Below are 72089 nucleotides of genomic sequence, written 5' to 3'. Positions count from 1 at the left end.
AAAATTTACAGTAAACATTACACTCACAGAAGTTCCAAAAGAATAAAGACATTTCAAATGTCATATTATGTCTATACAGTGTTGTAGCGATGTGCAAATGGTTAAGGTACAAAAGGGAAAATAAATAAACATAAATATGGGTTGTATTACAATGGTGTTTGTTCTTCACTGGTTGCCTATTTCTTGTGGCAACTTGTCACAAATCTTGCTGCTGTGATGGCACACTGTGGTATTTCACCCAGTATATATGGGAGTTTGTCAAACTTGGGTTTGTTTTCAAATTCTTTGTGGATTTGTGTAATCTGAGGGAAATATGTGTCTCTAATATGGTCATACATTTGGCAGGAGGTTACTCTGTCTCTCTCTCTCTATCCCTCTCTCCTCTTTCGCTCTCGGAGTGTTTCTAGGCTGCCAGGGCTAGTTGAATGGTGTTAGTGTGTTAGTCCTTCCCATACTGGTGTTACCTGCCTATGAGATACAGCTTGGTGAAGGCTGCACACGTCTGACAGAAAAAAACTCCCTTTCTAGTTTGTCAAAGTTGAAAAGCGTTTTATATGATAGAAGGTTGGTTGTTATATTGAATTAAATGTAACTCTATCTTTCTTTATTTCTCACTCTCTTTCTGTCTCTCTCTCTGCAGTGCCGTCCATCCAAAGGGAGGAAGCGAGGTTACTGCTGGTGTGTGGATAAGTACGGTCAGCCTCTCCCCAGCTACGATGGAAAGGAGAGAGGAGAATCCCAGTGCAACAACCTGGAGAACAAATGAGAAGCAGAGAGAGAACGGATGGATGGAGAGAAAGAACGAAGGAATAGGAGAGAGACTTTTTTTCACTCCGGCACTTCACAAAGCACAGTCAAAAGAGCGCCAGACTGTTGACCTCAGGTCACATGACTGCCGGGTAGGGAAGGGAGGGGGGACAGAGGGGGGAGGGAGGGAGAAGCCTATAGGCCAAGCCTTCTGTCCATCATCTACAGCTATCTGCTCTGTGCTATGGGAACCTCCTCACCTTGTATTGAAACAAGAGAGAGAGAAATGAATCATCTGCACTATTCTTTTAGAGAGAGATGGAGGGACTTTTCCACTGTATTTAAAGTGTGAGTGACTGTGACCCAACTCAACGTGTGTATGTGTGTGTGTGTGTGTGTGTGTGTATGCGTGTGTAAATGCTGTCTTTCACTAAGATCAGTTTAGAGATGTTAGAACACCCAAATCCAGCCCCCTTCTATCCTGTCATGCAGAAACTCCTCCTCTTTCTCAGGGTCCATCATTATGAAGTGAAGGCTTATGGTTTGGCCAGCCTCTGATCTCTTTCATGCCATCTTGGACAACACTGGCCTTCCCCACTGTCTCCAAAGCAACCAGCTTGTCCAACCCGATGTGCTGCGTCACATTCACAGGTTTAGGGGGGAACGAATGGAGACAGTGCCCAATAACGGTGCCTTAAAACCCCACACTGCCCACCTCACCCTCTCCGCCCCCTCTCCCCCCATCCCTAACTCCTATCCCTCCCTTTCCCATAGTCCTTCCTTAGCCTTCTGCAGTCCTCACAGGTGCTCACATCGTTTTACCACCATTCAGCCCTGGAGTCTGGTCTGGTTTGTTAGCTGGTGGGTTAGCCTAGCCTAGCCTAGCTTAACTGCCAAACCATCACTCCTCCAGTCAGGAAATAGGGCCAGCATTGTTGTCATAGCAACTTGGTCCCTCTATCTGCAGTCCTCTTCCTGTTGATGGTGAGTATGGCCGGTTGTAGGGTCCTTTAGCCTGGGCATGCTCGGTGAGACTGGATTGCTCTCTCTTCAATAGGTCCCCATTCTTCGACCCCAAGCACTTAAAGCACTTTAGCTGCAACCAACTCCCCCATATCGCTCCTTGCAGTTAAAGACAATCTGGACCAATTATAAATAATTAGGTGGGTGCTTATATTTGTCCTGTTTATTATACAAGTGTGTATTATACACGTGAAATTGGAAATGTGTTTTTTTTGCATATCCCTACTCCACCTGAGACACCCTCGGAGAGTGAGGTCAATGCCAGGTCTTCCATTATCAATGGCAACCCTGGATCAATTAGAGTTAAATGCCTTGTTTACATCAACAGATGTTCCACCTTGTCAGCTTGGAGATTCAAGCTACCAACCTTTCGGACTAGCACAAAGCTCTAACCGCTAGACTACCTGCCTCGCATAGCAATAATTCTGTACCTTTTCCATAGTGGCAACATTTGACAAGGTTTATAGCACTGTAGAACAAAACAACAAGAACTACAATCAACAACAACAATATATATATATATATATATATATGCTACACCAGGACTTCAGACAGTGAACTTACTCAGCCTAGTAAATAAACAGCACTCCTCGGAATTTACATTCAATGCAAAGTGTTTTCTTTTCATTTATATTGTTCTTGGAGATGCTTGTATGATCTCATGCCAACAACTCCACAATATGGACACAGCACCAAATGTGCACTTAAGAAGCAGACAGGGGGTCTGAGGAAAGGGACGTGGTTCTCCTAGAGGTGCTTCCTGCTTCGTCAATGACGCTTTCACATATCCGGTGTCCAAAATGGCACCATATTTGGATGATATTTCAGATGCAGACTTTAACAGTAGAGAGTGCACAAGAAGGAATGCTAGCCCAGTAGCTTGGTTGCACTGAATCAGCTACAAATTACCTTTAAAAAACAACTTCAAACCAACCAACCCGCTGGTACTATATGACATTTTGTTAGAGCACTTCATTTACGGCGAGTTGCATAAAAGCATGTTTAAGCTATTGCCCTGCCTCCTTCCCTGTTATTTGTGTGTCTTCGTAATTATTATAATTTTTTTCCTGGAAGATATGTGTCTGAATAGACATACAGTGCCTTCAGAAAGTATTCAAACCCCTTAACTTTTTCCACATTTTGTTAGGTTACAGCCTCATTCTAAAATGGATTAAATCGTTTTTTCCCCTCATCAATCTACACACAATACCCCATAATGACAAAGCAAAAACAGGTTTTTAGAACAAGCTCTTTCAGGTTGGATGGGGAGCGTTGCTGCACAACTATTTTCAGGTCTCCAGAGATGTTAGATCAGGTTCAAGTCCGGGCTCTGGCTGGGCCACTCAAGGACATTCAGAGACTTGTCCCGAAGCCACTCCTGCGTTGTCTTGGCTGTGTGCTTGGGTTGTTGTCCTGTTGGAAGGTGAACCTTAACCACAGTCTGAGGTTCTGAGCACTCTGGAGCAGGTTTTCATAAAGGGTCTCTCTGTACTTTGCTCCATTCATCTTTGTCTCAATCTTGACTAGTCTCCCAGTCTTTGCCGCAGAAAATCACCCCCACAGCATGATGCTGCCACCACCGTGCTTCACCGTAGGGATGGTGCCAGGTTTCCTCCAGACGTGATGCTTGCCATTCTGGCCAAAGAGTTAAATCTTGGATTCATCATACCAGAGAATCTTGTTTCTCATGGTCTGAGAATCTTTAGGTGCCTTTTGGCAAACTCCAAGCGGGCTGTCATGTGCCTTTTACTGAGGAGTGGCATCCGTCTGGCCACTCTACCATAAAATCCTGATTGGTGGAGTGCTGCAGAGATGGTTGTCCTTCTGGAAGGTTCTCCCATCTCCACAGAGGAACTGTAGACCTCTGTCAGAGTGACCATCAGGTTCTTGGTCACCTCCCTGACCAAGGCCCTTCTCCCTCGATTGCTCAGTTTAGCCGGGCGGACAGCTCTAGGAAGAGTCTTGGCGGTTCCAAACTTCTTCCATTTAAGAATAATGGAGGCCACTGTGTTCTTGGGGACCTTCAATGCTGCAGAAATGTCTTGGTACCCTTCCCCAGATATGTGCCTCAACACAATCCTGTCTCGGAGCTCTACGGACAATTCCTTCGACCTCATGGCTTGGTTTTTGCTCTGACATGCACTGCCAACTGTGGGACCTTACATAGACAGGTGTGTGCCTTTCCAAATCATGTCCAATCAATGTAATTTACCACAGGTGGACTCCAATCAAGTTGTAGAAACATCTCAAGGATGATCAATGGAAAGACCTCAATTTCGAGTCTCATAGCAAAGGTTCTGAATATTTATGTACATTTATTTTTAAAATATTAGCTAAAATTCCAAAAAAAAATTTCGCTTTGTCATTATGGGGTATTGTGTGTAGATTGCTGAAAAACATGTTGTATTTAATCAATTTTAGAATAAGGCTGTAACGTAACAAAATGTGGAAGCAGTCAAGGGATCTGAATCCTTTCCGGAGGCGCTGTGTGTACTGTACATAAATGACTTCTTTATTTACTTCATTTTATCTAAGAAATAATTCAAAGCTGATCCAAACTTTGTTTTATTTTCTTATAAAGGATTCAGTGACTTTCCAGTAGTAGGGGAGATTGGGGTAAGTCTAGCCAAAGGGTAAGTTGAACCAACCTTGTTTCCAGGAAAATATACACAAAATGAATAATTTGAACAAATATTTAGGAAGAGGTAATCATTTCATGGAGTCTGTGAAGGAAGAAACCACATGGAAACAGTGGTGAGCAAGTTACGTCCAAAAAACGGATTTTCACCAAGTCAAATGAATTTATTGTGCTAAAGGTTTTATGATGCTTGTATCTAAACCAAAGCACATACTTTTAAGATTGTTCTAAACATAATTTGGCGTCTCTATAAGCTTCAATATGAGGTCTTTAACTTATCATAAAAGTGTGTCCTTGTAGCTGTGTGGGCTAATATAGTAAAAATGTTGCCTTGGGGTAAGTTGAGCCAATGGCAAGTTGAGGCTATTGAAGTGTTTTCTTCCCAGGCGTAATGCAAGGCATTATCGCCGGAATAAGAGGCAACTACAGGGCCTGGCCTATGTTAAAAAAGTACAAAGTGTTGGTTAGAGGTTAAGCCTGTGTTAAACAATGCTTAAAATGGTTAAAAGACAAAAAAGTGATTGTGTTGAATTGTTTTTGGGAAATAAAGATAGACGTGGTTTTAAAAAGGTTGTGGAAATATTTAATTCAGTACAGAAATTTGCAGGAGGCTTAACTTACCCTGTCCTGCGACTCAATTTACCCCATACCCGGAGTAAGTTGTGACAAAGACCACTTTTTTTGGAGAAGCTATGTTTTCAAAGCTGTAATGTTTACTTGAATACTGATTATTTCTGTGGATACACAACATCCTGAAATATATGTAGATATCTATGTAAGAAATAATACTATATATTTCCCTTAATGTGTGATTACATTCAAGTGATGTTGAATGTAAAAAATGTCTCAACTTACCCCACTCCCCCCTACCACCAAGTGGAAGTTGATTCTGTGTATTTTGGAGAATGTAATTACTAATTAATGTTTATATTTTAATTAACACTCTTTCTTCTGTTTCTCAGCAGTATCATTATTTTGTAAACTCCGTATATCTCCGGGTCTGTTGCCCACGGTAACTATCAGTCAGTCACTCAGGCACTCAGGTCACTGGTCTGTCTAATAGGTGTATAACAGAGTTTGGGTCATGATTGTTTCAATGCACTCAATACAGTATTCTAAAATTCTTAATGAGGAAAATGTTAATTTCAAAATGTTAACTTCCTGAATTGACAATGTGGCTAAACCCAATCCTGTTGTGTTTTCATATGGGTCTGTCATCCAGTGGAACTCTCTGTTAGTCAGTCAGTCACTACTCCACTACTTCTCTCTGTGCACGCCAAGCCAACATGCACGCCATGCCATTCTGTCTCAGTCTGGGTCCACTGGTCACATAAGAATCTCTCTGTTGTTCACGGGTAATTGTACTTTTTAAAAAAAAATGTATTTATTTATTCAAATTGTATCATTTAAAGAGTTTTGATTCTTTAAAGAATATAAGCTTTTCATGTTACTAAACTAGAAAATCACACAGCTATTCTTTCCTTTGAGAATGGAAAATTATTTTGTTCAAATATAATGTATATTGAACGTATTTTTTAAATAAAAAATAAACACAATTTGTATTTACTGTTGAATGGCTTGAGGGCGTTTTTACGAGTCAGGCTATATTACCTCAGAGAGCTGAGTAGTACATTCAGCACTCAATACTGTCTAATTCAGAGTTATAGTAAGTAGGCCTACATTCAATAAACTGTTTACATCAAATGTTCGAACAGATGGGGAGACAGTTGGCAACCAAAAAGATGACCAGAGGAATGTTTTTGGATAGTTGATGAAAAGGTTCAGAGGTTCTGTTTTTCTCATCAAATCCCTGTCTCTCACCCTCACCCTCTCTCACTCTTGCCCTCTCTCTCTCCCTCTCTCTCTCTCTCTCTCTCTCACTCTCGCCCTCTCTCTCTCTCTCTCTCTCTCTCTCTCTCTCTCTCTTTCACTCTCGCCCTCTCTCTCTCTCTCTCTCTCTCTCTCTCTCTCTCTCTCACTCTCGCCCTCTCTCTTTCTCTCTCTCTCTCTCTCTTTCACTCTCGCCCTCTCTCTCTCTCTCTCTCTCTCTCTCTCTCTCTCTCTCTCTCTCTCCCTCTCGCCCTCTCTCTCTCACTCTCGCCCTCTCTCTCTCTCACTCTCGCCCTCTCTCTCTCTCCTTCAGCCCTGGAATGTGGCAAAGACGATAGATAAAGCGATAGGTCAATTTGTAAAAAACTTAAATGAATGTGGTGGTGCCAGGCAGGCTGGCAGTGGGCACATTGGGGACGTTGAGGGAAATACCTGCATTCAACCAAGACAAACAGAGAGCGGGTCAAAAGGCAGAGAGAGGAGAGAGAGAGAGAGCGGACGGGCAGGGCTGAGCTATGACTCTCTCTAGCCCTATTTATACCTGGTTCAAGCATGTAGCCTTTTTTACAGATCTTGTCCATGAGGACACTCTGAGTGTGTCCTCTTTTTTGTCAGTAGACGATTAAAAGATGCATTGTGATCTGATTGTGATCAGATCTTAGAAGTGTAAACAGACAAGATCATGTCAAGATCAGTACAAAATCAGGACGAAGGACGCATGTTAACGGCAGGTATAAACAGGGCTTCTGGTAAGGGAGCATAAAGACTGATTGATTTATTGATTGAATGTATTTGATCATTAAAAATAATAGGCTGCTCCAGCCAAAGACAACATTACATACATTAATGATTGAGGATAAAAACACAAAGCCAGAAGGCTTATTTTCAATGTAGTCTTGTTTGGCAACACGGTGACCAAGATAACATATTTGAGGTTAAACGTTTTAATTAAATACATATTTTTTTACAACACATCTCAATTACAAAAGTGTACATACACGAGTGAGCAGTCAGTCACTTTGGAATAATCTCTCCCTCTCTCTCTCTCTCTCTCATCATGCGTTCATGTTATATAAAGAACAGTGATGGCAGTCAGTAAAGAGAGGTAGGTCAAGGTAGACACCCATCAGAACAAGGGACAATGCAGGAGCATTACCCATCATGCAAAACCCACATTGAGTTTCTTGAAAGGTAAGAATGTCCAAATTAGTCGTTTTCTGCATTCACTGATGTAGCCGAGTGTCATCATGTATGAATCATATCAGAAATAAAAACAAACAAAACCATGTCAGTGAACATGAAAAACAATTAAAAGTCACATACTATTTAGAAATCCTTCTAAAATTAATTTGGGTCACACAGTGCTTTTGTTTGGTTCGTTTCAAAAGTAAACCACCAGACAAACTTCTTAAGACCTGGACCCAGTTTCCCGATAGCGATGGAATTTAGTCATATGAGTGTTTTAAGGATGCATTTTTCCTGCAACGGCCAAGGTCATTATAATTATTCCACAACACTGACAACGGATCAGCTCCTAGAGAGATAGTATCACCTATGGCTGTGTTACGCTCGTCGTTTGAATGAGGAGACCAAGGTGCAGCGTGGTAGGCGAACATCTTATTTTATTTAAAATGAACACTGAAAAATAACAAAATACAAAACGAACGTAAAGTTCTGCAGGCTACACAGCAACTATACAAAATAAAGATCCCACAAACTAAGGTGGAAAAAAGGCTGCCTAAGTATGATCCCCAATCAGAGACAACGATAGACAGCTGCCTCTGATTGGGAACCATACCAGGCCAACATAGAAATATAACATAGATTGCCCACCCTAGTCACACCCTGACCTAACCAAATAGAGAATAAAAAGGCTCTCTAAGGTCAGGGCGTGACAGGCTGCAAATATTGAAGTGGCTTATTCTAATTCTTACCCTATAAAGTAACCGAAAGGTTGCTGGATCGAATCCCCGAGCTGACATGGTAACAATCTGTTGTTCTGCCCCTGAGCAAGGCAGTTAACCCACTGTTCCCCAGGCGCCGAAGACGTGGATGTCGATTAAGGCAGCCCCCCGAACCTCTCTGATTCAGAGGGGTTGGGTTAAATGTGGAAGACACATTTCAGTTGAAGGCATTCAGTTGTACAACTGACTCACTATTCCCCTTTCCCTTTCCCTTAATAATGCACTGTCAAGATTTGGCAGATCACATGTTAGGCTACATATCATGAGATATATTGAGGCAAAATGTACCAAATAGCAAAGCAAAACTCAATTGAATGAACATGAAATAGATTTCAATATCATTGAAATATAGGCCTATGTAGAACATACTGTAGGAAGGCTATTTATCTTTTAACGCAGTCATCTCATTTTTCATTTCAAGGATCTTTTAATCGTTTGCTTGTTTGTAACACTAGCAAAGACATTGGCAACGTTCTGTTTGTAGTCAACTTCGTTGTGAAGTTATCGGCGGTCACAGAGAGACAGATAAACATCTTCTGTGTTCAGCAGAGCTCTTCTGTGTATGAAGTGAAAAACACATCTAACGACACAGCTGTTCTATGAGTGGTCTGAGGCAGTCGATAAATAATGAGTGTTTTCAAGTGCAGCTTTAGTAATGATAGTTTTGGGAAACAGTTCGGAGATTTAACGATGCCCCTATGAATGTTCTGAAGATTAACTTAGCCTTAAGATGCTTTTGGAAAACTGGGCCCAGAGCAACATGGAGTAACTCAGGGCGTTGATACATATATACACTTTATACACTGATAGTAATGCACAAATAATAATAATGATAATAATGAAAATAAGGCTAAATTATATAAATATTAAAATACAATTACAAATGGATACATACAGTACATAATGTGAAATAAGTAAGGCTGTAGAGTTAAAGAAAATGCATTAAAATATAAAAATCTCCTTTTTAGAAAAAACATGGATTTTCTCTTTGGTGGGGAGGGACGGGATCAGGATTCAGGGATTGAGGGTCAGGGGTCATCAGTCCCACAGTGATAATGTGTACCTGAATATCAAACACCACCATGGACAATTAATAAATAACAAGTATCAAAAGAAAATCAGTGGTTTACTGTGTGTGTGTGTGTGTGTGTGTGTGTGTGTGTGTGTGTGTGTGTGTGTGTGTGTGTGTGTGTGTGTGTGTGTGTGTGTGTGTGTGTGTGTGTGTGTGTGTGTGTGTGTGTGTGCGTGCGTGCGTGCGTGTTAGTGTGTGTGTGTTCTGCATCAGTGGTTGATCTCTTAAGAACAGTCTGCATCTCCAGACAGATCAGTGGATCCTGGAATCTTCTTTCCATTCCAGGAGGACACACACCAACACCTGCCTCTCTGTCCATCAAGAGACGACTCACACTGGTGAGAGAAAAGGAAAAAGAGAGAGAGAGAGAGAGAGAGAGAGAGAGAGAGAGAGAGAGAGAGAGAGAGAGAGAGAGAGAGAGAGAGAGAGAGAGAGAGAGAGAGAGAGAGAGAGAGATATTAGAATCCCTGGGTCTTTTTTACACAACTTAACACACCTCCACCTAACCACCTGTTCAGATATGCTATGACCCTCATCTGTGTGCAGCCGCAACCTACAGTACGAGGTAAACACACACCAACTCCAAGACACGAATGTACAGGAGCACACACAGAGAGGCACACGCGTGTATAGTCACACTGCGCCAAGGCGATGACATCAAAGCGAATATAGCTGAATGTGCTCAAAGGTGTAAACATTGCTATACAAATCTCTGCCTGAATACATATTATTCTTTATGGAGCTGTAGTTGGCACAATATTGGCTGCACACATACACACACACACACACACACACGCACACACACACGTGAGATTATTTGACACTGACAGGAATCATGAATTGGGCACCAATGCCAAGTGCACACACACAGATAAGGTATATCTACCTGTTTGGCTTTGTAGAGCCCGTGTTTGTCACAGTTTGGCAGGTAGAACTTGGCCAGTTTGTCTCCTAGCTTCTGCTGTGACTTAGCGATCTTCTCCAGAGCTCTCTGCAACTCCATTTGACAGGGAGCCTGGGAGGAGAGAGAACAAGGGTCACTTACTTGAGATGGGGACTTTCTGTATATTTGGGGACTTTCTGTTTATTTTAAGTGTTTTATCTATGTTCATTCGCTTCTAAATGTGTCTCTGAACAGGCTACATGGGTGACATACTAGATAGAGTATCTCACTAGTCATCTTGAGCTGCTGTTCTATCCTATCAACCCACACAGTCAAGGCCTGTTGTGGCAAAACACTGGTAGCCTATTTAGTCAAATAGTTCCATGATAGGTCATAGGTAGGCTAAAGAACACACATGTGCAGGCATGCACACACACACAAACTTCAAAGGCACTCGAACGCCCCCTTGCGGTTTGACGCTTAATACCCACCAACAAACATCCTTTGGTTTTAAGCATATTAAATTATAGTTGCAAAACGGCTACTAAATGTTCCATGACCGCTCACCTGCTTCCCCAGTTTCTTCCTGATTGCGCTGACTTTGGCTTTCATGCTCTCCTGCGCGTCCGCGGTAGACGGGGGATCGAAGGACTTGTTGTGGCCAGGAGGGTAGCGCGTGAAGCAGGGGCCTGAGACCTCGGTAGCGTTCACCTCTCCTCGATCTGGAGAAAAGAGCGAATGAGAGTGTCAAGAAGGGGAAAAGCAGAAATCACAGTATTGCACTTCTGCACAAATACATATGTAAATTATGAATAATATGCCATCTAATTATTATTAGCCTATCATTATCAATCAGCTATTAAAACGATAAAACACATGGGCTATTATTATCATAGGTCTATTACAGATATATGACATATATGCAATGTATAAGCTATCTATAGGCAAAGCATTCTGCAATATGGGGTTGAATACCTGGGTTTTGGGGAATAGGGCTCGCCATGCACACCGCCTGGCTGCGAATAAGGGACTGCAGCGGCTGGAGGTCGCCGGGTATTGGGGTGCACCTCAGTCCATACCCGCATGGCGCCGTGTAGATTCCGCACAGTTCCCCCGTCATCAGGGCGCAGACAAGACAGCATCCGCAACCCGGCTCACTCAGAACCTCCACACAGCCGTGCGCCACCACTGGACACTCGCTCAGCTTCTCCGGCGCGCACGGGGCGCATCGGATCGGCTCTTGCGCTAACACCGGGGACCCCAACAGAGACCCCAGTGCCACCGTGACCAGCACCGAGCAACATACCGCTGCTGCCACCAATACATTTTTCAGAAATAATCCACTCATTGTAAACGGAGAGTCTGGTAGACTAAATATAGAACAAGGAATAAAAGTAGTTATCAAAGGTTAGGTAAAGGACACATAACCAGGATTCGTTTCTGATTCGTTTCTGTTCCTTAGTTTCTATCCTTTCATTTTGGAAAATTGAATAACTACTCCAGCCATATTTATACCAGGGTCCTCGTAAAAACGTTTGAGGCATCGGCGTTATGAATGATTTCTGAAAAGAAGGTGTACTGATCTGAGGGCTTCTGATTGGCCCACGTTCGTCCGATCAGCGAGCTTATTTCAATACAACAACACTTCAATATTTATATTGGAACAGACGGTGCCCACATGTCGCGCTCTCTGTACACTGAAAAAAATAAAGGTAGTTAAAATGGTTCTTCTTCAGCCTTAAGGATCGGAACCTTTTTTTCAATTTTCGCCTCAAATGACCTACCCAAATCTAACTGCCTGTAGCTCAGGAACTGAAGTAAGGATATGCATATTCTTGATACCATTTGAAAAGAAACACTTTGAAGTTTGTGGAAATGTGAAATTAATGTAGGAGAATATAACACATTAGATCTGGTTAAAGATAACACAATGAAAAAAACATGCTTTATTTTCTTCAGCTTTGAAATGCAAAAGAAAGGCCACAATGTATTATTCCAGTTTAGGCGCAATTTAGAGTTTGGCCACTATATGGCAGCAGTGTATGTGTAAATTTTAACCTGATCCAATGAACCATTGCATTACTGTTCAACATGTTGTATCAAGTCTGCCCAAATATGCCTAATTGGTTTATTGATACATTTTCAAGTACATAACTGTGCACTTTCCTCAAACAATAGCATGGTATTCGTTCACTGTAATAGCTACTGTAAATTGGACAGTGCAATCAGATTAACAAGAATGTCAGCTTTCTGCCCATATCAGATATGTCTATGTCCTGGGAAATGTTCTTGTTACTTACAACGTCATGCTAATCACGTTAGCGCATTTTAGCTCAACCATCCCGCGGGGAACACACCGATCCTGTAGAGGTTTAAGGTTCCTTGGATAGCTTTTCCTGATAAAGAACATTTGAGTTAAGTGTGGGGTGTTTGACATGACATCTATGGTGCTTCAGATTTTTTAAATGTTATTGAAATATATGAAAGCCTGCAGATGTGTCACTTTCATAGCACACAGAAAATTGGCCAGTAACTTCTTTAGGGTAGGGGGCAGTATTTTCACGTTCTGATGAAAAGCATGCCCAGAGTAAACGGCCTGCTACGAAGCCATAAAAGCTAGAATATGCATATTATTATTAGTAGATTTGGATAGAAAACACTCTGAAGTTTCTAAAACTGTTTGAATAATGTCTGTGAGTATAACAGAACTCATATGGCAGGCAAAAACCAGAGAAAAATCCAACCAGGAAGTGGGAAATCTGAGGTTGGTCGATTTTCAACTTAGCTCCTATTGAAGATACAGTGGGATATTGGTAATGTTGCACTTCCTAAGGCTTCCACTAGATGTCAACAGTCTTTAGAACCTTGTCTGATGCTTCTCCTGTGAAGTGGGGCCGAAGGAGAGGGGATTGAGTAAGGTCTATCATGAACTGAACATGCACTGACGTTCATGTGAGAGCGAGCTCTGTTCCATCGCACTTCTGAAGACAAAGGAATACTCCAGTTGGAACATTATTGAAGAATTATGTTAAAAACATCCTAAAGATTGATTCAATACTTCGTTTGTCATGTTTTTACGGACTGTAATATAACTTTTTTAACTTCTCGTCTGTACTTTCCGCTGGACTTGCCCGCGCGTCGTGAGTTTGGAAAGTGTACTGAACACTAGAACAACAAGGAGGAATTTGGACATAAATGATGGACAGTATCGAACAAAACAAACATTTATTGTGGAACTGGGATTCCTGGGAGTGCATTCTGATGAAGTTAATCAAAGGTAAGTGAATGTTTATAATGTTATTTCTGACTTCTGTTGACTGCATAATATGGCAGATATATTTGTGTCTTGATTGGGCTCTGAGCGCCGACTCAGATTATTGCAAGGTTTGCTTTTTCCATATAGCTTTTTTTGAAATCTGACACAGCGGTTGCATTAAGGAGAAGTGCATCTAAAATTCCATGCATAACAGTTGTATCTTTTAGCAATGTTTATTATGAGTATTCCTGTAAATTGATGTGGCTCTCTGCAAAATCAAAGGATGTTTTGGAACTTCTGAACGTAAGGCGCCAATGTAAACTCAGATTTTTGGATAAAAATATGAACTTTACCAAACAAAACATACATGTATTGTGTAACATGAAGTCCTATGAGTGTCATCTGATGAAGATCATCAAAGGTTAGTGATTCATTTTATCTATATTTCTGCTTTTTGTGAATCCTCTCTTTGGCTGGAAAAATGGCTGTGTTATTCTGTAAATAGGCACTCACCTAACATAATCGTTTAGTTTGCTTTCGTCGTAAAGCCTTTTTGAAATCGGACACTGTGGCTGGATTTACAAGTGTATATTTTAAATGGTGTAAAATACATGTATGTTTGAGGAATTTTAATTATGGGATTTCTGTTGTTTTGAATTTGGCGCCCTGCAGTTTCACTGGCTATTGAAGAGGTGGGACGCTACCGTCTCACGTACCCTAGAGAGGTTTTAACTAGTGTTGATTTTTCAGTGTCACATTTCTAGTGTTGAGTCAAGAGTTAAATTAACACTGTAGTTAAATTAACACTCAGCGGTGTAAAAGAACCCCAGTGTTAATACAAGAGTTCAACCAAAACCATGCCCATCATTATCATATTTCCCAGCATGCTCTATTACAGGTTGAGTTTTATAATTGTTTGTTCCAATATCTATGTTTTCACATGTACATTAATCAATTAATTAATCTTATGCAACGCAAATATAAATGGCATATATTTTTCTAAACTATTTGAATCTGTGACTTGGATTTCTTGCCCTCGTTACAGAAATGGTTATTCCAGATTATTTGTTTAAGGTAGTCTGGTACCTTAGTCCTTCTAACCCTGGCAGTCCTTCTGAATGCAGGTTGATGGTGAATAAAAAATCAAAATGGTGGATATCCTCACTTCGACTGTATTCCAATAAGAATTGCACATCACTTTGCAAACCAGCATAGTGTGACTTGCAGGTCTGATGTAGCTTGTAAACTATGAGTTTCAGGTCTCTGTGTTACAATGAAACCAGTTCCTACCAACAACAAAAAACTTGTGAAATGTATATTTTAATCATTTAAAGACTTTAATGAGAAGATATTCACTTAAAATCTCATTTGCTCCAGGGCCACAGAACTGTTTATGAATGAATGCAACAAGAACATCTCTGTCACTAGCAAACACAGTCACAGGTGGCACTGGTAACTCTAAAATTCACTCAAAAGGCACCCTGGGAAATATGTAAATAAGGTTTGAAACCTTACAGCAGGGTTATTCAATGTTGATCCTGGAGGGCCAGAACATTTCTGGTTTGGGATTTTTCTATGGTTCTTCAAAGAACCATCCAATTTATGGTTCTTCAGAGACCCTAAAATGGATCCCCCATGGCATTGCTCTCAATAACCTTATTTGGTTTTTGATTAGATTTTTAAGAGTGTAGGCACAACATCAACCAGTGACGCTGTTTGATGTTGCAAGTGGGAGAAGCAATTCTGTTTTCTCACGCTATTGCCAAAATAACCAGCCTGATCTCATAAACTAGACATAATGTAGTAAAAGTGAATCCGAGACACTCAAATGTGAATCGTTTCAGTCAACTAGGTGTACTTCACACATCACTACTTCAAAAATCAAATCAACTTTATTTGTCACATGTGCCGAATACAACAAGTGTAGACCTTACCTTGAAATACTTACAGTACTTACAAGCCCTTAACCAACAGTGTAGTTCAAGAAGAGTTAAGAAAATATTTACCAAATAAATGTAAAAAATAATACAAAGTAACACAATAACATAACAATAACGAGGCTATATACACGGGGTACCGTTACCGAGTCAGTGTGTGGGGGTACAGGTTAGAGGTCATGTAGGTAGGGGTGAAGTGACTATCCATAGATAATAAACAGCGAGTAGCAGGAGTGTCAAAACAAATGGAGGGGGTGGGGGTCAATGTAATAGTCCGGTGACCATTTGATTAATTGTTCAGCAGTCTTATGGCTTGGAGGTAGAAGCTGTTAAGGAGCCTTTTGGTCCTAGACTTGGCGCTCCTGTACCGCATGATGTGCGGTAGCAAAGAAAATAGTATATGACTTGGGTGACTGGAGTCTGACAATTTTATGGGCTTTCCTATGACACCATCTATTATATAGGTACTGGATTGCAGGAAGCTTGGCCCCAGTGATGTACTGGGCCGTACGCACTACCCTCTGTAGCGCCTTGCGGTCGGATGGCGAGCAGTTGCCATTCCAGGCGGTGATGCAACCGGTCAGGATGCTCTCAATGGTACAGCTGTAGAACTTTTTGAGGATCTGGGGACCCATGTCAAATCTTTTCAGTCTCCTGAGGGGGAAAAGGTATTGTCGTGACCTCTTCACGACAGTCTTGTTGTGTTTGGACCATGATAGATCGTTGGTGATGTGGACACCAAGGAACTTGAAACTCTTGACCCGCTCCTCTCCAGCCCTGTCGATGTTAACGGGGGCCTGTTCGGCCCTCCTTTTTCTGTAGTCCACGATCAGCTCCTTTGTCTTGCTCACATTGAGGGAGAGGTTGTTGTCTTGGCACCACACTGCCAGATCTCTGACCTCCTCCCTATAGGCTTTCTCATCATTGTCAGTGATCAGGCCTACCACTGTTGTATCGTCAGCAAACTTAATAATGGTGTTGGAGTTGTGCTAGGCCACGCAGTCGTGGGTGAACAGGGAGTGCAGGAGGGGACTGAGCACGCACCTCTGAGAGGCCCCAGTGTTGAGGATCAGCGTGGCAGATGTGTTGCTGCCCACCCATACCACCTGGGGGCAGTCCGTCAGGAAGTCCAGGATCCAGTTGCAGAGGGAGGTGTTTAGTCCCACGGTTCTTAGCTTAGTGATGAGCTTTGTGGGCACTATGGTGTTGAACGCTGAGCTGAATTCTCACATAGGTGTTACTTTTGTCCAGGTGGGAAAGGGCAGATGGGGAGTGGAGTTGAGATTGCTTCATCTGTGTATCTGTTGGGGCGTAATACAAATTGGAGTGGGTCTAGGGTTTCCGGGATGATGGTGTTGATGTGTGCCGTGACCAGCCTTTTAAAGCACTTCATGGATACCGACGTGAGTGCTATGGTGCAGTAGTCATTTAGTCAGGTTATCTTCGCTTTCTTGGGCACAGGAACTGTGGTGGTCTGCTTGAAACATGTAGGTATTCCAGACTCAGTCAGGGAGAAATTGAAAATGTCAGTGAAGACACTTGCCAGTTGGTCCGCGCATGCTCTGAGTAAACATCCTGGTAATCCGTCTGGCTCCACGGCCTTGTGAATGTTGACTTATTTAAAGGTCTTGCTCACATCGGTTACGGAGAGCGTGATCACACAGTCGTCTGGAACAGCTGGTGCTCTCATGTATTTTTCAGTGTTGCTTGCCTCGAAGCGAGCATAAAAGGCATTTAGCTCATCTGGTAGGCTTGCATCACTGGGCAGCTCGCGGCTGAGTTTCCCTTTGTAGTCTTTAATAGCTTGCAAGCCCTGCCACATCCGACGAGCATCAGAGCCGGTGTAGTGGGATTCAATCGTAGTCCTGTATTGATGCTTTGCCTGTTTGATGGTTCATCGGTGGGCATAGTGGGTTTTCTTATCAGCGTCCAGATTAGTGTCCCGCTCCCTGAAAGCAGCAGCTCTAGCCCTTCGCTCGGTGCGTATGTTGACTGTAATTCATGGCTTCTGGGTGGGATATGTACGTACAGTCACTATGGGGTCAACGTCGTCAATGCACTTATTGAAAAAGCCGGTGACTGAGGCGGTATACTCCTCAATGCCATTGGATGAATCCTGGAACATATTCCAGTCTGTGCTGGCAAAACAGTCCTGTAGCGTAGTTACCTCGTTACCACTTCTGTGTTGAGTGAGACACCGGTATTTCCTGCTTTAGTTTTGCTTGTAAGCAGGAATCAGGAGGATATAATTATGGTCAGATTTGCCAAATGGAGGGCGAGGCAGAGCTTTGTATGCATCTCTGTGTGTGGAGTTAAGGTGGTCTATAGTTTTTTTCCCCCTCTGGTTGCACTTGACATTCTGGTTTAAATTAGGTATTTAAGTTTGCCTGCATTAAAGTCCCCGGGCCACTAGCAGTGCCAGTTTTGGATGAGAATTTTCTTGTTTGCTTATGGCCTTATACAGCTCGTTGAGTGCGGTCCTAGTTCCAGCATCAGTTTGTGGTGGTAAATAGACGGCTACGAATAATATAGATGAGAACTCTTTCGGAAGATAGTATGGTCTACAGCTTATCATCAGGTACTCTACCTCAGGCAAGCAATACCTCGAGACTTCTTTAATATTAGACATTGCGCAAATAGACAAATAGACACACACCCCCACCCCTCGTCTTGCCAGACGTATCTGCTCTGTCGTGCCGATGCACTGAAAACCCACAGAGCTCTATATTATCCATGTTGTCATTGAGCCATGACTCGGTGAAACACAAAATATCACAGTTTTTACTGTCCCGTTGATAGGATAGTCTTGATCATAGATCATCCAGTTTATTTTCCAGTGATTACTCATTGGATGGAGATGGAGGGTAGTAGCGGTTTACCCACTGGCTGACGAATTCTCACAAGGCCCTCTGACCTCCGCCCTCGATATCTCCATCTTTTCTTCACGCGAATGACAGGGATTTAGTCCTGGTCTCGGATAAGCAGTATATCCTTTGCATCGGTCTCATTAAATAAATAATCTTTGTCCAGTGTGAGGTGAGTAATTGCTGTTCTGATGTCCAGAAGCTATTTTCGGGCATAAGAGATGGTAGAAGCAACATTATGTCCAAAATAAGTTACAAACAATGCAGAAAAAAAATAACAAAATAGCACAGTTGGTAAGTATCCCATAAAATGGCAGCCATCCCCTCCAGCACCATTATTCATGTGTTATTCAATGCATTTCAATGGACTATAGCAGTAAAGGCCAAATTCAACAAAAGAAATGTATACCTAAAGGGGTCCTAAAATTCTAAATCCAATAACTAAATGATAATCTTAAAACAATTCCATATGTTAGCTTATTTTACATTCCGGGCATTTTTTTCCAGTCCCACAAAAAAACGCAACAAGGTACCTATGTAAGCATTAACTGTCATTCAGAAACGTATTCCAGTGTCTGCCTGCCTGCCTGCCAGCTGCCAGGTTTTTATTTTAATTCTGGTGCCGCTCTGCACATACAAGTTTGTTAGCTAGCTTGTAAACTAGCTCTGGTCTACCTCTCAAACTCTAGGCACCATTATGTGTAATGTATTGGATCTTAGTCATGATCAAGGGATATCTCTGGTCAAACGTTAGTTAAGCCAACTCTCTGAAGTTCAAAGACATTCAAAGTGCCTTCATAGAAGCTGCTCCTCCGTAGGTATAAGTCTGTGGGCCTAATTCAGATAGTGTCATCACAACAAGATGCCCAGCTCTTCATGCCCAGCTCTTCTCACCCGCAAAATTGAATAGCTTTCCCGCTCCATAGCATGCTGCTCTATCCATTGGTGAAGTAATGTAATAACTTTTCTGGCGTTCAATCCTGTCCAGAACTTTATTTTGCTGGTCGGAACAGTGGAACGAAATTCACAAAAATAATGGTTCTGTTCAGAACTAAACGATTGGGAAATGATTTAGGTTCCAACCCCTGCCACTATGCTTGTGGGGGAGAACCAGCACAAAAGTAACACTTTTAGCTTTTTTCCTAATTACTCAGAGATTGATAGAGCGAGAGACACCCTATTTTATGAGAAACAACTTGCACTATATGTGTTCTCAACAATTAACAACTTTAATTTAATTTCTAGGGTAAATGAGTTGAAATGAAATAGACCGTGAACAGAACTCCGGCAAAGTTACTTTTGTACCTGCCGGCGGGTTCGGGGTAACACTGCCTTGGGACAGAAGTAACAGCTGGCGGGAAGTGCACAATATCTGTCTTATCGCCATGCTTCTGGTTTGTAATGCTCGTTACTTTCAACAAATGTACTATCTGCCATAATTTCATGTTTGTGTCGATTTGAATAATTAATGCTATAGGTTTGATATTTATGGAAATGAACCATGCGTCAACATTGCAATGTTGCGCAACCACAATATTTTGCCTTACAATATTGATTTGACTAAAATGGATCATATAATAGCTATATTAACCATAAGTTTCTCAGCTCACTTTAATGACAATGTAGTAAGAGTGTTTTTCACCGTTTTTAATAACTATTCATGCTTGGCATATACTGATCAGGTGCCCTTGTCATTCATGCTCCTCGTCTCTTGATAGAATAAACATCTTTATTCTCGTCACAAACGGCAAATTCATCATGCTTATCACATTTCCATGGGTTGACATAACCCCCAGAATCATAAAGATATGTATTTTTAGCCACTATCCTGCCGATAAAAGTTTATGTGAGAAGCTGATCGATCAAGTCAATTGATTAAGGCATAATTCTAATTATGTCATATATAATTTTCAAACATTCAGTCACTTGTTGATATTTTGCTAAGATTATAAAAGCAATAGGAAGTAGAAGACACAATGACATGTGCTTAAACTTTATTTTATTCCAAGTCCTCAGTTTACATTGGTGGTATGAAAGTAACACAATCTCTCCAGGCTAACACCCAAGACTATCTAGCATCATACTTGAATCTTATGCTGTCAGTTATTTGATTGTTTTTGTACCTGTAACCCCTCTCCAAAAAAGAAAAATGACAAAACCAAATAAAAAGATGCACTGTAATGCAAAACTGTAAATCTCTGTATATGGTACATTTTTGGAATATCAACAGTAAAGTATGTTTTACTGCAGAATATTGTAAATGATGGTGCACTGTGTGAAAATGTTGTGGGCGGGTAAATAATTGCTGTATTTCAAATGGTACTGTAAATACACCCCACAGAATTTGCCCATGTCTCTTTTGGTCTGTTCTGCTCTGTAGTAGCTGCTAATTTGGAAGGCTTTGTTAAGGCCTCTGAAACTACAAGTGATATAAAACACCAAATATCCATTCATATGCTGTAATGTTTGTAAACACTTTTCCTAGCAGCTAACCTGCTTGCACCAATCCCTTGTAATTACAATAAAATAATGTGAAATACAAACCCATCCCCTCATCGAATTTCATTCATCCATTCATTAATTAATTCCATGTATGGTAGCATGTACTTTTTTACAGTATAATTCTGTCAATTTTATGCTATTGTACTGTGTCATTACACAGTATTTGCTTTGATACCATATTTATATTGCAGTAGGTGTACTATAATATGAAATACTGAATTTTACTTGCCACAAGCTGACTGTAAGCTACTGTCAAATTCATGGTTTCCAGTGTATATTTATTTCTGCATTATCTAATTTCGATTGGAGTGCCATTAAAAGTGCAATTTTTTACAATACAAGATTACAGTAATATTAAGACAACATTTGTCAACATCAATGCGTAAAGATCAACCCTGTCCAGACCTGTTTGGATAGATTCTTTGCACCATTCGGAGATGCACTGTAGCCTACCTACTCCGTAACTTAACCTGTTTCTGTTTCTACTGTGTGCATTAAGGCCTACGTGTCATTTTTATTTATAATGTGCATACATTTTTTTTGTTCACACATCCAGATATTCTCATTTGTGTGGTGACTTTTTTTTATGGATGAGATTCGCTGAATATTGATTTGTACAGCTGTGGACATGTTGAGCTTACTGGGACAGTATTACGCCCAGTCTTAAATCGTTGGATAACAAAACTAGGGTGTAATGAGGAAAGTATACAATTATTGACTATGAAAGTGCACTGTTTCCTGTGGAATATAGTTTGTCATAAGGGGAGGTCCAAGGCAGGTAGTATTCATTTGCATACAGTACATGGAGGAACCAGGGAATCTGGTCACAATGCGGACGCAGTGGCCGGATAAGAGACACATTTAATTATCATGTGTAGACGCAACAAATCTCTATCAAATAGTGATTGAATCCTCTTGATCGGAAGTTGAAAACAGTCTCTCTGTGACTGCCGAAAATTTCATAGTTGAATATAAATAGCTTAAAAAGTTTGCAATGTTATTAACAAGCGAAGCAAGAAAAACATATATTTTTTTAAAGAAAACTGAGATAGCCTAATAATCTAGCTATTATAAATTTGTTAAATGTTGCCATCACTTTCATGTATGTGCAATCGATAGACCTACCTACTGTAGTATTAAGCCATCTGAGCCGCTTCAATATTCATACCCATTAGGCCTATAGGCTACTATTATCTAAAAGCCCACACATTTCACTGTAGCCTAACCAATAACCTAAAGGTCAACATATTAGTTCTATGGCAACGTCGTTTAACTTGCTACTTAATGTTTAATTATTTTTAATTATTGAAATATTTTAATTATTTCATTGTAGAAAATCTGTAGGTCTACTTGAAGCTCCATTCCTGCCTGTCATTAGGCTACAATGATTTGTTGAGCAGTTAATAAACCATTGTCATCATTGATATTCTCTATAGCGACGACGAGGGAACCAGCGATTTTGACTTTATTCATTCTTGCTCACAGTTTACACAAACTGAAGAAATGCAGAATTTACATAATCAAGCAAAATAGCACTAGAAAACACTTAGAATACACAAACATAATACATAATAAGCTACAGAACATTTATTCTCTTGATGGAAAAAAATGTGTGGTGTAAAAAAATGGATGACTTTGAATAGCCACAAGTCATTTAACGGGTGTGTAATCTTTCCAATACATTGCTGAAACAGTCCTAAGCCTAAATTCCATGGTTACCAGGCTCGGGCCCAGACCCAGAGCATAGTAACCTGAGCAAAGTGACCTGGTAGACCTCGGCTCCCAGTCGGTATTAGATAGAACATCACAGCCCCACCCGCATTGCGGGAAAACAATCCTGGCTCACAGCAAAAACTTGACCTTTTTCAAAAAATAATTTTCTTGTTGAATGCTTGGGCCATGCACGACAAGATGAAATGACTTTTTTTCTTTGCATCTACCTATCAGTTTTGAGATTTGTGGTATTTAGGTCCATTACTATTAGTATTTTCAAAAAGTAAACACAATGTCAAACACTTGATGAAAATGTTATTTTGTTTATTATTCTACCCTCATCAACATTTCAATGAATTTTAACCATGTTAAAATGGACATACATCAATAGTTTCAAAGCTTGCTACATTAAATTACACATCATTTAATAGTCAACAAACTGGACTATATTCAGTAACTCACTTTGAAGAGATGGTGATTTGGTCTAAATAGGCATTTGGCATTTGGTAGTCTTAATTCAGGTTGGAGTGTCATTTCGTGACCTTGGGACTATTAGGTCATATCTGCGCAAAGCATAGTTCTGAGATATTGAGCATCAACGTTTTCACATCCCAGATCTCAGAACTGTTTTGTAAAGAATTTATATTTCATAGCCCATTAAGGTCCTCACCTTAAACAAACCTAAAGTGCAGAGTATGAAAATCCCAAAACATTTGTCAATAATTTTTTCTTAGGGGGAGCAATCACAGCTAGAACCTTCTGGCTCTGAAATGTAAATCTGGGTTCAGCCAAAATATTCTAGCTGACATTTCTGAATTAGACATGTTCTGTTTTTAAGAAAACTGTAGATATGTGAATACATAAATGATAGAATAACAAATTTTTACCAAGATAGTCAGAACACATCATCAAATACATTAAGAAATATATTATGAACATCAGACAAATTACTGTCATGATGTGACAACATGATTTACTTTATGGTTTATGACAGCGTTATTTTTTGCTTGTTCGCTAGCTAGAATAGCCTACACCATACTTAGAGGGAGATGGCAAAGATGTTTTCTGATTGGTCCATCTGTATTTGTTCCAGCTTGGATATCAGATAGTACCTTATTGCACAAAGTTCAAATGGGTTTATGAAGATTGAACTATGTAGTAAAAATATTTCTTTTAACTTAATGTACTATTTTTCTAATCTAACTTCACAGACATATGAAAAACCATCTAAAGATCAATTATATGTGAGTAACTCATTTTTGATTAAGGTCTCGATGTATAATTTCTCTCCATCTTGAAGGATTAGATATCTCTTTCTCTCTTCTCTTCTCGCAGTCTATCTCTATCATTCTCTCATTATTGTCAAAAGACTCCAGTCACCCAAGTCATAGACTGTTCTCTCTGCTTCCACACGGGAACGGCGCGCCAAGTCTAGGACCAAAAGGCTCCTTAACAGCTTCTACCCCCAAGCCATAAGACTGCTGAACAATTCATCAAATGGCCACCTGCACTATTTACATTGACCCCCTCCCATTTGTTTTATATTGCTGCTACTTGCTGTTAATTATCTATGCATAGTCCATTTACAAATTACCTCAACTAACCTGTACCCCCGCACATTGACTCGGTACCGGTACCCCCTGTATATGGAATCGTTATTGTTATGTAATTTTCTTGGGTTACTTTTAGGATTATTATTATAATTTTTTTTGACTTTACTTTATTTAGTAAATATTTTCTTAATTCTATTTCTTGACCTGCATTGTTGGTTAAGGGCTTGTAAGAAAGCGTTTCACAGTAAGGTCTACACCTGTTGTATTCGGCGCATGTGACAAATGCATTTTTGATTTGATTAGAGCTGTTGCAGAGAGGAAACCAAACACAATGGATGCTGGAGCATGGGAGCCTTGATTTTCTGGTTTTCCCACACACAAGTGTACAATCACACACAAGCGCACACACACACACACACACACACACACATCTATACATACACATTTAAGTGCACAATCCAAAATGCAAGACCTTCAGGGTTAGGGTCAAGAGTTTGGGTGAGGGGTTTGGGGTTAAGGTTAGAGTCAGGGTTAGTGTGTGTGACTGTGTGTGTGTGTGCCCATGTTCATGTGTGTGTGCCCATGTTTGTGCGTGTGCATGTGTTTGTGTGCGTTGGTGTTAAATCATCCGTTTTTTCTGGGTGGTTGTCATCGGAAACCCTCGCTACTACATCATACACAAGCAAAAACTTGGCCTTATCATAAATGGACACTAATCCTTTAGTGACAGGTGTGTTTGTGTGGGTGGCTGTGTATGTCATCAGTCCTGTTTCGCATGAACTCTTCTTTGTAGTAAACACAATCCAGTTTGCTAATGTTCAATGTCACTTTGACCTTTATTTCTGATCAGGGCCGTAGCTACATATGAAGAAACCGAGGTCCGGACCTTGTGTCCTTTTCTTATTCACACGTTATGGTGGTGCATGTTTTTTTAATATTATATCTACTTATTTCCTAATTCATATGTTACTGGTGTTAACTTTGTGGGTTTTTTTCTTCACTTATTTCCCCTTTCATCACACTGTTCACCTGTGTATTACATTGTTTTACATTGCACTATTTTCCAAAATATCTATATATTTGTCTGGTTATTTGTACTTGTGGCATAAAATATTACTGTTCTGAATCAGTCACTCAGTAGTACTGCTTTGTACATGAGCTATGTAGATGATGTGACGTGGTGAGGTTGGACCCAGGTGCAGAGAAGAGACTAGATAAGGAATCAGTGGTTACGGATAAACATAATACTGAGAAATGGTAGCCACAGGATCACAGTACACTTGAAAAACAACAAACACTACGACTCGGCACCTCACTCACCACACACGGTAACCAATTCAAGCTTCTGCAAAGGACAACAGAAAACACACCTCTTTTAACAAGGAAATCATAACGAGTAAATAGGACACACCTGAGTGTCGTTAATGTCTCTAGGACAGTCTCTGCTGCCCTCTGGTGACCGGTGGAACCATGAAAGATGAGGTTAATATCTTGGGGGTCTGTCTTCAAATGTCTACAACTGGAAACTCATTTTTACCCATGTACCAAAGCAGGAAGGGCTCTATTGAAAGGTCACTTCACATTACCATGTACAACCTTGTGTTATGTTGATTAGGTAAATGACTTGAGCATCTAACCTCATTGTCTACAGTTGGACAGCCATTCTCACCCATGTATCATTGCAGGAAAGTCCTCTTTGAAAGGCCACTACACAACACAAGGTTAGGTAAAGGATAAAGGACAAACTAAAACAACAAGGATGAAGTGACAGTCATTATGGTAGACTTTATTGTGATTTGTAAAGTGTGAATAAGAAAAACAGCAAAACCAAGTGTAGCTCACAACTTGATGACATACAAACCACCAGAAACCAGAAGAAGAGAACATATGTGCGCACGTTTTCCAAATCACATTGCAACAGTTACTGCAGGGTGCCACACGTGACAGCAGCATCCTTGAAAGATACAAGTAGTCCTTGAGGTTGTTGCGCACATCTATAGCAACTCTGGTTACCCTGTCTGCCGACATGTTTCTTGGATCCAAGAAGCTGGTGTCCTCTTGTACCACCTGTCTCCTCTCTCCTGGATGGAGCCCCCCAGTGGGTGTGGAGTGGTCAACAAACGTGGGGTGGATATATTATGTTGATGACGCTGTGTTGTCAGGCCCTCACAATGGTCCTAGCTTTCTCTGGGGCAAACTCAAGGGCTCGTCCCAAGATCCTCCATCTTGCAGCAAGGATCCCAAAGCAGTTCTCTGGCTCTTGAGTGGTGGTAGTTGTAGATCTTCTTGGCGTCACCAAGGCCAGAAGAACCTTGATGATGCCTTTAAAAGCGTTTCCATTAGTATTGAACAGGAAAATGAAGGCTATCAAATGCGTTCTGTAAGGCTTTGGACATACTGTAGGCCCCCATCCTCTGACTGGCATGCCATATCACTTTTATGTGAAGCAAATAATTATAACATCTACATTTGTATAATTTTAACATCATATGTATAGTCACATGTATTTAGCATATCTTACCTGGATATGGACGCATCATGTTAACCATCAGAGGGAATTCCTTCCCCTCTCACGAAGAAATACAGTACCAGTCAAAAATTGACACACCGACTCATTCCAGGGTTTTTCTTTATTTTCACTATTTTCTACATTGCAGAATAGTGTTAAACAAATCAAAATATTTTTTAAATACAGTTGAAGCCGGAAGATTACATACTCTTATGTTGGAGTCATTAAAACTTGTTTTTCAACCACTCCACAAATTTCTTGTTAACTTCTTATTGCTGCAGGGGCAGTATTGAGTAGCTTGGATGAAAAGGTGCCCAGAGGTGCCCAAAGTAAACTGCCTGCTCCTCAGTCCCAGTTGCTAATATATGCATATTATTATTGGTATTGGATAGAAAACACTCTGAAGTTTCTAAAACTGTTTGAATGATGTCTGTGAGTATAACAGAACTCATATGGCAGGCAAAAACCTGAGAAAAAAATCACACCAGGAAGTGGGAAATCTGAGGTTTGTAGGTTTTCAACTCATCGCCTATCGAATACACAGTGGGATATGGGTCAGTTTGCACTTCCTGCGGCTTCCACTAGATGTCAACAGTCTTTAGAACCTTGTCTGATGCTTCTACTGTGAAGTGGGGCCGAAAGAGAGGGGAATGAGTAAGGTCTGCCATGAGCTGACGCGTTCACATGAGAGGGAGCTCTGTTCCATCGCACTTCTGAAGACAATGGAATTCTCCGGCTGGAACATTATTGAAAATTTATGTTAAAAACATCCTAAAGATTGATTCAATACATCGTTTGACATGTTTCTACTGACTGTTACGGAACTTTTTGACATTTCGTCTGCTTTTAGTGAACGCGCTTCATGACTTTGGATTTGTTTACCAAGCGCGCTAACAAAAGTAGCTATTTGGACATAAACGATGGACATTACCAAACAAAACAAACATTTATTGTGGAAGAGGGAGTCCTGGGAGTGCATTCCGACGAAGATCAGCAAAGGTAAGTGAAGATTTATAATGCTATTTATGACTTTTGTTGACTCCACAATTTGGCGGGTAACTGTATGGCTTGCTTTTGTGGCTGAACGCTGTACTCAGATTATTGAATATTGTGCTTTTGCCGTAAAGCTTTTTTGAAATCTGACAAAGCGGTTGCATTAAGAACACGTTTATCTTTAATTCTATGTAAAACATGTATCTTTCATCAAAGTTTATGATGAGTATTTCTGTTATTTGATGTGGCTCTCTGCAATTTCTCCGGATATTTTGGAGGCATTTCTGAACATGGCTCCAATGTAAACTGAGGTTTTTGGATATAAATATGAACTTTATCGAACAAAACATATATGTATTGTGTAACATGAAGTCCTATGAGTGTCATCTGATGAAGATCATCAAAGGTTAGTGATTAATTTTATCTCTATTTCTGCTTTTTGTGACTCCTGTCTTTGGCTGGAAAAATGGCTGTGTTTTTCTGTGATTTTGCAGTGACCTAACACAATCGTTTGTGGTGCTTTCGCTGTAAACACTTTTTGAAATCGGACACTGTGGTGGGATTAACAAGAAGCGTATCTTTAAAATGGTGTGAAATACTTGTATGCTTGAGGAATTTTAATTATGAGATTTCTGTTGTTTGAATTTGGCGCCCTCCACTTTCACTGGCTGTTGTCATATCGAACCCGTTAACGCGATTGCAGCCCTAAATTAACAAACTATAGTTTTGGCAAGTCGGTTAGGACATCTACTTTGTGCTTGACACAAGTAATGTTGACGACAATTGTTTACAGACAGATTATTTCACTTATAATTCACTGTATCACACTTCCAGTGGGTTAGAAGTTTACATACACTAAGATGACTGTGCCTTTAAACAGCTTGGAAAATTCCAGAAAATTATGTCATGGCTTTAGAAGCTTCTGATAGGCTAATTTACATCATTTGAGTCAATTGGAGGTGTACCTGTGGATGTATTTCAAGGCCTACCTTCAAACTCAGTGCCTCTTTGCTTGAAATTATGAGAAAATCAAAATAAATCAGAAATCAGTCTGGTTCATCCTTGGGAGCAATTTCCAAATGCCTGAAGGTACCACGTTCATCTGTACAAACAATAGTACGCAAGTATAAACACCATGGGATCACGCAGCCGTCATACCGCTCAGGAAGGAGACACGTTCTGTCTCCTAGAGATTAACGTAATTTGGTGCGAAAAGTGCAAATCAATCCCAGAACAACAGCAAAGGACCTTGTGAAGATGTTGGAGGAAACAGGTACAAAAGTATCTATTTCCACAGTAAAATGAGTCCTATATCGACATAACCTGAAAGGCAGCTCAGCAAGGAAGAAGCCACTGCTCCAAAACCGCCATAAAAAAGCCAGACTACAGTTTGCAACTGCACATGGGGACAAAGATCGTACTTTTTGGAGAAATGTCCTCTGGTCTGATGAAACAAAAATATAACTATTTGGCCATAATGACCCTTGTTAAGTTTGGAAGAAAAAGGGGGATGCTTGCAAGCCGAAGAACACCATCCCAACCGTGAAGCACGGGGGTGGCAGCATAATGTTGTGGGGGTGCTTTGCTGCAGGAGGGACTAGTGCACTTCACAAAATAGATGGCATCATGAGGATGGAAAATTATGTGCATATATTGAAGCAACATCTCAAGACATCAGTCAGGAAGTTAAAGTTTGGGGACAAATGGGTCTTCCAAATGAACAATGACCCCAAGCATACTTCCAAAGTTGTGGCAAAATGGCTTAAGGACAACAAAGTCAAGGTATTAGAGTGGCCATCACAAAGCCCTGACCTCAATCCTATAGCATATTTGTGGGCAGAACTGAAAAAGCGTGTGTGAGCAAGGAGGCCTACAAACCTGATTCAGTTACACCAGCTCTGTCAGGAGGAATGGGCCAAAATTCACCCAACTTATTATGGAACGCTTGTGGAAGGCTACCCAAAACGTTTGAACCAAGTTAAACAATTTAAAGGCAATGCTACCAAATACTAATTCAGTGTATGTAAACTTCTGACCCACTGGGAATATGATGAAAGAAATAAAAGCTGAAATAAATAATTCTCTCTACTATTTTTCTGACATTTCACATTCTTAAAATAAAGTGGTGATCCTAATTGACCTAAGATAGGGAATTTTTACTAGGATTAAATGTCAGGAATTGTGAAAAACTGAGTTAAAATGTATTTGGCTTAGGTGTATGTAAACTTCCGACCTTCAACTGTATGAGATTCTTCAAAGTAGCAACCCTTTGCCTGATGACAGCTTTGCACACTCTTGGCATTCTCTCAAACCAGCTTCATGAAGGTAGTCACCGGCAATGTATCTCAATTGACAGGTGTGCCTTGTTGAAAGTTAATTATTGGAATTTCTTTCCTTCTTGATGCCTTTGAGCAAATCAGTTGTGTTGCGACAAGGTAGGTGTGGTGTACAAAAGATAGCCCTATTTGGTAAAAGACCAAGTCAATATTATGTCAAGAACAGCTCAAATAAGCAAAGAGAAATGACAGTACATCATTACTTTAAGACATGGTCAGTCAGTGAGGAACATTTCAAGACCTTTGAAAGTTTCTTCAAGTAAAGTTGCAAAAACCACAAAAATAATTGAATACATTTTGACATTCTTATGTAGGTGTCATAACCAGACATAAAATAACGCTGGGGTGTCAAGTAAAGTGTTACCAAAATGTGTGTGTGTGTGTCTGTGATTGTGCATGTCTGCATGCATGTTCTTGAAATGTTATTTATTAATGGAATGGATCACAGACCCCATCACTAGGTGCAAACCCTGGTCAATGGGAACTCATATAATCTTGTTAATTATTGACTATTTTTCAGTGTCCCAAATTGCACATTATTTCTTATGTAGTGCACTACTTTTGATCAGTGTATGCACTAAATAGGGTGCCTTTTGGGACACATCCATTGACTCTTTGAATAACAAAGCCCTGATATCATGTCAGGTCGTGTCACTATGACAACCACCTGCCATGTCACTCAGGTCTGTGCATCCTCAGAGATAAAGCAGGGGTGAATTGGAGATAATGTAGCAAGGTGGAGGAGCTACAGTGCCTTGCAAAAGTATTCATCCCCCTTGGCGTTTTCATATTTTGTTGCATTACACCCTGTAATTTAAATTGATTTTTATTTTAATTTAATTTAATGGACATAAACAAAATAGTCAAAATTGGTGACGTGAAATTAAAATAATAACTTCTTTCAAAAAATTCAAAAAAATCTAAAACAGAAAAAGGGCGCTATGAAGCCCCTAAAAAGATCTGGTGCAACCACATACCTTCAGAAGTCACATAATTAGTTAAATAAAGTCCACCTGTGTGCAATCTAAGTGTCAGATTATCTGTCACATGATCTCAGTACATATACACCTGTTCTGAAAGGCCCCAGAGTCTGCAACACCACTAAGCAAGGGGCACCACCAAGGAGCTCTGGGACAAAGTTTTGGAGAAGTACAGATCAGGAATGGGTTATAAAAAAATATCTGAAACTTTGAACATCCCACGGAGCATCATTAAATCCACTCTTAAAAAATTGAAAGAATATGGCACCACAACAAACCTGCCAAGAGAGGGCCGCCGACCAAAACTTACAGACCAGGCAAGGAGGGCATTAATCAGAGAGCCAACAAAGAGACCAAAGATAACCCTGAAAGAGCTGCAAAGCTCCACAGCGGAGATTGGAGTATCTGTCCATAGGACCACTAAGCCGTACTCTCCACAGAGCTGGGCATTATAGAAGAGTGGCCAGAAAAAAAACATTGCTTAAAGAAATAAATAAGCAAACATGTTTGGTGTTCGCCAAAAGGCATTTGGGAGACTCCCCAAACATATGGAAGAAGGTACTGTGGTCAGATGAGACTAAAATGTAGCTTTTTGGCCAGCAAGGAAAACGCTATGTCTGGCGCAAACCCAACACCTGTCATCACCCCAAGAACAACATCCCCACAGTGAAGCATGGTGGTGGCAGCATCATGCTGTGGGGATGTTTTTATTTGGCAGGGACTGGGAAACTGGTCAGAATTGAAGGAATGATGGATGGCGCTAAATACAGGGAAATTCTTGAAGGAAACCTGTTTCAGTCTTCAAGATTTGAGACTGGGACAGAGGTTCACCTTCCAGCAGGGCAATGACCCTGAGCATACTTCTAAAGCAACACTCGAGTGGTTTATGGGGAAACATTTAAATGTCTTGGAATGGCCTAGTCAAAGCCCAGACCTCAATCCAATTGAGAATCTGTGGTATGACTTAAAGATTGCTGCACACCAGCGGAACACAACCAACTTGAAGGAGCTGGAACAATTTTGCCATGAAGAATGGGCAAAAATCCCAGTGGCTAGATGTGCCAAGCTTATAGAGACATACCCCAAGAGACTTGCAACTGTAATTGCTGCAAAAGGTGGCTCTGGGGGGGGGGTGAATAGTTATGCACGCTTTTCAGTTTTTTTGTCTTATTTCTTGTTTGTTTTCCAATAAAAAAATATTTTGCATCTTCAAAGTGGTAGGCATGTTGTGTAAATCAAATGATACAAACCCCCCCAAAAACGATTTTAATTCCAGGTTGGAAGGCAACAAAATAGGAAAAATGCCAAGGGGGGTGAATGCTTTCGCATGCCACTGTAGGTGGAGGGATAATGTAAGTGGAGGAGCTATAGGTGGAGGGATAATGTTGGTGAAGTAAGAAAAATGTAGGTGAAGGAAGGACCTAATTCTGTTCAATTCCGGCTGTTGAATGGAAATACAAAACACGCATATGCACAGCAAGTGCAACATTCCCAATCTGTGCTGGATGTTTGGAGGGAGCCTCTTCCTGCAGCAGGACTTAAAAACATCCCCTCAGCTCTCTTCACACACATGCGCATGCACACATTAACTGGAACACTTTGTTGGCACCATTCACACACTCCTAACGACACAAGCTGCTGGCTCTGCCCCACATACGGGAAGTGTGCGTGCGTGTGAGAGAGAGCCAGAGTGTCGGTTTGAGTGTTTGTAAGAGAAATAGAAAAAGTGTGTGTGTCTCTATGTGTTTTGTTTATTCCCATATTTGCAGATCTCTTGGCCATTCTGCCCTTGAGTGGAATAAATAGTATGGCGTAAGAATTTAGATTAATGCTATGCTAATGAAGATCAGTGACATAAACAACATTTCTCTCTTCTCTGGACAAGACTCCTGTTATGTTGTCAGTGTTTGTCCCATTTGAAGTCCACCGACTATTACAACACAACCAACCACAACACAGGGAGAGGCCTCCTATGACCTATAGCCTCAGACCCCATGTTGTGTTGTTTTCCCCTCTCTCTCCTTAAATGTATTTTTTTCTTCTGCTGGGCTGAGAGTTATGTAACTTTATGTGTTATGAGTTGAGTGACCTCTCCATATGCAACTACTCTAGTTGCCTCACACACATGGACACACACACAGGAAAAACACAAAGGGTAGAGGAGACTGACGCAAGATCTTGTGTCGATTAGTATTTCATATTACGTCAACATCATAGCTGTGCAAACAATTAGTGTAAAATAGTTTCTCCAAAAGAAATGTACATTCACATAAAACATATCAATCAATACAAAAAAATGTTTACAAAATAAATATTACACATTGAACATATTTGATCATCATTCAGGTGTTTATGTAATGTCTCCACATAGTCAGTAACACCTAAACATATCACAATATTTCAACCTGTATCATATATGAAAATATCAACTGTTATGACAATATATCTGATAGAGAAAGACAGAGTTTTGAACGTTCCCCTAAGGATACACTCTTAGAATTAGCGGATCCGCAAGGAACCCCTGCAGTTCCTCAAGGGACCCCTGCAGTTCCTCAAGGGACCCCTGCAGTTCCTCAAGGGACCATTCCTAGTCAATGGTTCATATTTGCACCTTTGGTTAGTTGAAGAGTTCTTGGAGAAAGGGGAACTGCACCCGCTGATTTGGCCACGTTTTTTGGCTCGTTCCTCAAGAAATGCTAGCGGCCATGACCGAAGCCAAACATGAGTAGGCTTGGGGGTATGGTTTGATGTGGGTGATTCTCAGGTGTGTCCTTACCACCACCAAGTCACACCAATCTGTCAGAACCTTGCCCGCAGCTGTTTCCCCCCACTCATTCACATGAAACAAAGCTCCTGCAGGTTGAAAACTACAGGCAGATATATGGTGAGATGCCGGAAGTCCATGTAGTTTGCTCCAGGGGTACCAAACTACTATTCCTGACCCTGTAAAACAACACGTTTCACTGCACCTATCTGGTGTAAGTGACAAATTGGACAAAATGGTGTTGTCCAATATACAACAGGAGTTCCCTGATTGGTGCAGAAAAAAAGGGTTTCTTCCTTCCAATATCGACTGATAGCATTCAATTCAATGATAAAAACAACAAAATAAGTAAAGCTTGTGTCTAGTAAAACTTTACTGCCGAGTGCCAGGTCTCTCCTTATTCAGAAACATGAGTATCAATCACATCGGTCAGTACACACCTCATCTTGCCAGTCTCCATGTGCTGGCTCCATATATGTTTCTGTGAACACATACAGTGCATAAGGATAGTACAGTCGTGGCCAAAAGCTTTGAGAATGACCCAAATATTAATTTTCACAAAGTTTGCTGCTTCAGTGTCTTTAGATATTTTTGTCAGATGTTATTATGGTATACTGAAGTATAATTACATGTATTTCATACGTGTCAAAGGCTTTTATTGACAATTACATGAAGGTGATGCAAAGAGTTCATATTTACAGTGTTGACCCTTCTTTTTCAAGACCTCTGCAATCCACCCTGGCATGCTGTCAATTAACTTCTGGGCCACATCCTGACTGATGGCAGCCCATTCTTCCATAGTCAATGCTTGGGGTTTGTAAGAATTTGTGGGTTATTATTTGTCCACATGCCTCTTGAGATATGACCACAAGTTCTCAATGGGATTAAGGTCTGGGGAGTTTCCTGGCCATGGACCCAAAATATCGATGTTTTGTTCCCCGAGCCACTTAGTTATCACTTTTTCTTTATGGCAAGGTGCTCCATCATGCTGGAAAACCATTGTTCATCACCAAACTGTTCCTGGATGGTTGGGAGAAGTTGCTCTCGGAGGATGTGTTGGTACCATTCTTTATTCATGGCTGTGTTCTTAGGCAAACTTGTGAGTGAGCCCACTCCCTTGGCTGAGAAGCAACCCCACACATGAATGGTCTCAGGATGCTTTACTGTTGGCATGACACAGGACTGATGGTAGTGCTCACCTTGTCTTCTCCGGACAAGCTTTTTTCTGGATGCCCCAGACAATCGGAAAGGGGATTCATCAGAGAAAATGACTTTACCCCAGTCCTCAGCCGTCCAATCCCTGTACCTTTTGCAGAATATCAGTCTGTCCCTGATGTTTTACCTGGAGAGAAGTGGCTTCTTTGCTGCCCTTCTTGACACCAGGCCATCCTCCAAAGGTTTTTGCCTCACTGTGCGTGCAGATGCACTCACACCTGCCTGCTGCCATTCCTGAGCAAGCTCTGTATTGGTGGTGCCCCGATCCCGCAGCTGAATCAACTTTAGGAGATGGTCCTGGCGATTGCTGGACTTTCTTGGGCACCCTGAAGCCTTCTTCACAACAATTGAACCGCTCTCCTTGAAGTTCTTGATGATCCGATGAATGGTTGATTTAGGTGCAATCTTACTGGCAGCAATATCCTTGCCTGTGAAGCCCTTTTTGTGTAAAGCAATGATGACGGCACGTATTTCCTTGCAGGTAGCCATGGGTGACAGGGGAAGAACAATGATTCCAAGCACCACCCTCTTTTTGATAGCTTCCAGTCTGTTATTCGAACTCAATAAGCATGACAGAGTGATCTCCAGCCTTGTTCTCGTCAACACTCACACCTATGTTAACGAGAGAATCACTGACATGATGTCAGCTGATCCTTTTGTGGCAGGGCTGAAATGCAGTGGAAATGTTTTTTGGGGATTCAGTTCATTTGCATGGCAAAGAGGGACTTTGCAATTAATTGCAATTCATCTGATCACTCTTCATAACATCCTGGAGTATATACAAATTGCCATCATACAAACTGAGGCAGCAGACTTTGTGAAAATTAATATTTGTTTCATTCTCAAAACTTTTGGCCACGACTGTATTCAAACTAATTTGAGCTCTGGTGCATTCTGTTTCCATTGATCATCCTTGAGATGTTTCTACAACTTGATTGGAGTCCACCTGTGGTAAACTCAACGAACTGGACATGATTTGGAAAGGCACACACCTGTCTACATATATGATAAACAGAGAGTAGCAGCAGTGTAAAAAATAGGGGTTGGGGGGGATTGGGTGGGGGCACACAATGCAAATAGTCTGGGTAGCTATTTGATTACCTGCTCAGGAGTCTTATGGCTTGGGGGTAAAAACTTTTGAGAAGCCTTTTTGTCCTAGACTTGGCACTCCGGTACCGCATGCCATGTGGTAGTAGAGAGACCAGTCTATGACTGGGGTGGCTGGGGTCATGGACAATTTTTAGGGCCTTCCTCTGACACCGCCTGGTGTAGAGGTCCTGGATGGCAGCCAGCTTAGCCCCAGTGATGTACTGAGCCGTACGCACTACCCGCACTACCCAGAGGCCGAGCAATTGCCGTACCAAGCAGTGCTGCAACCAGTCAGGACGCACTCGATGTTGCAGCTGTAGAATCTTTTGAGAATCTCACGACCCATGCCAAATCTTTTTTGTTTCCTGAGGGTGAATAGGCTTCGTCGTGCCCTCTTCACGACTGTCTTGTGTGTTTGGACCATTCTAGTTTGTTGTTGATGTGGACACCAAGGAACTTGAAGCTCTCAACCTGCTCCACTACAGCCCCGTCAATGAGAATGGGGGCTTGCTCGGTCCTCCTTTTCCTGTAGTCCACAATCATCTCCTTAGTCTTGGTTACGTTGAGGGATAGGTTGTTATTCTGGAACCACACTGCCAGGTCTCTGACCTCCTCCCTATAGGCTGTCTCGTCGTTGAGCAGGCCTACACCTGTTGTGTCGTCTGCAAACTTAATGATGGTGTTGGAGTCGTACCTGGCCATGCAGTTGTGGGTGAACAGGGAGTACAGAAGGGGACTGAGCACGCACCCCTGGGGAGCTCCAGTGTTGAGGATCAGCGTGGCAGATGTGTTGCTACATACCCTCACCACCTGGGGGCGGTCCCTCAAGAAGTCCAGGATCCAGTTTTAGAGGGAGGTGTTTAGTCCCAGGATCTTTAGCTTAGTGATGAGCTTTGAGGGTACTATGGTGTTGAACGCTGAGCTATAGTCAATGAATAGCATTCTCACATAAGTGTTCCTTTTGTCCAGGTGGGAAAGGGCAGTGTGGAGTGCAATAGAGATTGCATCATCTGTGGATCTGTTTGGGCGGTATGAAAATTGGAGTGGGTCTAGGATTTATGGGATAATGGTGTTGATGTGAGCCATTACCAACACCTTCAAAGCTCTTCATGGCTACGGACGTTTAGGCAGGTTGCCTTTGTGTTCTTGGGCACGAGGACTATGGTGGTCTGCTTGAAACATGTTGGTATTACAGACTCAATCAGGGACATGTTGAAAATGTCAGTGAAGACACCAGCCAGTTGGTCAGCACATGTCCAGAGCACACGTCCTGGTAATCCGTCTTGTCCCGCAGCCTTGTGTATGTTGACCTGTTTAAAGGTCTTACGTTGGCTACGGAGAGCGTGATCACACACTCGTCCGGAAAAGCTGATGCTCTCATGCATGCCTCAGTGTTGCTTGCCTCGAAGCGAGCATAGAAGTGATTTAGCTCATCTGGTAGGCTTGTTGCACTGGGCAGCTCGCGGCTGTGCTTCCCTTTGTAGTCTGTAACAGTTTGCAAGCCCTGCCACATAAGACGAGCGTCGGAGCCGGTGTAGTATGATTCAATCTTAGCCCTGTATTGATGCTTTGCCTGTTTGATGGTTCGTTGCAGGGCATAACAGGATTTCTTGTAAGCTTCCGGGTTAGAGTCCCACACCTTGAAAGCAGCAGCTCTACCCTTTAGTTCAGTGCAAATGGTGCCTGTAATACATGGCTTCTGGTTGGGGTATGTATGTACAGTCATTGTGGGGACGACGTCCTCGATACACTTATTGATAAAGCCAGTGACTGATGTGGTGTATTCCTCAATGTCCTTTTTCAAGATAACAGGGATGTAAACAAATTTGTGACCACATTTTTTGCAAAATAAGCTTTTGTGCATATGGAACATTTCTGGGATCTTTTATTTCAGCTCATGAAAGACAGGACCAAAACTTTTCATGTTGCGTTTATATTTTTGTTCAGTATAGTTTAATCAGCTGTGTTTGCTAAGGATGAGGAAAAAGTGTGACATCACTCCAGGCCCGATGACTGGATTTGCCTATCCCTGCCCCATAGTGACTCTTACCGGTTTGGGTAATGACTACAAAATCACTTTAGTGACTGGGTGCTCCAGATGAGCACTGAATGGGACCATGCCAAATGCATTTTTCCTTTTCCAAGATAATCCATACACCTGACAGATGTGGCATATCAAGAAGCTGATTAAACGGCATAATCAATACACAGGTGCATCTTGTGCTTGGGACAATGAAAGGCCACTCTAAAATATGCATCACACATCCGGATTCTTCACCTGCAGGATCGTCTGAGACCAGCCACCCAGACAGCTGATGAAACTGAGGAGTATTTCTGACTGTAATAAAGCCCTTTTGTGGGGAAAAACTCATTTTGATTGGCTGGGCCTGGCTCCCCCTAGATTAGGACCTAATGACATTATTTAAATTGACTGATTTCCTTATGTGAACTGTAACTCAGTAAAATTGTTGAAATTGTTGCATGTTGCGTTTATATTTTGTTCAGTATAATTTCATTCTAAACTGAAGATCATGATTAGTTGATTATTGGAGTCAAGTGTATTAGCTCGGGCAAAAGTGTGACACCAATCAGGCCCCCTAGGACTGGAGTTGCCCAGCCATGCACAAGGGAGTCCAGATTTTAGTTTTATCAGCTTAAACATTTTGAATAATGCCCCCACTAAGCCACACCTCCAATAAATGTTTCATTGTGCCTTGTCTTTTCAAATGAATTGTAGAGTTACCAACCATGGCTGTATTTGTTAGTGACAGAGACATGATTGTGCGGTCCTTCCACTATGACTCGTTCATTTTCAGTCCTGTGGCCTTAACTAAGTTAGTTCCTAGATGAATATTAGCATTTATAATTCAACTATTTTTGTCAATAAAAATCATTATTCTGAGGACTAGCTTTAACCCAATACAGTGGTTTGAAACTCAAGGTTTACATGCCATATCAGGCCTGCAAGTAGGTTGCACAGTTCTGGTAACTTAAATTCCAATATTACACTTTTGGAAAAATCCTGGTTTGAGGATTTCCAGGAATCTCCCAACTGGGATTCCGGGAAAACCTGGGAAATTTACCAGAATTTTGCAACCACACCTGCAAGTCATATTATCCTGGCTTGCAAAGGGATGTGATATTCCTATTGAAATAGTTAGGATATTCAACATGCGTTCATAATGACTGTGAGGGTTAGGACCTGTGTGAGGCGACTACCTAAGGCATTTAAACTGGACAACCATTTCAGTAACGGGTGCAAAAAATCTAACTAAATGATTGGATTAGTTGAACTTTTATTTATTTAACTTGGTGTAGCATAAGTTCAATCACTCAATGGACATGCAAAAACACAGCTATTAAAAACATGTTTTTTTTTATCTACCTGCAGTAGAACATGTTGGATAAAAAGTTAATTTAGCTGATGTGACTTTTCATTTAGTTTTGAGTCAGTACCACAAACATTTTAAGTAATAATTACTTTTCATTGACTTTTGAGTTCAACTTACTAAAAGCATTTGAGTTAAAAAATTCCTTGGGGTTTACAATGTATAGTGAACTACTTTTGACCAAAACGTGGTCAAAATTAGTTCACTATATATGGAATTGGGTGCCATTTGAGACACTGCCGATATGTTTGATATGTTTATGACAATAGGTTGGCATATTGATTCATCACCTACTCCATATCATCATGACCAAGCTCTCGCCCTCCTCCCATCTTGTAATGTTCCAGTTAGGTCCAACATGATCTCACAAACTTAAGTCAATTTCAAACGTTTGTTCAACTCCCGCAAACATCAAATTGTAGATCATATGACCACACCACTGCACAACGCACCCAAAATAAGTCACAGGCCCAAAAGCGCAATAGATTCACGAGCACTGCTTTCCTTAGCTTAGTTTGTGCATGCAGGTGGACTGAAGTAGTACTGGAATATAGCATCTGTCTGTTGTGTCTGTTGGTCTATCTGTGTTGATGTGTCTTCACCTCATACAGACAAGATGGAACACAAAAAAAATGAACTCTCTATAACCAGGCTTTTATCCAACCATTTCATGCAAATGAATTACCTGACCCATGAAAAAAATCACGACCTGGCTGATGGAAACAGGAAATGCCGGTACAATTTTATAAATTGGGAAAGACAATGTTTGTTCGACATGGTGGGATCTTTTTGTGTCTGTAAAAGTAATTATGCAAGAAATTTTGGTGGAAACGCCTTTAAGCGCAAATATTGATATAATAACCATCATATCGAAGTAAACTTGGAGTCACGTTGTGTGGTCCTCCAACTACGACTCGGGAAGGCATGCAGTTTATCAGGCTACAGATGAAATACGTTTTGATAAACTTCACAGGGTGGTGAATGTGCAAGGTGATGAGCTTGATGCTCCTGTCCAATAAATATCGAGGATCATATTTTGGTAACCGATGATCGATACTTTTCTGCCGTTTGACAAATACAAACCATGTCGCTCTTATCTATAATAATCTCATAATGTAGGTAGCCTACCCGCACTGGATCTGCAAACTGTTAGCTAGAGCACACCTGCCAAGACCAGAGTGGACACATTTGCTATATAACGCAAACATTTTTGGGACAAATCCATCAGTAGAGTTAAAAATGCGATGGAAACCCATTTAACTTCTATTTTTATTCGGTACATGGGAATTTAACGTCAAAAGTCATTTTTATGTGCACTACGTCATCACGCACAGCCTTTTATCTTCAATAGATCAGTTTGATGGAAACACATCTCTGGTGGGAAAATGCGCATATAGTTTCATGTATATTTTAGAATATTTGCATGAAAATCTGTCGCAAATTGGATGGAAACCTAGTTAATGCCATGTTTTTTTTTTGCACAGAAATACAGACTTGGCTTATTGGCAATCAATGCTCTTACACGTTAACAGCACTATCCAATCAGGATGATCCAGTTAACAGCACTATCCAATCAGGAATCAGGATGCTCTAACAGTTAACGTCACTTTCCATTCAAGAATATCCAATAAAGATGCTCTTTAACAGAGCTATCCAATCAAGCATGCTCATACAATAAACAGTTCTCCAATCAGGATGCTCTTACAGTTAACAGCACACTGAGCCAGCTGACGTTGCGGAAACGTCCAAATTTAATCTAACGACTTCTAGCAACAAATCAAGAAACCAACAGTGATTCTCACTCAAAAACAGTTGGCAACACTGCTACTGCATGCAGACAGGGCAGGGAAGGGGACGGTCTGTTTCAGAACACAAGCAGTGTTATTGCTACACATTTAATGGAATTACTGGAGTGACGAAAGATTCTGGAAGTTATAAGCATCAGTTATCCACTCTAATATAAAACACACAGCAAACTGGACACTAGTATGTCATCATGCATCCAACAATACTGGTGAGCATCGCTGAATCCCAACTGATACAAGGCAATTCCCCCATCTCTAACAGAATAGCCGTCCTTCTCAAAATTCATAGTCTTGTACATTTAAAAAGCTGTAATAAAGACTCCTTTACTTTGCAATAGACAATGTGGTCTGGCAGTTTCCTTTGGAGAAATATGTGGTCTAGGAAATGCCCTGTCTGTGACATGCATACACGTAGATGCAATCTACATCTGATCTGAAAGGCAATATAATTACAAAGCTTTCAGTAAACTCAGCCTGTAGAGTGGCCCGTCGCTAAGGCAACACCTCTGATATAAGATGCATAAGAGGGAAAGAAGGTTAAGTAAGGCAAACTAATGGTTAGGTAACAGGCTGGCTTTTACTGGTTTTACTCTGGAATTGTGTGTTGCACATAGCACAGTAGAATCTGTAATTAGTTGAATGATAGTTAAATGTAGTTAAACATAATGCTCTATGTTGCTTTTGTTACCATCTTGGTTGTGGATAAGGGTGACTGTGGATAACTGTGGATAACATTGACTGTGCAGTACAGTACAGTACATGACAGAACATCCGTGGCCTTGCTATTTAGAAGAGAACAGCCAGGTTACATCCAGTGATCTGTTAATGTAGTAACCCTGTAGTTAGCTAGTTAAACAGTTACTGAAACAGTTAGTTAGAAGGAGAAGATTGGAACATGCAGATCCAGTCCACACCCAGTGGGACAAATCCATCCCATTCTCAGATTTAGTCAGACCAGGTGTGGAAGTCTTCCTGAGGCCCAGAGGTCCACACACAGACAAAAAGCCGTAGTGTTATGGTAGTAACATACAGAAGAACCCTTCACTCAACTACTGTATCCACCCCTCCTCAGGGATGGAAATTAAGCTAGAGTGAGGTTAGTACTTTTCAGACTGGGCTAGTAGAAAATGTGCCAAAATAGCCCGCCAGCGAGTAAAATCTGCATGGTACAGATTTTGGATCCTTGCCTAGTAGAAATTGTTGTCTACCACCCGGCTGGGTAGTGGCCAAACTCCTTAAGTTCCATCTCCTCCTCACAGAGAGAAAGAGGACAGGATTCAGGGCTATATCTCTAGCAGTCTGCACTGTGGAACCGCATTCTCTCTGAGGGGGACCTAGTGACAGTCCAGTAAAAGTGGAACCCACTTCCTCAAGTCACTTTTAGTCACTTCCTATCTACTCCACTCTTTATCTCTATCTTCTCTCCCTGTCAAGGAGGGTTCCTTGGTCACCATGGAGACAGTCTCGAAGTCACTCACTCGCCTTGGGATCAGCCACAGATGGCAGGTAAAGGATGGTGCTGTTGGTGGAGATGGTTGCTGCGGGGACTGTGCCGGGGTTCCGCATAGTGACATAGGCGGTCACGGGTGGGGGCGGGGCTCAGTTTGGTGCGGATGTTGCTATTGGCTGAACGGTTATACCGACTGGTCCGGGAACAATCCAGGTTCCGCCCCTCCAATAAATAGGTGAGCATCTGTCCTTTGCCCTTAACGCTGACCATACCGCGGCACACAAAGTCATAGTGACCCCTGATGATGCAGTGCACGTCTTCTGTCACCTGGGGGTGATGTAGGACACATGATAAACAACAACTGAATGATCACCTGTATTGTGTGTGTGTGTGTGTGTGTGTGTGTGTGTGTGTGTGTGTGTGTGTGTGTGTGTGTGTGTGTGTGTGTGTGTGTGTGTGTGTGTGTGTGTGTGTGTGTGTGTGTGTGTGTGTGTGTGTGTGTGTGTGTGTGTGTGTGGGGGTGTGCGTTCGTTCGTCTGTGTCCGTGCGCGACTGCATGACTACGTTCATGTGTGTGAGTGTTTGGGGAGGTGAACCTGTACCTGTTGAGTGCGGTCTTAGTTCCAGCATCGGTTTGTGGTTGTAAATAGAGACCTACGAAAAATATATATGATACACTCTTGGTAGATAGTGTGGTCTACAGCTTATCATGAGGTATTCTAACTCAGGTGAGCAGAATCTCGAGACTTCCTTAATATTAGAGATCACGCACCAGTTATTGTTAACAAAGAGAAACACTCCCCCTCTTCTAAGCTTCCCTAATGCAGCCGTTCTGTCCTGCCGATGTATAGAAAAAACAGCTAGATTTATATTTACCATGTTCTTGTTCAGCCACGACTCTGAGAAACATAGGACATTACAGTTCTTCAGATCACGTTGATAGGATAGTCTCGAACGGAGCTCATCCATTTTATTCTCCAGTGAATAGAACGGAGGGTAAAGGAGATTTATCCACTCTCCGACGTATTCTCGTCAGGTATCCCGCACTCCTCCTTCTTCGAGTGTCTGGGATTTGGCTTATTCCGCAAAAATCAATATGTCTTTCATCTCCGACTCATTGAGTTAGTGATAGATGTTCTGATGTCCAGAAGTTATTTTCGATCACAGGAAATTAGGGCGGAAATATTATGTACTAAAAAAGTTAAGATCAGTGCCAAAAAATACACAGAATAGCACAATTGGACAGGAGCCCGTAAAACGGGCTGCCATTCCCTCTGGATCCATTATATTATCAGAACTGTGTGGTCCTGTGTGTGTGTCAGTGTGCGTGCATGTGTGGCGTGCGTGTGTTTTCACTCACCGACTCTCAAGACAAAGTCATTGTACGACTGGTAGTTGATGACACCCAGTACATCAAACATCTCAATAGCAAAATCTGCCACTGTGCATAAGTGTGAGGAGGTGGACTTCTTAGCCTTGGAATCACAAGACAAAAAGAGAGAAATAAGTCAAAAATGAGTTATCACGTAAGTGATTTCATGCAGCTGACGCAGCCAATACCATAAGGATTTAAAAGTCATGCTGGCTCGCGAACTGTGAGCTTTGCATAAAGCTTGCATATACTGTACATTTTAAAATGCCTGTTTTGTTTGACCACCTTAGAGGGTTTAACGTAAAGCCAGAAGTTTGTTTTATAAAAGGCAGATATGCTGACACCACAGTAACGGTTAATCCTCTCGCTCTCTTCACTTTCTCTCTCTCTCTCTGCTCTCATGGAGAATTTTGAGAGTGGAAATGTGACAGCATTCAAATTAAACAGTATCTGAGGACCCTTAGACTTGGCACTCAAAAAGTGGTCTATATTGAGGTAAGACATTTTTAGACATGCACATACAGTGAGGTCCATAATTAATGGCACCCTTGACAACGATGAGCAAAAAAGACTGTATAAAATAAATAATACAAATACTGAGCTATATTGTATACAAAAAAAAATGTAAGATTATATTATTTTATACTAATACAATTGCACAGAGAAAGAGATTTTGTTTAACAAGTAATAAAAAATTCTCAAAAAGATTAAGAGCGTTAGACCAGTAACTAAAAGGTCGCTGGTTTGAATCCCTGAACCAGCAAGGTGGATTAAAAAACTGCTGTTCTGCCCTTTGAGCAAGGCAGTTTACCCCGAACAACAACTGCTCCCCAGGTGCTGATGACATGGATGTCGATTAAGTCAGTCCCCCGTCTCTCTCTGATTCAGAGAGGTTGGGTTAAATGAGGAAAACACATTTTGGTTGAATGAATTCAACTTACTTGTTATACCCCTTTCCCTAGTCAGTTGCACAACTGAATGCACGCAACCGAAATGTGTCTTTTGCATTTAATGCAAGCCCTCTGAATCAGAGAGGTGCGGGGAGGGGCTGCCTTAATCGACTTCCACGTTATCGGCACTCGGGGAGCAGTTGTTGGAGGTTAACTGCCTTACTCAAGGGCAGAACTGCACATCTTTCCACCTTGCTGTCTCAGTGATTCAAACCAGCAACTTTTCGGTGATTGGCCCAACACTCTTAATCACTAGGCTACCTTCTAGGCTATCAAGGCTGCCAATATTTATGGACCCCACTGTATGTAAACATGCACGCACACTCACATGCTTGTGCAAACACACACACGTTATGCCATACTGTATTTTAGTGTACCTTGGAGCCAGTGGTAGGTAGTAGGCCTACTGTAGCCATGTATGTGCTGCCGATGGTTGTGATCTTCTCGATGTCTCTGTAGCACTTTTTATCCATCAGCTATAGACAGACAGAATGAGAGAGAGAAAAAGAGATATACAGCACCAGTCAAAGGTTTGGACACACCTACTCATTCAAGGGTTTTTCTTTATTTATACTATTTTCTACTTTGTAGAATAATAGTGAAGACATCAAAACTATGAAATAACACATACGGAATCATGTAGTAACCAAAAAAGTGTTAAACAAATCAAAATATATTTTATATTTGAGATTCTTCAAAGTAGCCACCCTTTGCCTTGATGACAGCTTTGCACACTCTTGGCATTCTCTCAACCAGCTTCATGAGGTAGTCATCTGGAACACATTTCAATTAACCTTTCTGGGAAGGGAGTTCCGCTAGCGGAACACATGGCCTACAGCCAGTGAAATTGCAGGGCGCCAAATTCTAACAACAGAAATCTCATAATTAAAATTCCTCAAACATACAAGTATTATACACCATTTTAAAGATAAACTTCTTGTTAATCAAACCACAGTGTCCGATTTCAAAAAGGCTTTACGGCGAAAGCACACCATGCGATTATGGTAGGACAGCGCCTAGCCACAAAAAAACATAGACATTTTCCAGCCAAGGAGAGGTGTCACAAATGTCAGAAATAGCGTTAAAATTAATCACTTACCTTTGATGATCTTCATCTGGTGGCACTCCCAGGACTCAATGTTACACAATAAATGTTTGTTTTGTTCGATAAAGTTCATCTTTATGTCCAAAAACCTCATTTTTGTTCGCGCGTTTAGTTTCGTAATATGCACAAAGCGCGTGCACAACATCCAGACGAAAAGTCAAAAAAGGTCCATGAAAGTTCATAGAAACATGTCAAACGATGTCTATAATCAATCATTAGGATCTTTTTATCATAAATATTCAATATTATTTCAACCGGACAACAGCGTTGACAATAGAAAAGAAAGATAACCAACGACGCGCTCACGGCAACGCGCGATAAACAACTCATGGCTTTCAGCTGAGCCACTTACTCTGAGTGGTCTTATTCTCTCCCCTTTCACAATAGAAGCCTGAAACAACTTCTAAAGACTGTTGACATCTACTGGAAGCCTTAGGAAGTGCAATCTGACCCCAGAGACACTGGATATTGGATAGGCATTCACTTGAAAACTACAAGCCTCAGAATTACCACTTCCTGGTTGGATTTTTCTCAGGTTTTCACCTGCCATATGAGTTCTGTTATACTCACAGACATTATTTTGGAAACTTTAGAGAGTTTCTATCCAAATCTACTAATAATATGCTTATTCTATCTTTTATGGCTTTGTAGCAGGCCGTTTACTCTGGGCATGCTTTTCATCAGGACGTGAAAATACTGCCCCCTACCCTAAAGAAGTTACTGGCCAATTTTCTGTGTGCTATGAAAGTGACAGACAGTTTACTCTGGGCACGGTTTTCATCCAAACGTCCCAATGCTGCCCCCTATCCCAAACAGGTTTTTAACAGGTGTGCCTTGTTAAAAGTACATTTGTTTAATTTCTTTCCTTCTTGATGCGTTTGAGCCAATCAGTTGTGTTGTGACAAGGCATACAGAAGATAGACCTATTTGGTAAAATACCAAGTCCATATTATGGCAAGAACAGCTCAAATAAGCAAAGAGAAACGACAGTCCATCATTACTTTAAGACATGAAGGTCAGTCAATATGGAAAATGTAAAGAACTTTGAATGTTTCTTCAAATGAAGTTGCAAAAACCATCAAGAGCTATGATGAAACTAGCTCTCAAGAGGATCTCCACAGGAATGGAAAACTATAGTTACCTCTGCTGTAGAGGATAAATTCATTAGAGTAACCAGCCTCAGAAATTGCATCCCAAATAAATGCTTCAGAGAGTTCAAGTAACAGACATCTCAACATCAACTGTTCAGATGAGGCTGCATGAATCAGGCCTTCATGGTCGAATTACTGCATTGAGATTTCTGGTTCCAACCACCGTGTCTCTTTGAGACGCAGAATAGGTGAACGGATGATCTCCGTATGTGGATTCCCACCGTGAAGTATTGTGGAGGAGGTGTGATGGTGTGGGGGTGTTTTGCCGGTGACACTGTCTGTGATTTATTTAGAATTCAAGGCACACTTAACCAGCATGGCTACCACAGCATTTTGCAGCGATACACCATCCCATCTGGTTTGCGCTTAGTGTGACTATCATTTGTTTTTCAACAGGACAATGACCAAACACACCTCCAGGCTGTGTAAGGGCTATTTGACCAAGAAGAAGAGTGATGGAGTGCTGCATCAGATGACCGGGCCTCCACAATCACCTGACCTTAACCGAATTGAGATGGTTTGGGATGAGTTGGACCGCAGAGTGAAGGAAAAGCAGCCAACAAGTGCTCATCATATGTAGGAACTCCTTCAAGACTGTTGGAAAAGCATTCCATGTGAAGCTGGTTGAGATAATGCCAAGAGTGTTTAAAGCTGTCTTCAAGGCAAAGGGTGGCTACGTTGAAGAAAATATATTTTGATTTGTTTAACACTTTTTTAATTATTACATGATTCCATATATGTTGTTTCATAATTTTGATGGCTTCACTATTACTATTATGTAGCAAACAGTAAAAATAAAGAAAAACCCTTGAATGAGTTGGACTGCAAAGTGAAGGAAAAACAGCCAACAAGTACTCAGCGTATGTGGGAACTCCTTCAAGATTGTTGGAAAAGCAATCCAGGTGAAGCTAGGTTGAGATTAACTTCAGGATCACACCACCACTCTGATCTCTGACCAGCTAACACTGTCAGTACACATGGAACAGTAGAAAGTGAACTTAGAGGAGGTGTTGGGCCACTGGTTGCATCCCATTTGGCACCATATTCCCAATATAATATATTACTTTTGACCAGCACCCATAGGACTTTGGTCAAAAGTAGTGAACTATAAAGGAAATAGGATGCCATAGACTTGGTCAAATGTAGTGGACTATATAGGGAAAAGGCTGCAATTTGGACAGTGGTCAACAGTAGTGCACTAGAAAATAGGGTGCCATTTGGGACACACCCTGTCTCACCTCATCGAAGTCTGCAATGATCTCGTTGAGAAGCCTGAGAGACTCCACTCCCATGTTGTTGCCGTCCAGCTCGATGTAGAAGTCGTTGAAGTTAGCAATGGAAGCAAACAGCACTCCTACCTGACAATACGACTGATAGTACAGGTCCTGAAACAAATTCAGACTGGGAACCTAAGATGAAAGGAATATTACACAAGTATTAACAGGTATTAACAAGTCCTGGGACAGTTGTGCCCTCAAAGCTCATCACTAAGTTAAGGACCCTGGGACTAAACACCTCCCTCTGCAACTGGATTCTGGACTTCCTGACAGGCCGCCCCCAGGTGGGAAGGGTACGTAAAACATCTGCCACGCTGATCCTCAACACAGGGCCCCTCAGGATTGTGTGCTCGGTCCCCTCCTGTACTCCCTGTTCACCCATGACTGCATGGCCAAGCACGACTCCAACACGATCATTAAATTTGCCGTACGACCCAGTACATCACTGGGGCCAAGCTTCCTGCCATCCAGGACCTCTATACCAGGCGGTTTCAGAGGAAGGCCCAAAGAATTGCCAAGGTCTACAGCCACCCTAGTCATAGACTCTTCTCTCTGCTACCACATGGCAATCGGTACCGGAGCGCAATGTCTAGGTCCAAATGGCTTCTTAACAGCTTCTACCCCCAAGCCATAAGACTCCTGAACAGCTAATCAAATGACTACCCAGACTATTTGCATTGTCCCCACCCCCCATTTTTACGCTGCTGCTACTCTCTGTTTATTATCCATGCATACTCACTTTACCTCTACCTACAGTGCATGTACATATTACCTCAATTACCTCGACTAACCGGTGCCTCCGCACATTGACTCTGTACCGGTACCCCCTGTATATACCCTCGCTACTGTTATTTTATTGTTGCGCCTTAATTATTTGTTATGTTTAAAAAATGTATTTATTACTTCAGTTTATTTTAGTAAATACTTTAATACTTTTTTTCTTAAATCTGCATTGTTGGTTCAGGACTTGTAAGTAAGCATTTCACTGTAAGGTCTACACATGTTGTATTTGGCACATGTGACAGATACAATTTGATTTGATTTGTTACAAAGGGTTGAGGAGGAAGTTCTGGATTTTATAACTTCATGTTAGATGGTTCATCCCCCTGAAAGAACAGTTATTACAGATTTAACGGTACCTGTCCTAGATCAGTGGAGAGATGGTTCAGTTATTACATAGGGTTAACAGTACTGGTCCTAGAACAGAGGCAGAGAGGTAGACAGGGAACTAGGAGTTAAATAGGGCTAATACACATGTCCTGGGACAGTTACAGAGGGTTAACAGTAACTGTTCTAGAATAGAGGTAGACAATGAACTAGTAGTTAGATAGGGCTAATACACAGGTCTAGGAACAGTTGATACAGGGTACAGTTTCCTTGAGCAGAGAGAGTATGTAAGTTAGATACGGCTAATTAACTGGTCCTGGGACAGTTGTTTAAGGCTACCAGTACATATTCTAGGACATTGGACTGATGTGGCTTTCTTGTGCATGTACCTTATATTTGCAACAATGTATCATCTACAGCACCCTGCCATATTAGTACAGCGCATTGATGGACATGGGATTCTACAACATTCCAGGGTCTTAGAGTCACCACTGTTTCCGGAAAGACACTTCCTGGTTCCACTGTTTACAAAACAATCCTGTTCTTGTAACAGGAATACACATTTCCTGGTTGGGAAGTCTCCAGGATGTTTGATTTCATAATTTCCTGTTCCTGAGAAGAGGGGGGGGGGGGGCAGACATCAGTAAGACGGATATTGATCAATCAATGGACACAGCAACAGAGAACAACCAAACATCAACCACAAGCGCAACCACTGTACAACCTTGGAGGTCAAAGAAGCAATTCTTAACACCCTGTTCAAAACATGACCACGTCATGATGCGGTCAGATCACAATACAACCCAAACAGAACCTCAAAACAACCCAACCACACCAGCTACTCTAGTGCACCGCTACCCAAACATGAGATGACCCAGTTCTGCTGGTGGACCCAGTGGGGAACAGGGGAGAGGGGGGACGGGGTGAGACTCACCATGTTGTGGGGGTTGGACATGAGGAAGTGCTCTTGTTGTCCAGCTTGACTTTCTCCATGTCGCCTTTCTCCTCCTCTGCCTGCACAAAATACACAGAGTGAAAACTAAGATAGCCCCACATCTCTATCGTTCTGATGCAATGTATTAGTTTGCATACCAAATGGCACCCTATTTCCTAAAAAGTGCACTACTTTTGACCAGAACCCCTAACTGACCAGGACCCCCTATAGGGTTCTAGGGGGGAAAGTAGTGCAGTACATAGGGAATAGGGTGCCATTTGGAACTGTGAGCTTCCTTCATCAGGGTTTCTGCTAAGAATAAACCAATAAATAACCAACACACCCGGATACAGACAGAATAACAGAATGATAGTCCTTTAAGTTTGTACAGATTTCCATAAATGGGGCTTCGTTTTCACTTGGAGCTCTGAGAGGACTTTTCAATTATTCTATTTCAGCTGTAATAGCTTTTCCTCATCACTAGAGGGGGGTAATGACACACACAATAAGTTAGAGGAAAAACAAAAAGAAATCTAGGACCTTAAAGAAAGACGGTGTGGTATATTATGAAAAATAAAGTGAACTGGATGGAATGAAAAAATGCACCAAATAATGTTTTTGTCTTCAACATAGAAATTATACTAAAAATATTTTACTTAAACTTGTTACAAATCACAGAGTCACCTACAATTCACCAAACCATTTTTTGAAAGAGGTAGCAAAGTACATTAAGCATATGTTTTTGTTTCAGTCTCCTCCATCTCCACTAACCGAAGTTAATTGTATGGATTTTTTTTCTGTTATTAATGTAAAATGAACAACTGTACAGAAAGATTCATGTGAAGGCCAAGTTACAGAGGAGGAACTTCTTGATGCAATTAAAGCCCTTAAGTTGAGGTATAGCAAACCTTTTTTGATGTACTTAGAGGACCTTTATTAGCATGTTTTAACCAGTCCTATAAATCCTCTTAAGGATCTGCCCCTTTTTTCAATTTTCACCTAAAATGACATACCCAAATCTAACTGCCCGTAGCTCAGGACCTGAAGCAAGGATATGCATATTATTGATACCATTTGAAAGGAAACAATTTGAAGTTTGTGGAAATGTTAAATTAATGTGGGAGAATATAACAGTTTTTTTGGGGGGGGGGGGGGGGGTTGTACCATCATCTTTGAAATGCAAGAGAAAGGCCAAAATGTATTATGCCAGCCCAGGTGCACTTTAGATTTTGGCCACTAGATGGCAGCAGTGTATGTGCAACGTTTTAGACTGATCCAATGAACCATTGTATTTCTGTTCAAAATGTTGTATCAAGACTGCCCAAATGTGCCTAATTGGTTTATTAATACACTTTCAAGTTCATAACTGTGCACTCTCCTCAAACAATAGCATGGTATTCGTTCACTGTAATAGCTACTGTAAATTGGACAGTCCAGTTAGATTAACAAGAATTTAAGCTTTCTGCCAATATCAGATATGTCTATGTCCTGGGAAATGTTCTTGTTACTTACAACCTCATGCTAATGACAGCCTACGTTAGCTCAACCGTTCCATAGGAGACCCACCGATCCTGTAGAGGTCCTATAAAAAGGCTAGATTATCAGATACTCAACAAGAAGGTCTGATTTCATTACTACTGAAACAGGACGGACCCAAGTGGTAAATATAAAGATCCAGTCCATTTAAAACATTTGAGGCCCCTTACACTTCAGTGTTGTGATACAAAAAGTATGGCAAAATGCAAAGTTCATAGAATTAAAAAAGGTATTGTTGGATATTATTCATCCTAATCAGCCATGTTTTTTACGTGGACGATACATTGGAGATAATATAAGACAAGTACTGGAAACAATAGAACACTATGAAAAATCTGGGAAACCAGGCCTGGTATTCATAGCTGACTTTGAAAAGGCTTTTGTTAAAGTATGACAAACTTAGGTGTAAAATATTTCTTCTCAGAAAGTATTACAGTTTTTCCTAATTGTTTACACACTGTCAATTAGCCTACCAGAAGCTTCTAAAGCCATGACATCATTTTCTGAAAAGAAAAAGAAAAAGGAAGTAAAAAAGAAGGAAGATGTAAGTGGCCAGCAACTAGGAACAATAACTCCCACGGCTCCTCTGGAGGTCTCTCATAAGCCTAAATTGTACCCAACCCTGATAGACCAGGCGTGGAGAGAGAATCCCGATGATGAAACAGTGGTGGTGAGAAGACGGCAGCCAGCGCTTCCCGTCCCACCCCCACCACCCCCATATGGGGAACCTCCTGGAGCCGAGGGAAGGGTAGAGCAGCAGGAGGAAAGGATAGGGCTAGCTGCCCTAGGGAAAGTCATGACAGTTTTAACCGAACTAGGACGTAGGATGAACAAGCGACAGGATGCAGGGGAAAGAGGTAGAGACAGGGCTTTACCACTCAGAAGGCTGAGGTCACATAACCAGAGCCCAGGGAGGAGAGGAGTAGCAGAGTGGCTGGATGACGAAGATGAAAGGGAGGCTAGTCAGTATCCTCTAATTGCCTTGCCTAACCCACGGGCTGGGGACGCAGTACAGGAACCCATTTTAGAAGTGTATAGGGCATGGACACATAGGGATGTAGAAAGAAGAAGCTGAAAGGGGCAGAATACTTGATGGCCACTCTGGGGGAGATAGCCAGTAAGGGCACAGACAGAAAAGGGAACGTAGGCGAATGAGAGACAACGAGAGAGAGAGAGAGAGAGAGTAAGGAGAATACATTGGCAGAGCCATGTATCAATAGGGGGGATAGGTTAGGACACTTTGTGACCTATTGGATAATAAACAAAACATTTTTTTTAATGATAGATAAATATAGCAAATGGGTAGAAGCATTCCCAACGTACTTGGCGGACACGATTTTGGTAACTAAAAAATGTAGGTCAAGATATTATCCCTAGAGTTGGGTTACTAGGATCTATTTCTTTAAATAATGGATGACAGTTTAGCTAATCAGGTAGAACAAATAGAAGGCCAGAGTTAGGGACCAGAACAGGTAGACATAGAAGTTGAAGATATACTAGCAGAACACATGAGAAGACTGTTTGTTAACCAAACCCGTATGTCCAAGATTTTGTGTCCAACAGGTGAATTACAAGGAGAAGGTGATTCACTCAATCCAACCAGGAGACGGGGGGTGAATCCAGTCCCAGAGGAGAATAGACTGGAAGCAGCCCAGTTGGGAAGGCCCATACCAGGTTCTGTTAAAACCACCGCCTTTGCCATTAGAATAGCTGAGAGAGTCACTTGGGTCCACGTTACCCACTGCAAGAAGGTATGTACCCATATAAATACTGCTGATCACACACAGAGTTAGGAGAAGAACCGAGTACCAACAGGGTCCGGGGGTTACCTCCTTAAACGAAGCTTTCCTATCCCGACCGTTCATCACTGTGGGTGATCCTAGAAGTGTGAGTATGGGGTGGTACCTAGCAGACCGACTAAGGGCAGGAGAGGGTTGGTGGTTTTTGGGAAGAGTGGGGGCTCTGAGCTGCATCATAGTCTTGGTAACCTTTCTGATACATCCAGATCCACCACTACGCCGGTACTAATTATATGATGCCATTGTCATTGATAAAAAGTCAAAGATAAACTATATAATACACTGATGAGTCTTACAAAATAAGGAGTCAAAGAAGATCAAGAGGTAGGATTTAAGGTAAACATTAAACAATTCCCTAGGAAAGCAAATAACTTTACAGGGATTGGATTGGCCAGATTGAAGTACTCGGCCAACCCACCTCGGTTCACTTTAACTCCTGATGAGTACCAGGGTTACAGACACAAGAATGGCACCGAGAACTTAGATGATTTTAATGGCTGAAAGGTAATCGTTTATGTGACTAACTTAGGTTTGGAAGTACAGGAGAAAATTCTAAACCTAACAGCACCCATAACTGATGTAGGGTGGGCTCGTACCAGCAAAGGACGCAAACGACAGAAACTACCAGAAAGGGTGGTTAGGCACTTGCGCCCCGGGGTTATTGGTCCTACCAGTTCGAGTTAGTCATCAGAGGCCAGTTATAGGAGGCTAAAGTAGGCACAGGAGGAGTTTTGACCAGGAGGGGAGTAGCTTTGTCTAGATGGATGCTATTGGCATCCTCAGGGAAGATACAGATTATTACAAAGCTATGAATCAAATAGGTGAAGACTTTACCACTACGTTCTTTTGGTGGTTGACAATAAATAAAAATGTGGATTCGTGAATGATACTGGGGATGCAGTAAAGGCGTTCTCTGACCAATTATCCGCCACCTCCCTCATGACCTGGTAAAATAGACTGACTCCATTGAAGAGGGCAATGACTATGGTAGAGTGGGGTCTACGTCCCGCACCCGAGCCGCCGCCATGAATGAGGCCCACCCGGACCCTCCCCTTTAGATTAGGTTTTGCGGCCGGAGTCCGCACCTTTGTGGGGGGGTACTGTCACGCACTGACCTGAGTATTCTTTGTTTTCTTTTATATTTTGGTTAGGTCAGGGTGTGACGAGGGTGGTTTCTGTGTTTTTTGTCTCGTCTTGGGTGTTTGTACTGTCTAGGGTTTTTTTGTAGATTTATGGGGTTGTGTTCATTCTAGGTGTTTATGTAAGTCTATGGTTGCCTAGATTGGTTCTCAATTAGAGGCAGGTGTTTTTCGTTGTCTCTGATTGGGAACCATATTTAGGCAGCCGTGTTCTTTGGGTATTTTGTGGGTGATTGTTTCCTGTGTCAGTGTTTGTGCCACACGGGACTGTTTCGGTTTGTTCACGTTTATTGTTTTTGTATTTGTGTTCATGTTCAGTTTTCCCTATTAAAACATGGACACCTACCACGCTGCGTATTGGTCCGATCCTTGCTACACCTCTTCAGAGGAAGAAGAGGACGACAGCCGTTACACTCTCGATATGTTAATTTGCAGAAAAGGGCAGGGTATGTAGAATGATTGGGGTTCCTTGCTGTACGTTTAGTTTTTAATAACACAGCTCCAGATGGATCAGTGACCAAGGCCCTGGCTGGTTTAACCACATTAGCTCACAAATTAGCAGAGAACTCTGGGGTGGATAATTCTCTAACAAATTGGGTTGACAGAGTGTTTGGGAAATGGAAAAATGTCATAATCACTGTGTTGTGGGCAACTTTCACCTTTATGAGTGTGTTGGTTCTGTGTGGATGTTGTTTGATTCCGTGTATGAGAGGTTTGATCACCAGGACTCTGGAGAGGTCAATGACGCAACAGATGGTGAGGTACGGACCGATTCCGAGCTCCGGCCAGTGGGATGACGAATACAGGCCTCCAGGCCTAGGAGATAGCTCCGTTTCTTTTAACTACGGGACTATTTTTAATGTTTAAGACTGTTTTTATGAAGATTGTAATAAAAATCCTAACAGGAAGCGTTATGATTGGATATAGGCCTATAACAGTCATTGATGAATATCGAATGTACATACATGTATTGGTTTGGATTATCCTTGTATACAATTGATGTATCAGGGTGTATTATTTAGTCATTAATGGTGGATTGTTGATGGAATTTATATGTTTAAATTAATGATTAGAATATTCCACCCTGAAACTATATAATTGTTTGTAATTGATTAGAATCATCAATGAAATACATTAGAATCATCAAATTATTATTAATGATGTGTGTAGTCTTAGTCAGTAAAATTATAATAAATGATGTGCGTAGTTTTAGTCAGAATTAGGGTAAAACAATATATCTGTACAATATGTCTCTATAGTATCTTAAACACAGACTGTCTGAGCAAGATTCGGTGCCGACCTTGGCTAGGGGCCGCTGAGAGATTTGGGAAAGGACAGGGAGTGCTTCTCACGGTCCCTAATCTTTGTCGGCTGGGTATTGATACAGTATGTGCGTAGGATACCTACTGTTCGTGTGTATGTACAGTGGGGAGAACAAGTATTTGATACACTGCCGATTTTGCAGGTTTTCCTACTTACAAAGCATGTAGAGGTCTGTAATTTTTATCATATGTACACTTCAACTGTGAGAGACGGAATCTAAAACAAAAATCCAGAAAATCACATTGTATGATTTTTAAATAATTAATTTGCATTTTATTGCATGACATAAGTATTTGATCACCTACCAACCAGTAAGAATTCCGGCTCTCACAGACCTGTTAGTTTTTCTTTAAGAAGCCCTCCTGTTCTCCACTCATTACCTGTATTAACTGCACCTGTTTGAACTCGTTACCTGTATAAAAGACACCTGTCCACACACTCAATCAAACAGATTCCAACCTCTCCACAATGGCCAAGACCAGAGAGCTGTGTAAGGACATCAGGGATAAAATTGTAGACCTGCACAAGGCTGGGATGGGCTACAGGACAATAGGCAAGCAGCTTGGTGAGAAGGAAACAACTGTTGGCGCAATTATTAGAAAATGGAAGAAGTTCAAGATGACGGTCAATCACCCTCGGTCTGGAGCTCCATGCAAGATTTCACCTCGTGGGGCATCAATGATCATGAGGAAGGTGAGGGATCAGCCCAGAACTACACGGCAGGACCTGGTCAATGACCTGAAGAGAGCTGGGACCACAGTCTCAAAGAAAACCATTAGTAACAGACTACGCCGTCATGGATTAAAATCCTGCAGCGCACGCAAGGTCCCCCTGCTTAAGCCAGTGCATGTCCAGGCCTGTCTGAAGTTTGCCAATGACCATCTGGATGATCCAGGGGAGGAATGGGAGAAGGTCATGTGGTCTGATGAGACAAAAATAGAGCTTTTTGGTCTAACTCCACTCGCCGTGTTTGGAGGAAGAAGAAGTATGAGTACAACCCCAAGAACACCATCCCAACCGTGAAGCATGGAGGTGGAAACATCATTCTTTGGGGATGCTTTTCTGCAAAGGGGACAGGACGACTGCACCGTATTGAGGGGAGGATGGATGGGGCCATGTATCGCGAGATCTTGGCCAACAACCTCCTTCCCTCAGTAAGAGCATTGAAGATGGGTCGTGGCTGGGTCTTCCAGCATGACAACGACACGAAACACACAGCCATGGCAACTAAGGAGTGGCTCCGTAAGAAGCATCTCAAGGTCCTGGAGTGGCCTAGCCAGTCTCCAGACCTGAACCCAATAGAAAATCTTTGGAGGGAGCTGAAAGTCCGTATTGCCCAGCGACAGCCCCGAAACCTGAAGGATCTGGAGAAGATCTGTAGGGAGGAGTGGGCCAAAATCCCTGCTGCAGTGTGTGCAAACCTAGTCAAGAACTACAGGAAACGTATGATCTCTGTAATTGCAAACAAAGGTTTCTGTACCAAATATTAAGTTCTGCTTTTCTGATGTATCAAATACTTATGTCATGCAATAAAATGCAAATTAATTACTTAAAAATCATACAATGTGATTTTCTGGATTTTTGTTTTAGATTCCGTCTCTCATAGTTGAAGTGTACCTATGATAAAAATTACAGACCTCTACATGCTTTGTAAGTAGGAAAACCTGCAAAATCGGCAGTGTATCAAATACTTGTTCTCCCCACTGTATGTGCGTATGATATCTACTGTTTGTGTGCAAAAGTATGTGTGTAAGGAGCCGGTATAAAATGAATGGTTTTGTACAACGAACAAGCGCGCCCGTGAATAAACATTTTGACTATCATAGCTGGGCCTCCGTCTGTTTCATTCAACCAGTATCTTACAGATTCTGGGTTGCAGACTGAGTAGTTTAATTGAATTGGGTTATGAACATTGAGAACATAATTCTCGTAACAACTTGTGATAAAACTTAATCCACAGCTATGTTTAACATTGAGAGCGGACTCCTGTGGTTGGCGGTTGCAGTAAAAAAAATATATACTTCTAATTTTTTTGCCTCTGGGCCCCCTACGGGCTTGGGCCCAGGGGCTTCAGCACCTGTAAGCCCCTGCATTAAGCCAGACCTGCCAATACCCAATACTAAATATTTGCATTTTGTATGAAGACTTGCTTTGGTTTGTTCTTTCTTTCTTTTCTGTTTTCTGTTTCTGATATTCTTTATTTATTTCTTTACTATATGTAATTAGTTTTTTTTCTTTCATTCATCCTTTCTTAAATGTATTTTATCCTTCCTTTTTTATCCTTTCTTTCCTAGCACACGGTGACTGCTCGTGAAAACCACATTGCCACATTTATCCAAAAGTCAACATGCGTATTCAAAACCACTTCAAATAAACCATTTCAAATAAAGCTCACACAAATTAATAAATAAAGCCCACTTTTTATTAATAAATAAAGCCCACTGAAATGGCTCTTTATGTTCATTCTGCTACTTGTGTTGTTTTGTATTGTATTGTATTGTAATGTGTTGTTGTTAGATGACTTGTACTGAAAAGCTTTGAGAGACGCATTCATTCAACTATTCGTTTCAGCACCACATAGAGTGGACAGCATCTGTCTGCTGTCTGTGCTTCAATGGTCGGGCGTTTGTAGGGAAAAGTGGGTTAAGTTCGGGGTTTACATTCAGCATCACTCCATCAAGGGAAATGTTGTATTCTTTCTAACAAAGATATCAACATATATTTCAAGAGGTTGTGTATCACTGGAAATAATCAGAATGCATGTAAACATTATAGTTTTTAAAACATAGCTTGTCAAAAAAAGTGGTCTCTTGGCCTGGGGTAAGTTGAGCCACCGGACAGGGTAAGTTAAGCCGCCTACACATTTCTGTACTGAACTAAATATTACAACTACCTTTTTAAAACCATCTCTATCTTTGTTTCCAAAACACAATTCAACACAATCACAATCGTATTGTAATCGTTTTTTAACCACCCCAACATCAACATAGGTGAAAATGGTGTTTCTATGTTTTCTAGTGAAACAGATAGAGGAAGATAAGTGTTTACAATTACATCATCAACCAATTAGTAGGCAATTAGTTGGCAATTAGTAGGCATTGCCTACTCATAATTGGTTAAAATCACATCATTCCCACCGATGATGTCATTGGAAAAAATGTATCTTCCTCTATCTTTTCTACTACAAAACATATAAACGAGGTACTTTCACATATGTTGATGTTGGGGTGGTGATGGAGATGATGAATATGAAGTTTAAACATTTTTAACACCTAATAAACACTGTTGTTACCTCATATCCCAGTGATCATGCCTAGCATCAATTTGCTGAACTGGCCATTGGCTCAACTTACCCCAGGGCAAACATTTCTTGCTAGGTTTAGGACCTCATATTGAAGGTTATAGAAAACCAAACTGAAGTATAGAACAATCTTAAAATTATCCACTTTCGTTTAGATACAAACATCATGAAACCTCTATCACAATAAATTCATATGACTTGGCGAAAATCTTTTTTTTTTTACCTAACTTGCTTTTTCCGTGTTGTTTCTTCCTTCACAGACTCCATGAAATGATGACCTCTTCCTAAATATTTGTCAAATTATTCATTTTCTATATGGTTCTCTAGAAACAAAGGCCATATGCTCAATTTACCCCAATCTCCCCTATAACTGGAACGTCAAAGTCCACAGGGGTAAGTTTGATACACCCCAACAACCACCACTTACAACACACATTTACATTTACATTTAAGTCATTTAGCAGACGCTCTTATCCAGAGCGACTTACAAATTGGTGCATTCACCTTATGATATCCAGTGGAACAACCACTTTACAATAGTGCATCTAACTCTTTTAAGGGGGGGGGTTAGAAGGATTACTTTATCCTATCCTAGGTATTCCTTAAAGAGGTGGGGTTTCAGGTGTCTCCGGAAGGTGGTGATTGACTCCGCTGACCTGGCGTCGTGAGGGAGTTTGTTCCACCATTGGGGTGCCAGAGCAGCGAACAGTTTTGACTGGGCTGAGCGGGAACTGTACTTCCTCAGAGGTAGGGAGGCGAGCAGGCCAGAGGTGGATGAACGCAGTGCCCTTGTTTGTTACACACCAATCAGTCACAACAGTGCAGCACTATAAATAAACACTGGTACTCAACAGAACATGGAGTGAAATGCGCTTTTTAACTATTCACACTGAAACAAAGTCTACAAGTTATAACAATGAAACCAGTGGACTTAATTATGATGAGCGGGCTGGTTAGTTGGGGCTCGTTCAAAATAACAGACAATCTAACCGGAGGTTCTAAACGAGAGTCTGACCGGGAGTACCGAAGGTGCATGTCTTAACGGTCTCCAGAGCTTGTGTTATCTGGCCGTGAATGGTGTCACGGTGACGATGAAGTGGGAAACGGCCACCATCATACCAAACAGCACCGCGATCGGCGTCCGCACCGGGTTCAGCACGTACGCCACAAGAGTGACGAGCATGAGCTGCCACACACCCTGCTCCGGGGTGACAGGAGCATCCAGCCGGCGGCTCCAAGCGCGAGGGGGAACGGGCAGCAGAGGATCGCGAAGGTGAAGCTGAAGAGCAGCATGAGCTTGGCGATCTGCTGCAGCTGCGTCACTTGCAGGTACTTGACGTTGGTGACGATGAAAAGCGAGACGAACACCACGCAGTGCACCGGGTGAGAACCCTTGGACACTGTGAGCTGGGGACCGGACAACAGCTCCATCAGCGCGAGCGACGAGGCGGCCACGATGGGCACCGCGAGGGCTTTGAGAGTGGCTGTCTGCTCTAGCTTCACGTTGTAGTTTTGGAAGAGTGCCTCGAGCTCGTTGCTGTCGAAATCGGCCTCACGCGCGATGGTTGTACTGGCGGTGACCGAACAGTGACCCTCCTTCCGCCGGGTCTGGACTATTTCAAAAGGAATTTCCCCCATGTTTGGGCCATTCATAAAGCGGATTTTGCGAGCGCCCCAGACTTCTCGGTGGGTCCCTCTCCTTTTATGAATTAACTGGGAGCCGCTCTCACAACCCATGCGTCCTAGATTTCAGCGGCTCGACATGGAGAGGTGGAAGTTGTCAGTAGCGTGACAGCGGAGCTCGCGGCTTTATTATCTCCACTCGCTGCTTTCCACATTGACTCTTTTGTGTCAGAAAAGTAGCCTGAACCATATGTGCCTTATGGGAGCGCCTCTCTCTCTCTCACTCCCCATCACTCTATCTCTCTCCTCATTCTCTCTCTCTTTGTCTCTCTGGAGGCGGACCACCTGCGGTGCCTTCTCTGCTCGGCAGACAGAGGTACGTTGAGGTACCGGAGAGGAGGAGGGGATCTTACGTTTCTGTTTTTTGGGACTCTACTGGATCACGCTGCGTGGCACGTCTCCCCAATACAAAAAGTGATCATTCTGTCAAGTCAAAACCATAGGCTGCTTTCATTTGACAAACATGTTCTACTTTTCCAAAACAAAATAGTTGCTTTTCCTCTACATCCCCTTACACAAGCACAGACAAACGCACACAAGCGCACGCACACGTACACAAGGAGAGAGAGAGATAGATAAATTGAGAAACCAAAACAAGCAGGTGAAAAATTGCTCACGCCACCAGTGAGTCCCGCATGTGAACTTTTATAAAGCGCAACAACATCTGTCTTAGGTTTCTACCATTTCCTTTTGTTTCACCCCCCCCCCCCCCCCCACCCCCCTTAAGCTCATCATAACACAAACCGTCACCATTATGTAACAGTCTTTCGGCAGGTGTTAAGGATTACCGGGTTTATCCATCTATTCTCGCGCATCTGGGGGCTGAATTGAATATCGCCACGCGTTAAGTGAATTTTGACGTGCGCTTTAATGAGGTGAAGATCCCTAGTCAGGAGATGGCTCTGATATTAATCAGCTGCCTGGCCTTCAGTGTTAATTATACTAGGAGAGGGATAATACATCTCTCTCGCTCCCTCCCTCCCCATCTCAGTGTGTGTCTTTCTCTTCCCCTGTGGTGTGTGTGTGTGTGTGTGTGTGTGTGTGTGTGTGTGTGTGTGTGTGTGTGTGTGTGTGTGTGTGAAACTAAGGCCTCTTTCTCAGTTTAGCTCTGGATACACATCAATGCATATAAAAAACATCAATAGACACTATACACATCAATAATACACATCAATATACTCATCAATACACTCAGAGCAAAACACAATTATAAAAAACAAACAGATTCTTCTATAAAAAGGTCCCCAGTCAGAATTTTAAATTGCCCTAGAGGCAATTAATCCAATTTTAGAGAGCCTTGGAGATGAATTTTTTTAAATCAGATTTAACTAACTCAGTGGAGATTGAAGGGATCTCCAGAGTTAGCCTTCCCTGAGACCGGGTCTGGTATCTCGTACGTCTGTAAGTTACAGCGGAAGTTTCTTCTACAACGCTGTGTACTACTCCCTTCACAGAACAGCGCAAACTGGCCCTAACCAGAATAGAAAGAGGAGTGGGAGGCCCCCGTGCACAACTGAGCAAGAGGACAAGTACATTAGAGTGTCTAGTTTGAGAAACAGATGCCTCACAAGTCCTCAACTGGCAGCTTCATTAAATAGTACCCCCAAAACACGAATCTCAACGTCAACAGTGAAGAGGCGACTCCGGGATGCTGGCCTTCTAGGCAGAGTTCCTCTGTCCAGTGTCTATGTTCTTTTGCCCATCTTAATCTTTTATTTTTATTGGCCAGTCTGAGATATAGCTTTTTCTTTGCAACTCTGCCTAGAAGGCCAGCATCCCGGAGTGGAACAGCCTTCATTTCTCAGAACAAGAATAGACTGATGAGTTTCAGAAGAAAGTCCTTTGTTTCTGGCCATTTTGAGCCTGTAATCGAAACCACAAATGCTGATGCTCCAGATACTCAACTGGTCTAAAGAAGGCCAGTTTTAATGCTACTTTAATCAGCACAACAGTTTTCAGCTGTGCTAACATAATTGCAAAAGGGTTTTCTAATGATCAATTAGCCTTTTAAAATTATCAACTTGGATTAGCTAACACAACGTGCCATTGGAACACAGGAATGATGGTTGCTGAAAATGGGCCTCTGTACGCCTATGTGGATATTCCATTAAAAAAATCAGCCGTTTCCAGCTACAATAGTCATTTACAACATTAACAATGTCTACACTGTATTTCTGATCAATTTGATGTTATTTTAATGGACAAAAAATGCGGTTTTCTTTCAAAAACAAGGACATTTCTAAGTGACCCCAAACTTTTGAACGGTAGTGTATCTGTGAGTGACATGCAGATGCTCTGAGCTCTCTCTTCACTGTGCATCATTTGTTACTGAGATGCCAAGGAATAGCAGAGGCATTTCTGTATCCAGGGAAACATTCATTCTAAGGCTATATCCTAAATGGCACCCTATTCCCATACACTATGAAAATTAAGTGCTTTGTAACACCAACACTATAGTGGCAAATGAGCTGCCACCAACTTGAAGGAAACAAACCTTAACTTTTCTGGAGTATTAAAATATGACATGGTGACTTGTAACACCACTTAATAAAGTGTTTTGTAACACCTTGCCAGGAACTGGGAGCACTAACAGAAAAAGTTGAAATCACTGAGGTCCTGTTTAGTGCAAAATTAGATACCTTGTCTTTTGGTGTTGTGTCCTCGCTGTAAAGCTACTAAACACCATCATGATGTTTTGAATCTGGTCTAGTGAATAGGTGATTAAAACTAAAGACTTCCAATGAGTTCAATCACTTAATTATCTATCTCCTTGGTTATCCTCATGAAAGATACTTACTTTTGAGCAACATATTAAGTTTAATTTATTCTTACATTATTTTGGTAAAATTAAATTAACAAATCATTGAAACGACATTTAAAAAAGAAATTGGGGGGTATTGTGACACTTTATTGATACAGTTATGAAATGGCAGAAGGGATACAGAGACGTGGGAGAAAAAAGGAAGGGTTGGAGCAGGGAATTTAAGCCCGGTCTTCGGTGGGGAGAGAGGTGATGTTCTAAAGGCATCAGCATGCTTCAGTTCGGCTGGCGACTAGCCGACACTCCCTTAAAAGACCTCTTGAAAAACCTGACAAAAGCACTGTTTGTCCATTTTGAGACAGCGTAGCGCCCTCAAAATAGTCTGAATTAATATAAGATAACGTCCCCTATATTTGGCAAAGTCAAGTTGATGATTATACAGATAGAAGGTCATGAATAACAGGGAGATGAAGAGTGGAAATATCAAGGTATCTTAATGGGTACATTTCCATCATTTAGCAGACTCTCTTATCCAGAGCGACTTACAGTAGTGAGTGCATACATTTTCTCGTACTGGTCCCCCATGGGAATTGAACCCACAACTCTAGCATTGCAAGCACCATGCTCTACCAACTGATGATCTCTCGTCAGAAGTAGTGCACTTTGTAGGGAATAAGGTGCCATTTGGGACATCAGGTCTAAGGAAGGCAGCAGTGATGCACTTAACCATCCGCTCTCGACAATCATGTGACTGTTAGACAAATCTAACAACTTAGCCATTATGTCTTGAAGGATACAAAAGCAGGTCCCCTTGTTGTCTATTGGTTGACCTTGTGATTATTGATGCAGCAAACTCTTGGATATCTAAAGTGGTCAATGTATTTGTCAATGTAAAGCGCATTCCACACTGCAGAGTTAAAAATAGCTTATATACACTTATACAGTAAACCAGTAAATACGTTACTATTTAATCTGTGTGCACTGTCCTCTGTCAAACTCAGCTATAACCTTTGTTTGATAATGTGTAATTCATATGATATCAACATTATAGAGGGTTGCCAGGTGACATATGACAACTCCTGGCGGGTATGTAGGAAGACCACATCATCAATTCTTCCTACAGCCACAGATGAGTGGCTACCCCAAGCTGGATGATAACAGCGCCTAAAACGAGTTGATTCATCACCACGGTCAATTTCTGTGCAGTATTTGGTTGCTCTAACAAGGCACGAAAGACAACGGGGAAAACATATATTTGTACAGATAACCCGCAATCGTGAAACACCAAGGAGATCATTAAGACTCAAAAACTGTCAGAAAAGCAAAGAAATATTTTTGCCAGTCTGCTCCGATAATTTCATAGTCTGACTCATTTTGAGTTTCGCTGTTAGTTGTTATGCTAACAAGTGGCCTCATGGGTGGAATGTTGTTAAGATTTTTCAAAATGTCATAATTAATAAATATTATTTAAGCCAAAATGCTGAAAATCCAGTTTTTCTATGTCAAACGGTTTTGTTACAGTTGAAGTCAGAAGTTTACATACACCTCAGCCAAATACATTTAAACTCAGTTTTTCACAATTCCTGACATTTTAATCCTAGTAAAAATTCCCTGTCTTAGGTCAGTTAGGATCACCACTTTATTTTAAGAATGTGAAATGTCAGAATAATAGTAAAGAGAATGATTATTTCAGCTTTTATTTCTTTCATTACATTCCCAGTGGGTCAGAAGTTTACATACAGCAAATTAGTATTTGGTTGCATTGCCTTTGAATTGTTTAACTTGGGTCAAACGTTTCAGGTAGCCTTCCTCAAGCTTCCCACAATAAGTTGGGTGAATTTTGGCCCATTCCTCCTGACAGAGCTGGTGTATCTGAATCAGGTTTGTAGGCCTCCTTGCTCGCACATGCTTTTTTCAGTTCTGCCCACAATTCTTCGACAGGACTGAGGTCAGGGCTTTGTGATGGCTACTCCAATATCTTGACTTTGTTGTCCTGAAGCCATTTTGCCACAACTTTGGAAGTATGCTTGGGGTCATTGTCCATTTGGAAGACCGATTTGCGACCAAGCTTTAACTCCCTGACTGATGTCTTGAGATGTTGCTTCAATATATCCACATAATTGTCCATCCGCATGATGCCATCTATTTTGTGAAGTGCACCAGTCCCTCCTGAAGCAAAGCACCCCACAACATTATGCTGCCACCCCCGTGCTTCACGGTTGGGATGGTGTTCTTCGGCTTGCAAGCATCCCCCTTTTTCATCCAAACATAACGATGGTCATTATGGCCAAATAGTTATATTTTTGTTTCATCAGAACAGAGGACATTTCATCAAAAAGTATAATCTTTGTACCCATGTGCAGTTGCAAACCGTAGTCTGGCTTTTTTTATGGCGGTTATGGAGCAGTTTCTTCTTCCTTGCTGAGCGGCCTTTCAGGTTATGTTGATATAGGACTCGTTTTACTGTGGATATAGATGCTTTTGTACCTGTTTCCTCCAGCATCTTCACAAGGTCCTTTGCTGTTGTTCTGGGATTGATTTGCACTTTTCGCACCAAAGTACGTTCATCTCTAGGAGACAGAACACGTCTCCTTCCTGAGCGGTATGACGGCTGCGTGGTCCCATGGTGTTTATACTTGCGTGTTTGGAAATTGCTCCCAAGGATGAACCAGACTTTACATTTACATTACATTTAAGTCATTGTGGAGGTCTACAATTTATTTTCTGAGGTCTTGGCTGATTTCTTTTGATTTTCCCATGATGTCAAGCAAAGAGGCACTGAGTTTGAAGGTAGGCCTTGAAATACATCCACAGGTGTACCTCCAATTGACTCAGATGATGTCAATTAGCCTATCAGAATCTTCTAAAGCCATGACATCACTTTCTGGAATTTTCCAAGCTGTTTAAAGGCACAGTCAATTTAGTGTATGTAAACTTCTGACCCACTGGAATTATGATACAGTGAATTATAAGTTAAATAATCTGTCTGTAAACAATTGTTGGAAAAATCACTTGTGTCATGCACAAAGTAGATGTCCTAACCGACTTGCCAAAACTATAGTTTGTTAATCAACAAGAAATGTGTGGAGTGGTTGAAAAACAAGTTTTAATGACTCCAACCTAAGTGTATGTAAACTTACGACTTCAACTGTATATTTCAGTCTTCTGTGATGTATATAAAGTGTAATTTTGGGATGCAAACTCAAAATGTAATACATTTCAATATATCTGACATGGTATATTGTGTGTTCTTTTTTTAAGCCCATAACCATGTGTGTGAGTTACTTTCGTTTTTGTTTCAAAGTTTTGTTTAAGAAAACCAAGAAACACTCTGTGACCCTGTTTTAGCCCACTGCAGTAAAAGGTTAATAACAACACTAAATTAGCCAACATTAAATAAATAAATAGCTTGTAGTCTAGCTATTAGCATGTGTCTCTGTCATAGACGGCACATGAGTTTCAAGTTTTGGAGCAGCTGTGGACTTTGATAAACACATTTCATGCAATTCTACTACACTTTATATGACTGCAGACATTAGAATAATATTTCTATTACGTGGTAGCCTACTCTGCTGACACTGACAACCAGGTCAATAAAAACCTTGTGTCACGCCCTGACCGTAGAGAGCTTTTTATGTCTCTATTTTGGTTTGGTCAGGGTGTGATTTGGGTGGGCATTCTAGGTTCCTTTTTCTATGATTTGTATTTCTTTGTGTTTGGCCGGGTGTGGTTCTCAATCAGAGACAGCTGTCTATTGTTGTCTCTAATTGAGAACCATACTTAGGTAGCTTTTCCCCACCGATGCCTTGTGGGTAGTTGTTTTCTGTTTTGTGTTTCTGCATCTGACAAAACTGTTCGTTGTCGTTTTGCTCTTTGTTATTTTGTTCAAGTGTTTGTTTGAATTAAATCATGAACACTTACCACGCTGCGCTTTGGTCCACACCTTCTTCAACAGACGACCGTGACACCTTGTCTTGAATGCAACCATCTAATCTAGGCCTACGAAAAGAGGGGATACAAATTGTACAATATGGCATCCATCTAGACTGGAGGAGGACATTATTGTCCCAAAACATCTCCAGTGGTACTGACCCAATCATAATTTGTTGAGAACTTTATTCATAAGAGGAGGGAAAATGTATGTATTACAGCATGGGACAAAGGCCTCAATGGAAAAGGACAACCTGGTGTGTTGACTATTGGCTATTCCAGCCCAACAATATATTTCATCTTTATATGACACTAAAAAACCTGAATGAATTAAACACAACCAAACAATCAGAAGCCCTGACGGTATACACAGAGTGTACAAAACATTAGGAACACCTGCCCTTTCCATAACATAGACTGACCAGGTGAATCCAGGTGAAAGCTATGATCCCTTATTGATGTCACTTGTTAAATCCATTGCACCCAGTGTAGCTGAAGGGGGGAGACAGGTTAAAGAAGGATTTTTAGGCCTTGAGACATTTGAGACATGGGTTGTGTACTGTATGTGTGCCATTCAGAGTGTGAATGGGCAAGACAAAAGATTGAAGTGCCTTTGAATGTGGTATGGTAGTAGGTGGCAGGCGCACCGGTTTGAATGTGTCAAGAACTGCAACGCTGCTGGGTTTTTCATGCTCAACAGTTCCCTGTGTGTATCCCACTGTGAAGACGAGCAATGCTGCAGCAGCATCCGTTTCTACTTCCTCCTTTTCCAGGTATGAAAGGAGACATCCCTCAGTTAGAAAAACTTGTTGTCATATGATGTGCATTGGTTAATCTGAATGATTCTGTTGTGCCATTTGAGTAAAGAGCACCTTTACCTTGTCGTTATGAAAAAAGTGTCCCCTTAAACCAAATGAAGGGTTTAGCAATAACAGTTTCAAAGCAATTTATGTCCACATGTATGAATATATCAAATTTAATTTGGAACAACATGTAAAGGACTATTGTTTATGATATTGAAAACATAATTTACTTTAATAATAAGCTATATTGTTGTATGGGTCAAATTAAAGGTATTTGTGTGTCATGTCTGCTTTGCCTTGCCCCGTTGAATAAAGTTTATTTCTTATAGCCTAGCTTATTTTTAAAAACATTTATTAGAATTTAAACATATTTTGCAGAGACAATGTTATTGTAGTGGTACTCTTAGGCAAACCAATCTTCACAAATCTAAGTAAAGGAATGGAATGAATTAAATATAAATATGTGGACGAGCAATGTCAGAGCAGCATAGACTAAGATATAGTAGAATAGTATAGATTGCAGTATATACGTATGAGATGAGCAATGCAAGATATGTAAACCTTAATAAAGTGACTAGTGTTCCATTTATTAAAGTGGCCAGTGATTTCAAGTCTATGTATATAGGCAGCAGCCTCTATGTGTTCATAGTGGCTATTGAACAGTCTGATGGCCTTGAGATAGAAGCTGTTTTTCAGTCTCTCGGTTCAATCTTTGATGCACCTGTACTGACATCGCCTTCTGGATGATAGCGGGGTGAACAGGCAGTGGCTCGGGTGGTTGTTGTCCTTGATGATCTTTTTGGCCGTCCTGTGACATCGGGTGCTGTAGGTGTCCTGGAGGGCAGGTAGTTTGCCCCCGGTGATGCATTGGGCAGACTGCACCACACTTTGGAAAGACCTGCGGACGGTGCAGTTGCCGTACCAAGCAGTGATACAGCCCGACAGGATGCTCTCAATTGTGCATCTGTAAAAGTTTGTGAGGGTTTTAGGTGCCAAGCCAAATTTCTTCAGCCTCCTGAGGTTGAAGAGGTGCTGTTGCGCCTTCTTCACCACACTGTCTGTGTGGGTGGACCATTTTAGTTTGTCTGTGATGTGTATGCTGAGAAACTTGAAGCATTCCACCTTCTCCACTGCGGTCCTGTTGATGTGGATAGGGGGGTGCTCCCTCTGCTGTTTCCTGAAGACCAAGATCATCTCCTTCGTTTTGTTGATGTTGAGTGAGAGGTTATATTCCTGGCACCACACTCCCATAGCCCTCACCTCCTGCCTGTAGGCTGTCTTGTCATTGTTGGTAATCAAGCCTATTACTGTTGTGTCGTCTGCAAACTTGATGATTGAGTTGGAGGCATGGTTGGCCACGCAGTCATGGGTGAACAGGGAGTACAGGAGGGGGCTGAGTATGCACCCTTGTGGGGCCCCAGTGTTGAGGATCAGTAAAGTGGAGGTGTTGTTTCCTACCTTCACCACCTGGGGATGGCCCGTCAGGAAGTCCAGGACCCAGTTGCACAGGGAGCGTTTCAGACCCGGGGCTTCGAGCTTAAAGATGAGCTTGGAGGGTACGATGGTGTTGAATGCTGCGCTATAGTCAAATAACAGCATTTTTACATAGGGATTCCTCTTGTCCAGATGGGATAGGGCAGTGTGCAGTGTGATGGCGAATGCATCGTCTGTGGATCTATTGGGGCGGTATGCAAATTGAAATGGGTCTAAGGTGACAGGTAAGGTAGAGGTGATATGATCCTTGACTAGTTTCTCAAACCACTTCATGATGACAGAAGTGAGTGCTACGGGGCAATAGTAATTTAGTTCAGTTACCTTCGCTTTCTTGGGTACAGGAACTATGGTGGCCATGTTGAAGCATGTGGGGACAGCAGACTGGGATAGGGAGATATTGAATATGTCCGTAAACACACCAGCATGCTCTGCCGTCTGGGCCGGCAGCCTTGAGAGGGTTAACACGCTTAAATGTCTTACTCACGTCAGCCACGTAGAAGGAGAACCCCCAGTCCTTGGTTGCGGGCCACGTCGGTGGCACTGTGTTGTCCACAAAGCGGGTGAAGAAGATATTTAGCTTGTCCGGAAGTAAGACTTCGGTGTCCACGACGTGGCTGGTTTTCCTTTTGTAGTCCATGATTGTCTGTAGACCCTGCCACAGACGTCTCCTGTCTGAGCCGTTGAATTGTGACTCCACTTTGTCTCTATACTGACGTTTTGTCTGTTTGATTGCCTTGCGGAGGGAATAACTACACTGTTTGTATTCTGCCATATTCCCAGTCACTTTGCCATGGTTAAATGCGGTGGTTCGCACTTTCAGTTTTGCGCGAATGCTGCCATCTATCCACAGTTTATGTTTAGGGTCGGTTTTAATAGTCACTGTGTGTACAACATCTCCTATATACTTCCTGATAAACTCAGTCACCATATCAGTATACTCGTCAATATTATTCTATTATTATGATGCTACCTGGAACATATCCCAGTCCGCGTGATCAAAACAATCTTGAAGCATGGAATCCAATTGGTCAGCCCAGTGTTGAATAGTCCTTAGCACGGGTACTTCCTGTTTGAGTTTCTGCCTATAGGAATGGAGGAGCAAAATGGAGTCGTGGTCAGATTTGCCAAAAGGAGGGTGGGGGAGGTGCTTGTAGGCATCGCGGAAGTTGGAGTAACATTGGTTGAGTGTGTTAGCAGCGCAAGTACTACAGTCGATATGTTGATAGAACTTCGACAGCCTTTTCCTTAGATTTGCCTTAGATTTGCGTTCCAGTTTGCATAAAGTCCAGTGAAGTTCTTTAAGGGCCGTCTTGTTATCGGCTTGAGGGGGGATATACACGGCCGTGACCATAACCAAAGAACATTTTCAATGGAGATAATACGGTTTGCATTTGATTGTGAGGTATTCTAGGTCAGGTGAACAAAAGGTATTGAGTTCCTGTATGTTATCACAATTACACCATGAGTCGTTAATCATGAAACATACACCCCCTCCCTTCTTCTTCCCGGAGAGATATTTATTCCTGTCTGCATGATGAACTGAGAACCCAACTGGCTGTACCGACTCAGACAGTATATCCCGAGAGAGCCATGTTTCCGGGAAATAGAGCATGTTACAATCCCTGATGTCTCTCTGGAAAGAAACCCTCACCCTGAGCTCGTCAACTTTATTATCCAGAGACTGAACATTAGCGTGTAATATTCTTCGGAAGCGGTGGGTGGTGTGTGCGACTCCTAAGTTGGACTAGAAGACCCCTCCGAGTATCTCTCCTCCGCCGGCGTTGTTTTGGGTCAGCTTCTGGAATCAGTTAAATTGCCTTGGGGTGTGCTAACAACGGATCCGCTTCGGGAAAGTTATATTCCTGGTCATAATGCTGGTAGTGCTGGTGAGTTACCGCCGCTCTGATATCCA

The 72089-nt window shown here is 41.7% G+C and overlaps 2 protein-coding genes and 1 pseudogene across 2 annotated transcripts in view; 1 reads left to right on the top strand and 2 right to left on the bottom strand.

The window, feature by feature from the left end:
- LOC139578682 (insulin-like growth factor-binding protein 3) overlaps positions 1-893 on the top strand; it is a 53599-nt gene extending 52706 nt beyond the window's left edge. The window contains exon 4 of the mRNA XM_071406615.1: positions 641-893. Within this exon, the coding sequence (XP_071262716.1) occupies positions 641-766 (126 nt within the window). The 3' untranslated portion in view covers positions 767-893. The remainder of the gene's footprint in view (positions 1-640) is intronic.
- A 6273-nt stretch (positions 894-7166) lies between these two features.
- Positions 7167-11684, bottom strand: LOC139578681 (insulin-like growth factor-binding protein 1). The gene is made up of 4 exons (XM_071406614.1): positions 11133-11684; positions 10725-10879; positions 10161-10289; positions 7167-9609 (listed from the first exon to the last, which is right to left on the bottom strand). The coding sequence occupies exons 1-4, from the start codon at positions 11503-11505 to the stop codon at positions 9499-9501; spliced, it is 768 nt and encodes a 255-aa protein (XP_071262715.1). The 5' UTR covers positions 11506-11684; the 3' UTR covers positions 7167-9498.
- A 32151-nt stretch (positions 11685-43835) lies between these two features.
- LOC139579688 (adenylate cyclase type 6-like) lies at positions 43836-61159 on the bottom strand (annotated as a pseudogene).
- Positions 61160-72089: the final 10930 nt, after the last annotated feature.

This window comes from Salvelinus alpinus, chromosome 6 (assembly GCF_045679555.1).
Source record: "Salvelinus alpinus chromosome 6, SLU_Salpinus.1, whole genome shotgun sequence".
Classification (NCBI taxonomy): domain Eukaryota; kingdom Metazoa; phylum Chordata; class Actinopteri; order Salmoniformes; family Salmonidae; genus Salvelinus; species Salvelinus alpinus.
The sequence above is the reverse complement of the archived record's forward strand: the minus strand, read 5'-3'. Positions and strand labels throughout refer to the sequence as shown.

Excerpts from the sequence above, each read along its gene's own strand:
- LOC139578681 (XM_071406614.1), bottom strand. The coding sequence starts at position 11,505 with ATGAGTGGATTATTTCTGAAAAATGTATTGGTGGCAGCAGCGGTATGT. Across the intron at positions 10,880-11,132 it reads CCCTATTCCCCAAAACCCAG|ATCGAGGAGAGGTGAACGCT; the intron begins GTATTCAACCCC and ends TCTTTTCTCCAG. Across the intron at positions 10,290-10,724 it reads GGAAGAAACTGGGGAAGCAG|GCTCCCTGTCAAATGGAGTT; the intron begins GTGAGCGGTCAT and ends CTCTCCTCCCAG.